Source organism: Capsicum annuum, chromosome 9 (assembly GCF_002878395.1).
Source record: "Capsicum annuum cultivar UCD-10X-F1 chromosome 9, UCD10Xv1.1, whole genome shotgun sequence".
NCBI lineage: Eukaryota > Viridiplantae > Streptophyta > Magnoliopsida > Solanales > Solanaceae > Capsicum > Capsicum annuum.
Genome location: NC_061119.1, coordinates 61,517,453 through 61,581,888, shown reverse-complemented (window position 1 = coordinate 61,581,888; position 64,436 = coordinate 61,517,453). Strand labels below are relative to the sequence as shown.

General features: G+C 34.4%; 1 protein-coding gene across 1 annotated transcript; it reads left to right on the top strand.

Moving 5' to 3' along the window:
- The first annotated feature begins 15,239 nt into the window (after positions 1-15,239).
- LOC124887079 lies at positions 15,240-18,691 on the top strand. The gene is made up of 9 exons (XM_047396257.1): positions 15,240-15,558; positions 15,645-15,672; positions 15,960-16,116; positions 16,201-16,266; positions 16,358-16,495; positions 16,695-16,757; positions 17,374-17,473; positions 17,816-17,904; positions 18,332-18,691. Exons 1-9 carry the CDS (start codon positions 15,240-15,242, stop codon positions 18,689-18,691), a joined length of 1,320 nt encoding a protein of 439 aa, XP_047252213.1.
- The last annotated feature ends 45,745 nt before the right edge of the window (positions 18,692-64,436 follow it).

Sequence of the window (64,436 nt, the reverse complement as noted above, 5' to 3'; positions counted from 1 at the left end):
ACTCCCTAGCGGGGTTGGATGCGGTGAAAAACCGGAGGGGTGTGACACAAATAAGAGTTCGCATTTAATTAGAACTCTCTTTGTAATCCTTCTCCCAAAAATAATCACGTTAGACCAAAAAAAAGGAGTGTGGTCCATCTAGAAACATTTATTCATCTAGACCTTTAGATCATTACATATAGTTACTCAACTCTTTCGATCCATCTAGAAACATTTATCCACATATTCATATGATGTAAAGGAAAAAAAGATTAGAGCAACTTATATTTCTTTAAATATTTAGTGTAACTAATTATTTTACTTGATAAAGTACCCAACTTTCATCATCTATTCCCTGGATATGACCATGAAATTGATTCTTATTGCATAAACTTATGCTATCAACAGAACTATCAAATTTTATAGCAAACATGCAATCAAGAAAAGTACTCGTAGCATCAACAAAAAATAAATAAGAAATCCAACTAAATAATAGCCGATAGATTAGGATGAGATAACAACACGAAACTTCATTTTATTAAAAAGTTAAGAGACATTACAATTATATTTCTCTTCCAGAGAAACTTAACTAATTGTGAATTTTATCTCCTCTTTGAAGATTTATTTGGGTATGAACTTCAGATTCACAACAATGAAGCTTAAGATATGCCTTTATGATTTTCATTACCTTATTCCTGAAAAATTGATCAAGATAATATTTCACTGGATTTGTCAATTGAATCACCAACAAAAAAGTGAAGCTTTTTATTTTTGTCTTCTTTAAAACTTTTACCTGTATCTACATCTTCACCAGTTTGGACAAATAAAAAGGGAAAGGTATCAAGGAAAATACCTGACAGGACTTCCCTACCCAAAGCACTCACAATTTTCTTAAAATTACATGATACAAATGACACTAGTTCAAAGCTGTGATCCGTATACTCTATAGGCATGGATTGATCTCTAATGACACAAAAGTAATAGCTGAATTCTCAATTGATTAGCTAAAATGACTTAAAATATATAATAACGTATATATAACTGAAGATTGATTAAAAAGAGATCCATACCTGTGAATAGCACAGAGGAATTAATAAGTTCATAGGTATACAACTCCCCTATGAAATGCAAGTAAGGAATAAGTCTTTGGTGCATTCCATAGTTATTCAACTCTTCCCACCCTGATCTCCATTAAAATTTATAGAAATTACGTGTAAAATTTCAATTGCAAAAGTAACCTAAGTATATGATTCAATTAAATTATATATATCAATATAATAGAGCAGAATGAATATAGATGAATCATAGAACAAACGTAACAATTTCAAATTAGGCATATTGGTTGATCGATTGATAAAGTTATTAAAGATACATACGTCTTTTAGAATTATATAAAAAATTAATTTTAAAGGTAGGAGAACTGATATAAACTAATTTTATACAAATCGAGCTTACCCGAGTTAACTCTCTGAAAAACAAAATTTATCTGATAATGTATATAAAGTTTTGGCATATCTATGACCCTACACGAAGTACAATAATAGAGAATTTTACTAAACAGTTTTAAGATACAATGATGCAAATCTAACTTTACCTGAGTCGAGAACTTTCAAAAATAATCTTTTTATCTCCGTGAGGTATGGATAAGATCTACGTGCACTTTGCTCTCTCCTTTATTAGAATACCAAGTTTTCTATCATTATAAATAATTTTAATATGTAACTAGGAAAACTCAACTTTACCTAAATCGAGCGTGAGCTATCTTCTTGCACTTTACTCACTCCTCGAATAAAATTTCAAGTTTTCTATCATTATATACAATTTTAAGATACAACTACATAAATTCAAGTTTACTTGCATTGAAATCTTTCAGAAACAGCCTCTTTATCTCAATGAGATAGGGGTAACATATGTGTCCAATAACTTCAATAGTATGACATTTTAAAAAAATATTATCTTAACTTCATTCTAATTTTTAAAAAGAAAATACCATCTTTTATATGAACAACACCTAAACAATAGCCTATATTATGTTATGCAAATTTAATATCAATATAATGAAATTCCTTACCATCATTGGAAGACCAGCTACTTTCGTGATAACAATATGAAGCTGGAACGTATTTTTCGTCGAAAAGGGTTAATATCACATTTCTATTTCCATTTTCCTATAAATATTAGAAAGTAGTTGAGTAGTAATTATATTCCATATGTACATATTTTATATAAACATTCATTTCCCATAAAGTTTGAAAAAGTAGTGTAAAACTTATTTTCTTATTTTTTATTTAAAAAGATTCAATGTAATATTTATCCTATATTTTAGGACTCGTAATTTTAGAACTTATTTTACTATCTTTGTTAATGTTTTAATCCCATGTTTTATTAGTATTCAATATTACAAATATAATTAAATAATAATTTAAGGAAAAAAAGTGAAAAGAAGATTTTGTCTAAAGCAGGGACTTTTAATGAAGGGCAGAAAGTTCAAATCACTTTTCTAAGGGTCTTCACACTTTTAATACACACACACACACATACACACACACACACACATATATATATATATAAAGAGAGAGAGAGAGATTATAGATTATAAATATAGAAAGATTTTTTAAATTAAAATTGTGCCATTTTCTTTGATCAAATAAAGTTTGATATATTCATTAATTAATAGAAGGAAACAAATGCTTCATAGTCAAACAAATTATAATCAATAGTTCTCGTTTGTTGTTGTCGATCTTTATCCTCCATTTGTACCACCTTAGATTCTTTGTAATATCTCATCCATGTCATCCCAGTCTAGTGTTATATCATCAAAGTCGGGCACATTGTCGTGATCAAAATTGAACGTGTTTGTTGCTTCAGAAGTATAATGGCCCTGATATGTTGGATCCATCAAGTAATTTATGTTGTTTTTGCATGTTTGGGGTAACATCACTCTTGATGATCCTTGATCAAAATTGAACATGGTTGTTGCTTTAAAAGTATAAGGGCCTTGATATGTTGAATCCACTAAATAGGTCATATCGCTTTGGTGTGTCTCGGGTGGTATGACACTTGATAATACTTGATCAAAACTGAACACGGCTGTTACTTCAGAAATATAAGGTGATATGTTGGATCCACCAAGTGATTCATGTCGTTTTCGTGTGATTGGGGTGAAACTTCCAAGTCCTGTGCACCATATGGTTGCACTACTGGCTCGTGCTCCAAATCCCCACTCAAATTTTTAGCAACACTAGCTTTGGAAATGAACTTCTTGATGGCACACAAAACATAATATCTACAATCATCATCCAATTTCTCAAGAACATTCCTTGAAATCTCGTCCTTATTGATTACGAAAGACATTCCTTCTTGCATCCAAGCATAGATCCTCCCTTCTTTCCTAACTTATTGTTTCTAGAGTCGTACGTGCTTTACACGTGTGTTTCACATCAATCACTTAAACTATATATACAAGAAGAATAAAATTATTAAAGAGTAGCAATTGACGCTAAAATAAATGTTATGTCTATTAAATAATTTAAACAAATATCGTGTCTTAAATATGTTATTGACTTTAAAGCCATAAAATCACACCAAACATCTTACCCCCCTAAAATTGACATTTCAATTCTGCTGGCGAAGTTGAATTTTTCATCCGAGGTCATTTCGACCAAAAGTGGGTTCCACACCTATATTTTCAATTTTTTAATTTTTTGTCTAATAGGTCAAAATGAGTTCGGTGCACCGAGACCCGAACCAAAGGTCTACCTAGCCTAAAATTGATATTCCGGAGCTGCTGGCGTAGTTCGCTTAACCATCTATTGTATGGATCAAAAGATATCTCCATAATTCTAAAATAAGGCTCTCGAAGTCATCAAAAACCACAATATCACATAAATGGTACCAAAATGCATCAAAAACTATGCAAATTATTCCCACACCCAGAAATACCGCAACTACGGGGAAGGGTAAAATAGTCGAATCACACAATATCACAAATTTCACATATTTCATCCAATTTTTAGGTCATTACCACTGGAATAACTCTAGAGTGCAACCGCCTAACATCCCTAGTCAAAATAAAAACCGACTCCTCAACAAAGGACAATCGCTCATCTAATTGAACCAATTCCCAATGAATGACATGAGACTCATCAGAAATATAATGATGAAGCATAGAAACATGAAAAACTGAATGAACAACCGATAGATCAGAGGCAAAACCAACTCATAAGCTACATCATCATTAGTTCAAAGAATCTCAAATGGACCAATATACCTGGTGATAAGCTTGTCCCTCTTCCCAAACTTCATCACACCCTTTATGAGTGAAAATCGAAGATAAACATGACCCCAACTCTAATTCTCAAGGGATGAAGTCTATGATTATCATAACACTTCTACCTACTCTGAGCCGCTCTAAGTCTATCTTAAATGATCTGAAATTTGTCCAAAGACTATCGAATTAAGTCCATTCCTCGAGATCACACCTTTAAAACATCAAACCAACCAACTGGGTAGCGGAAACGCCTAACATATAATGCCTCAAAAAGAGCCATATAAAAATAAAAATGGTAGCTATTATTATAGGTAAACTCCGCTAAAGCCAAATGCTGCTTCCACTGGACACTAAAATCCAACACACAAGCATGGAGAATATCCTCCAAAACCTGAATAAACTGCTCTAACTGGCCATCAGTTTAGGGTGAAATGCTGTACTGAGATCCATATGAGTACCCAACTCATCTTTAAAAGTCTTTCGAAAGTGAGATGTGAACACAAGACCTTAATCTGAAATAATGAACACCGGTAAACCATGAAGATGCACAATCTCATGAATGTAGATACGGGTCAACCTCTCAGTACTGAATAAGACCTGAACCAGAATAAAATGAGTTGACTTGGTCAATCAATACATGATGACCCAAACAAGTCAGAGCCATGATATGTATGAGGAAAACCAGTCACAAAGTCCATGGTGATCTATTCCCACTTCCACTCGAGAATGGGTAACCTTTGAAGTAATCTACTCGGTCTCACATGCTCGGCCTTCACCTACTGATAACATAGGCAATGAGCCACAAAATCCACTATATCTCGCCTCATACCACCTAACCAGTAGTGCTGCCTTAAATCATGATACATCGTAGCCACGCCTGGATGGATAGAATATCTGGAACAACAGGCCTTCTACAAGATCAACCTAATCCATTTACCTATTTTTGGCATACAATCTTGACCCTCAATCCTCAAAACTCTATCTAAATTAAGTGAGGCTTTCTTAGTCTCCATACTCAACACCTTATATCGAATCAACCTCAATCTAATATCATCAAATAAATGACCTTGAATCTTCTCCATCAAAGAAGATCTAGCCTCCACAAATGTCAAAATATGCCCAAGTGTCAAAATATCAAGCCTAACTATCTGGTTAGCTAAAGACTAAACCTATAAGGCCAAAAGCCTCTCCTGGGTTAAAATATACCCAAGTTACCCATGCTAGTCGGCTTCTAGATCAAGGCATCCGCAACCACATTAGCATTGCTCGAATGATAGAGAATAGTCAAGTTATAATTCTTAAGCAACTCAAGCCAATAATGCTGCCTCATATTAAGATATCACTAGGTAAAGAAGTACTAAAGGCTACAATGATCTGACAAAATCTTACAACAGACTCCATATAAGTAGTGCCTTCATAACTTCAAGGCAAACACAACTGCGCATAACTCTAAATCATGCACTGGATAATTTCTGTAATGAGGCTTCAACTGATGAGATACATACACAATCAACTTTCCCTCCTGCATCAACACAACACCTAGCCCAACACCTGAAGTATCACAAAAGATGGTAAAACCCACACCCTCCTTGGGCAAAGTTAAGATAGGAGATGAAGTTAACAAATCTCTGAGCTTTTGAAAGCTCGCCTCATAAATATCGAACCATAGAAAAGAAATCTACTTCTGGGCCAACATGGTCAATGGATGTAAAACCCTCAACAAAACACCGATAATAACCTACCAAGCCAATGAAACTCCAAATCTCGGTGGGCGAAGTAGGTTTAGCCCAATCATGAACCACTGCAACCTTGGCTGGATCAAAAATAATAGCTTCCTTAGTCACCACATGACCCAAGAAAGAAACAGACTCCAACCAAAACTCACACTTGAAAAAATTAGCATATAACTTCTCATCCCTCAATCTTTGAAGTGAAATTCATAAATGCTCCTCATACTCAACCTCACTCTTGAAATAAACCAAGATATCTCCTATAAATGCAATAATAAAGGAGTCAACATATGGTTGAAACACCCGATTCATCACCTCCATGAATGTGGTAGGGGGATTGGTCAACCCGAAAGATAGGACCAAGAACTCACACTACAAAAAAATACGTTTAGCGATGAAATTTACTGACATATCATTTTTTGTCACTGTATAGCGATGGATTAGCAATAGAACAATCAATTTAATCATATGCAAAGTAATTCAATTTTTATGTATGCTAGTAGCAACGAATCAGTGATGAAATTACAATTCCTTTGCAAAATAATAGCGGGAAAAATTGGCACCAAAATTTAGTGATCGATTAGCAACAAATTATTGGTCGCTATGTTAATTATTTTGTAGCAATAGATTTAGCAACAAATATTCGTCGACACACTTCAGATTTAAAAAAAATATTTTATTTTATTTAGTGACCAACTTTTTCATCGTAAAAGTGTTCATTTTACTTTTTTAATTAATAAGAAAGTATAGAAAAGGGGGGGGGGGGGTTCTAGGGTTTTAATTTATTTCAGCCCCCCACTCTCTTTCTACTCTTTCTCTCTCAAGAATCATGTTCACAATTTCAAGGCCTTTTTTCCCAATTTGAATAAGTTTTTGCACGAATTGAAGGCATTTATGCATGTATTGAAGGTCAAGCTTACACTGGTTTGCCGATTTAAAGCATTCGAAGGTATTTGCTTCCACTATACACTCTCTATTCGAATTGAAATTTGTGTTTTCTTTATTTTTTGAGTCGATTTTAAATTGTTGTTCACTCTCTATTCGAATTGAAGCTTGAATTAGTTTTAACTTATTAATTTCTTTGAAAAATAATTTAGTTTTGAATGTTTATCCGTGATTTGCTTTACAATGGGTGAATCTTGTGATTTTACTTTACTTTACATAATTTTGGATGCATGCAACCGGTTGGGTTTAGGGTTCATGGAAGCATTTGGGGTTAGGGTTTATTTGGGGCTAGGATAGTTGACTGTTAGAGTTAAGAGAGTTTCAAAATTTTAATGGCGCCTATGATAAATATGAGCAAGTATCATAATTTTTTATTTTTGACAAGCACAGAAATCTGACAAGTCTTGGAAGAATGAACTCACATATGTGGCAAAAAACAAGATTGTCTCGTGTGGCTAGGGGTGACAGTTCAACTAGATGAGATGTGGTTTGTTGTATTTTAAAATCTTTCCAGTAGAGCGTATCTTATCGATAGCTTATGTTAGAGCTCTCAATAGGCTGGGTAATCTCATTTCGCGTTACTAATACCGGAGCAGATTATATATACATACTTTTTAGGTTCTTAGCTACTTTGTATTTTATTTTTCAAAACTGTTCTAAAAAATAATTTTTCTCGTCCATGATAATATTTGGATCTTTTATTTCCTTCGTTTGTGCAGCTTTATTTTTTCCTCTTTGTACTTTGGTAGCTTTGGTGTTCTGCCTTGTCACTCCGCAAATTTCTTTTGTTTTCTTAAAGTGGTTCACAATTAAAGTATTAGGATTCTTTCGACTTTCTTGTTGACATTGTTTTGTTGCATCCATCTCTCCATGTTGGCTTTTCTCTTCTGCAGTAAGGGAGTTTTCTTTGAACTTTCCTCGTGTTGCCTATGTTTTCTAATATCCTTTCTGATGTTGTTGCTAGTACAAATTCATATTCCATGACTTGGGTGATCACTGACATGTGGCATTCTTTGTTTCTAATTTCTTGTAAGATTTCATTGCCGTAGGGTTTGGTTAAGTCGATTTTTACCTTTATTTTTGCTGTCGTTGGTCTAGTGTGTGTGCTAGTGGCCTTATCGATAGCAAGAGATGTCACTACTAAAAAAAGAAGTATATGTTGTGTGCCTTATTTTTCAATTTTCATTTTTCCCTTTGATGGATTGCTCTATCTGGTGGATGACTGAGGGGTAACTTTACATCTGTTGATGGATTGCTTTTAAAAAGATTGGATCTTTTTTGTGGTTTTAGAGATCTAGTAGTGTAAGTGAAATATTTTCAAATATTTATTTGATACACTTTTCTTTCAGGTGCCTTTTAACTGGAAATTCAAGTAGTGCAATTGTAGATTTGTGGCAAAATAAGTAGAGTATTGTATTGTAACACCCCATACTTTTTCCTAGCTTAAATTCGTCCTGAGAATGTCAAAGATTTTCTTCTAAGATGAATACCTTTTTATTTCATGAGGTATTTCATTCTATTATGTGGACAATTAAATAAGATTTTCATCGATACAAGATTCGCCCAAATCCGATACTTGGTGAAGGAGTTATGGCATTTTTAAATTGACAGTGAGCCACCTCGGCACTTGGTGCATCGCGGAGATGGGAAAAATGACAATCGTCAATTCCAGTGGCCCTCCACGATAGCCCCTCATCATGGAGAAGCCCAAATTCCCAATTGTCCCATTCCAGTAGACCAGCGCAATGATGGTGCATCACGTCGAAGGCCAAATTAGCTTTACTATAGGGCACCACGATGGTGGATCATCACATTGAAGTTCTAGGTACCAATTGCCAAAATCCAGTGGGACAACACGATAGTTCTGCATCGTGGAGGTCCCCCATTTCCCAGTCGTCCTTTTCCAGAGAGCCACCACGATAGTGGCGCGTCACAGTGGCTCAATAAATTGGAATTTTTGATTGATTTATAGTTCCGATTTAAAGTTTAATTGGGGCATTTTGGTCAATCCCCAGGGCTCCAATCCATCCAAAATGCATCATTAAGCATATACCAAAGCACTTTATTCTTATTTCATCATTTTTGTCTCAAAATAAAACCCTAGATCATCAAACTTTCTCCTCAAGAAATCCAAATTCCTCCATTAATTCTCCAAGGAAACTCAAGATTAAGGATTCCAATACAAGAACTCCAAGAATTCATCTCCATAAGCATCAATAGAAATCCAAGGTTCAAGTTTTAGCATCTAGTTCATCAATTGAGGTATGTGGGGGATGAACAAGGATAATCCTTTCATCCTTGTGCCCAAAACTTATTTTAATTACAAATTTACTAAAATTTTATGTGATTTCTCATGAAATTAAAGTTAAGGTTTATACCCAATATTTCTATTTATGACTTTATGAGATTTCCAATGATTTAGACGTTGAATTACATGTTTATGTTCATATTTTCATGTATATTGCAGAAATTTCCAGATTTTAAGTTGATTTATAAATGTTTACATCACCAAGCATGAATATTATGATGTTTTAACATGAGTTTGATGCATGGGTGATTAACCCCTAATTAAGATTGCTATTTCAAGATTGTTTGTGCTATGAGCACCCTAATATGGGATTGTTTTCATATTTTTCTATAAAGATTTGACCTTTTTGGTCCTGATCTAAGATAAAGAATCCACTTTGTTTATATAACTTGAGATTTAAAGAAAGAAAGAGCATAATTGATTTTCTTGTAAATCCTTGTGCTATTTTTTTTTGAAATGGATTTCTTAAGATCTTGAGCATAAGAATGAGAGTAGTATTTAGCACCGAGATGGGTATGTTACCAAGGTTTAATGTCCCAGTACTACGAGCCACTGTAGGATTAAAATTATTTTCACTTCTACGTGGATGACTAAGATTGTGATCACATAAGATAAGAAGTTCTATTCAGATGGCAAGGGTAGAATAGCTTAACCCAACATGGGCAAGACGTGGGACTCCATGTATGCTCACATGGTTTATGTCAGTTAGAAGAACCTCCCAAAAAGATGTCTCCTACTCTTAAAACAGTCTATTGGTTTAAAACCTTAAGATAAAGTGTTTTCTCTACAGCTTAATAGTAAAGATTTTCAGAATAGTTTCTCAAAAAAGAATAATATAAAGATTTTAGAAAACTAAGTGTAAAGGCTTATAGGTCTTACTCAGATTATGCTTTAAAGAAAGATATTAGCTTCAAATTTTAGCTTTCAGATTTCAAATTTAAGAGTGCGTCCTTTCTATACGTAGACAGTATGATTTAAAGAAAGAATACAAGTACAACTTTTAGAACTAATGTTATGAATCACTAGATTTAAAAAGTATGATTTGCTATTCGTGATTATAGATTTCAGTATTTCAGATATTCCATCTTATGTGAGTCATTTACATTTAGCATGCATTGATTTGCAAATTATAATGATGAGATGATATTGTACTTATGCATCACCCCCATATACTCAGTACATCCTCAAAGTACTGATCCACATATGTCTATGTGCTATATTGTCTGATAATGTAGGTACAAGTTGTAGCACACATACCATATTCAAACAGCTTGCAGATTCCAGTTAGCGGATGATGAGTCCTCTTACTTTGGGGACTTTAGTTAGATGTTATTGATGTACTTTATTTTCCTATTCATATGTATTGATTAGTAGTAGTTAGAGTCGCGTCCCAGCTATTTATAGTCAGTATAGTAGAGGCTTCACAGATGATAGTTAGAGTCAGTTATGTAATTTCAGTCCCTCTTTTTAGACTTTATCTAAGTGTAAAAGTTGTATCAATATTGTATTTTTCCCAGATTCCATCATTATTATGTTTCCGCGCAATAAACTCAGTCATTTTATACATATTATTCAGTTGCTTATGAGTTATGCCAGTAGAAGGGTTAGCTTGGGATCACTTGTGGTCCTAAGCACCGTATTTTTAAACTTTCTTTCTGCTTTTTCATTTTTCTTGTTGTGCTTGTTATCTTTTTGATTATGTTTGTAACTTATTTTTGTTATTAAGCATGTAATGATAAATTTGTTGTTATAATAGAAGTATGTATCGCTTTTATCATATTTTTATGGTAAACTAGTTTTGTTTTCTACTTTATGAGCATTTTGAATAATTTAGTGAAACTTTTAAACTGCCAATTGATCTACTTAATTATGCTTTCTTTGCTAATTAGTTCTTCATATAGAGTTTGATCATAGATTATCGTATTTGTTAATATGAATTTCCAATAAGGTTAATTATTAAGACTGAGTGTTGCATTTCTTATTAAGCTGGTTAATTAGCACTGATTATCCTATTTTTTATTTCAACCTTAATAGGAAAATGAATAATCTAGAGCATGGTTGGATGTATGAGAGGTTAGATAGTTGTGGAGATTTATACTCTAGTTTTGTAACCAGGGTGGATGAATTTATTCAATTCGCATGTTCTTAACAAAATTGCATGAGTGGTGACAAAGTTAGATGCCCATGTGCAAAATGTCAGAACTATAAATTCATGGATGTCGAAACTGTTAAATGTCACCTTTACTAAGCTGGATTTGTTGAGAACTAGTCTATTTGGAAGAATCAAGGGGAAAGAGATGGTATAAGTGGGACTGATTGTGGTAATGACTTGCATGGTGGTAGTCAACCTATATTCAGAGAGAATTCATACCAATAAATAATTTTGGATACAGCTGGTCCCAACTTTTCTCAAGGTTCAAGTTGGAAATCTTATAGCAATATTGAACCTGAGTCATCTTATCCTTTTGAACATTCAATGGAGGAAGATCCTAATTCCGTGTTTAAAAAATTTTATGATTTGCTAGATGCTGCTGATGCAGAATTATATCTCGGTTCATCCCTCTCTCAACTTGTAGTTGTCTCTCAAATATTAAATATTAAAACGGAGAACAATATGTCCCACAGAGGCTATAGCCAGATGATGCAATTGCTTAAAGAGGCTTTACCTGAAGATAACATAGTACTTGATAGCTATTATCAACTGAAGAAGCTAGTACGTAGCTTGGGTTTGCCGGTTGAAAAGATTAATTGTTATGAATCAGGATATATATTGTATTGGGGTGATGATGATGAACATCTTACATCTTATAAATTTTGTAGCAAGCGAAAGTATAAGCGTTGTGTTGGCTCTCATAAGAGAAAATTGGTCCCTTGCAAGAAAATGAATTATTTTCCTTTGATTCTGAGATTGTAAAGATTATATGTATCCCATACTACAGCTGTCCAATGAGATGACATCATGAGCATAAAAAAGAGGATGGTGTGATGTGCAATCCATCAAATTCTGAGGCTTGGAAGCACTTTAATGAAACTCATCCCTTTTTTACTGCTGAACCAAGAAATGTCAGGTTGGGGTTATGTACGGATGGTTTTCAACCATCCATTCAGTCTGGAAGAAAATATTCTTTGTGGCCAGTGATTGTTACTCTATACAATTTACCTCTAGGATTGTGCATGGAAAGGCTTATATGTTCTTATCAATCATTGTTTTAGATCCGACAATTCCAAACATTAAATTGATGTTTATCTGCAACCCCTAATAAAGGAATTCACTTTGTTGTGGGAGATAGTGTGAAAGAGTTTGACATCTCAAAAGACAAAACTTTTAATTAAGGGTAGCTTTGATGTGGACAATTAGTGACTTTCCAGCTTATTCTATGTTATCGAGATGGAGTACTGTGGGTAAATTAGCATATTCTTATTGTATGGAGGAAACACAATCCTTTAGATTACAGCATAGAAGAAAACAATCTTGGTTTGATTGCCACAGAATGTTCCTTGACCAATATCACCCATTTAGGAGAGATCAAAAGAGCTTTCTTAAATGCTAGACTGTCAAAGACCCTCCCTCCCCAAAACATATAGAACAAGAGAGGAAATTTTGGACTAGATATGTAATTTGGGGATAAGAAATGTAACAGAGTTAGATGTAGAGCAAATTGATAAAACAATATGTAAGACATGTGGGTGGAAAGAGCGAAGCATCTTTTGGGATTTTCCATACTGGAGTTCTAACATGATTCAACATATTCTTGATTTGATGCATATTGAGAAAAACTTCTTTGATAATGTATTTAAAAATATTCTTAATTTTCATGACAAAACCAAAGACAATCCATAGTCACATCTAGATACGACAAAGTATTATGATCAACCTTAATTAGGAAAGGATAGTAATGGACAATATCCAAAAGTTGTCTATATATTAGACAAGGAAACAAGAGCTATCTTGTTGAATTGGGTGAAAGTCTTAAAGTTTCCAGATGGGTATATTTCAAATTTGGGTAGGTTTTCGACACAAATGCGAAAAGGTTATTTGGTATGAAGAGTTACGATTGTCATTTGTTCATGTAACGACTAATGACTATTGCTTTTCGGGAACTACTTCCTAGTAATGTGTGGAAGCCACTTATAGAATTGAGCTTATTTTTTAAGGATCTTACTTTGACCACTCTATGAGTGGATGATATGGTGAGATTAGTGAGAGATATTCCACAAATTTTGTGCAAGTTGGAACATATATTTCCTCCTGGGTTCTTTGACTCAATGAAACATCTTCCTATGCTCCAGAATTGCTGGACCTGTGCAATATCAATGGATGTATCCTTTTAAAAGGTAAATATGGAACTCTAGGTCAAACTTGTGACGATTAATTAATACATAACCTTCCAAACATAATTTTTTTTCTATATATAGGTATTTGGGAACCCTTAAAAGGATGATTGGGAATAAAGCTAGTGTTGATGGTTCCATTTGTGAAGCCTACTTGATGATGGAGTCAGTACAATTATTTTCTCATTATTTTGAACCTCATGCTATGTCACGAAATCATAATGTGGATTGTAATGACGATGGTGATGTTGTGGAAGATCTTAAAGAAAATCTTCCAATATTCTCCCATCCAGGTCGACTTTAGGGAGAGGCCAAAAAAAGAGATTTAACCTTAAATGAAATCAAGGCGGCCCAAACTTATATTTTACTAAATTGTGAGGAGGTTGAGCCATTTCTGAGGTAACCAAATTCTCTTAATAATAATAATAATAAAATCTAGTCTTATATCATGACTTCTCTTATTTAAATTATTTTGTTGCAATGAAGTATGTACCTGCAACTTTTGAAAGAAGAATTTCCAAATCTCTCTCAAAGTGAAATAGACGAGAGCCTTGAAGAAAATTTTGCTAAATGGTTCAAGGAATATGTAAGATTTAACTAAATATTAACTTTCATATAATGATGTACTTAAATTGGCTTCTCAAATTTAACTAAATCTTTGATTTTTTTTTAAATAGGCTCAATGTAATTCCATTGAAAATGAATACTTGTGTAGTCTTGCTTATGGAATATTAATAGGAGCTACATGATTCAGTTTATTTTGTTAATCAATACAAATTTCATACAGAATGTCATGGTAGCGTGAGATCAATAATGAATAGTGGAGTTTGTATCTCTAATCCAAATTTTGGTGATTATTATGGGTGGATAAAAGATATTATACAAGTGGAATATCGTGAAGAACCTTTAAAGCAAACTGTGTTATTCAAATGCGAATGGTTTGACCCAACAATGGATGTCAGAAGCATAATCAGTACAAGTTGGTTAATATTAACCATCGTCGTCGATATAAAAAGTATAAGCCTTTTATTCTTGTAATGCAAGCAACTCAAGTATGTTTTGTACCTTATCCAAGCAAGAAAAAGGACAAGGATGATTGGCTAGCTGTATTTAAGGTCAAACCTCGAAATTTTATTGAATTACCAGTTGAGGAAGTGGTGACAACTTCAGAACTGAATGCTCTTTTTCAAGTTGAAGAAGTTGAAGTCCATGAGATAGATATGTTTGTTTCTATTGATGAAGATATTCTATTATATGATCCAAATGGGGGTTTACTTGAAATGAATGAACCTCTTAATGATGGTTTATTTGAATAGCATCATGAAATTCAAGATGGATCTACAAAAGAATAATATAAAACTGAGGAAATTGAGGAGGAGGATGAAGAGGAAGAGTTTGAAGAAGACATAGATAGTGACTAGAGCTTGTTAAAAAATTGCTATTTTATCTTTGTTGTATTTTGTTTTTAGTAAGAAGACAATGATAGTGACACGTGCTTGATAAAAATCTTCTATTTTATCTTTGTTGTATTTTGTTTTAAGTATTTTTTCTCTAAATTATTGTTATTTTCTTAGTTTTTGGTTCCCTTTTATTAACCTGTTAGTTTTTCATATCACATCATTTTAATTTAGTTTTTAGTAGTAATGATCTAACATACCGTTATTTTTGTATAGATATGACTCGAGGTGGATATCGTGCAGACAAATCCTCAGGTATAAGTAAGACTGTCAATCATGCAAAAATTCCTTGTATTCTATTACTAGTGGTTGAACAGGATAATACAAGTTCCATCCCTAGCAGTATGCCAACCAATCAAATACTACTGCCCAATCATACGCCATTGGCTCAAACATTGGGAGAAAGAAGTGCCCTAGTCATTCTTGAGATATCTCTTATTTTACCTAACCAAAGCAACCCAACAGGCCAGAATATGAATGCTCAAAGCAACACAGCAGTTGAGGGAACAACTAGTCAGAGAAATGTATCTGGTTCAGGTGATTCCAATTGTAGCAATGGCTAGACTCTTATTTTTCTGACTTCTTTAGGGTTAGTACTTAATATTTTTTTTTATATATATTAGGGAATGATGTCATCAATGTTTTCACTGTGTATTGGTCATTATTAGTTGATAATCAATTCCATGGTCAAAGTTTCTACTCCTAATTTTTTAAAGCTATAATCATGCATATTTTTCTTAAGAGTATAGCTATTGAGACTGATGTGGTTGATCTATATTTTGTAGCTAAATTAATTCCTTAGTGGAGGTACAAAAAGAAAAATGTTAAGAGATGTATACATAACATGTCAAAGTCATTCATTTTTTATTTACATGTGTTAGTCAAGATAAACTGCCCAAATAGCTTTTCTGTTTACTGATTTTGTACAAATATTGTAGTATTATTGGTGTTGGATTTGATGTTCCAAAGGTTGGAACCTTCTTCAAAATGCTGCAGTTCCATGACATTTCTTTCAAAAGTGGAGTTGATCCCAATGGGATCAACTGGAAAGGTGTCTCTAAAGATGTCAAAGATGGTTATTTTGGAGAATTCAAGGTATGTTTTTTAAAATAATAATCGATAGCAATTGTTTGAGTTTGCACATAGCACTTAATTATATTACTTTAAACTGTATTTTAGAAGAATTTCTATTGGTATGCTTCAGTTAGTGAAGCAGTGGTGAAGCAACAATGGTCGAAGAAGGCTGTATTATGCTACAAGAATTTCATTTCTAATATAAAAAAAACATAGAGCTATAGTTCAACCAGAATTTGTAAATGACTATATGTGGGAAAAGTGGATGAAACTTTGGGAAAGTGATAGATGTATTAAGAATTCCAAGATAAATTCAAAGAACCATTGTGGTAGCCGAGAAGTAGCTGCTAGGACACACACTGGTGGCTCTATCACAGCTGGAGAGCACCAAAAGAAACTTGTAAGTATAAATTTTCTAAACAATTGATTATGTGTGGTTTATGTTGTTAGTCTATGATAGAGATTATTTGAATTTTTAGTGGTGATTGATAGTGATGTTGTTAGTCTGTGATCTGCTGCTAAATACCTGAAATTTGTTGATTAGTTTTCTATCGTTTTATTTCCATTTTAGTAGCTAAAGTTGTTTCTAAATTGCGTAGCAAGCTGCTGGCCTTGCTACTATTTTGTTTGATTTGTTGCGGTGTCCTTTTAGCTGTTGCTATGTAATTTTTTCTCTTTCTTTTGCCACTATATATGATGCTCTGGTCTACTGCTACAATTAAACTTGGGAGAGTAGATGAACAAGTGGTCAAAGCAGTCATGGCTGTAAATAGAGCTGCCACAACGGCTTTCTATGTGGTGTTTTATATTGACGTTAGTCTTTTTTTATCTTTGCTTTTTTGGTTAGTTTATTTACTTACTTCCTATATTGTTCAGTTTGTAGACTGTGTTAAAATGCTACAAGAATAAAAAGGTATTATAGTCATTCTACTGCTAGGACTGTATAGTGTGCAGTGAGTTGTTTACGTTGTGTCAGTTGCTCATTGTGACAAAGATAGATATATGCTATGCTGTGTGATATAAATTTTCAATAGCAATAACATATTCATTGCATATCCACAAGTTGGGTCTAGGAGGGTGGTATATAGATACCTTATTCCCACAGAGATTGTTTCTAATAAATTCTCAGCTCAGGTAAAAACATTACAAAGCAATTCGAAAATGGAAAACAACTAGAGAAAAGAGGTTGTGTGATTTCTAATATGCTAATTGTTAAAGTATGGGAGTAGGTAGAGGAGAATGTTTCACTTCGTATATAATGATTCTCTGTTCCTAAAGTTAGGTGATACTGCTGGATTCTTGGCTGGTACCTTGTGTGAATTCTTGCCTTTATGGGCTGCACTTCTTGTTGGTGCTATTCAGAACTTTATTGGTTATGGTTGGGTTTGGCTTATTGTTACTAGAATAACTACACCTTTTCGATTATGGGTTGTGAGTACAGTACTTTTCTGCTTCAAAGCTTTCTAGTTTGTCTTTATGACTTCTCTTGTTGTGCACTATTTTTTTTACTTTCCACTTCCTACGAGCTTTTACTTTTTTGCTCTCTTGATAACTCAGGCTCACAAATTTAGAATTATTGATGACTTGAGCCCACAATTTTATAGTTGCTAATGACTCGAGCTCACAATTTTAGAATTGAAGGTAAAAGGTGCTTGAAATTTGATCAACTAATCTTGTTGCTATCCATTGATTTCATTTGTAACTTTTGGCTATCTGTTAGATGTTTCAAAGCTTCTATTTTTTATGATGGAATTGTTAATAGCTGCTGCAAATAGAGCTTCCACTGCTGCTAGAGTTGCTGCTATCATAGTACTCTTTGATCTGCTAGATGTCTTCTCTTGATAACATGTAATTATATTGGTTAAGTGAATGTACAGACTGTCTTTATTTTGTTCAAAGAGCTGCCACTGCTGCTAGAGTTGCTGCTATATTTTCTTTGTGTAGCTGCTATGCCAAGAAGTTTTATGACTCTATATTCTTCTGGTTTGCTGTTATGTACGTTGGTCTAATTCTAAATACCTAGAAATTCTGTATAGGCTCTTAAAATAGGTCAAGATCCAACTCCAAGTGAGTTACATTTGCTCGTCCATACACATAATCATGATGGAAAATCTTTTGTTGGTGAGCATTCTCGACTTCTACATATAAGTCTATAATTTACATCATTACTCTTCTCTTATTATTCTTTTTTATTGACATGAACTTGAGTATATTTTAATAATTCTACTTGTTACAGAAAAAGTATGAAGAAATTGTACGGAACAAATTACAGTGTGAATCAGAAATTGATCAATTGGAATCATATTATGAAGCTACGGGAGGAGCAAAGAAGAAAAAATTATTTGGTCTTGGGTCTGAAGCTGAAAGTTACTATGGGAAAAAAAGTTGTGCCTGTAATGCCTCCACATTATCAGTACCACGTTCAGTTTCTTTATCGACAACAAATTTGGAGGAGTTTGTGAAACAATTGATTCCGGCACTTACTACTCATTTTCTTTCGATAGTTATTGAGCGTATTGGTGGTATTATGGTACAAGAAGGGGCCGTGCTTGATCCTCCTCCTACTATTGATGATGATGATGACGTTGATTCCTAGCTTCATATTACTCATAGTCCTTGATCGTTGTATTTTTGATAGACTATTTTGTGTGGAAGTACAAAAAATTTATGTAGTAGCAAATACTAATTAATTTTGATGGATGTTGGTTTTACATTAGTTTATTTTTGACAAAACATTTATGTAGTAAAAAATTGTGGGTGTTTGGCCACAATTATTGTGTATTTTTTATCTAGATGAATGTTGGTTATTTTAATCATTCTATAATTTATGTGTTTCAATTATTTTCTTTCAAAATCATTTGTGACAAACAATTAGTGATTAACATTTGTCGTTGCTACTGTAAAACTTTAGGGACGGATAAATTTAGTTGCTAAAGACGGCTTCTATTAGCGACAAAAAATTAGTGACTACCTTTTGTCCTTGCTATTGAAAAACTTTAGCGATGGATAAATTTGATCATAAAAGACAGCTACTCAGTCGACCAAACTATGTTGCAACGGATCAACGATAAAATATTCAGTCGTAAATTTAATCACGAGGAAAATAAATTTTGGTAATAGCAACGGAATTTTTCGTCAATAACAGCAACAACCGATATATATCATTGCTAAGGGGTCACAAATTTTGTGACGGAAATTAATTTTTCGTCGCTATGAGCTAGCAACGAGAAATACAGCGATAGAAGACAATCTATTGCCATTCCGTCGCTATGTCTATTTAGCGATGGATTTTCATATGATAGCGACAAAAAGTGTGTGTCGCTAAATGCTGTTTTTTTTAGTGTCATAATGACCATATCGAGTCTGAAAATCTGTCTTCGGAATATCCGAAGCTCTAATCCTCAATTGGTGATAACCGTACCTCAAATCAATCTTCAAAAACACCGCAACATCCGAAAGCTTATCAAACAAATCATCAATGTGAGGAAGAGGATACTTATTCTTAACCATCACCTTATTCAACTGTCGATAATCAATAAACATCCATATAGACCCATCCTTTTTCTGAACAAACAAGACAAGCACAACCCAAGTTGAAACACTAGGTTGGATAAATCCCTTATCCAATAACTCCTGCAACTGTCCTTCAGTTTCTTCAACTCTGTTGGGGCCATCCTATAAGGAGGAATAGAAATGGGCTTGGTACCTTCTTAACATTAATAGCGAAATCAATATCTCGATCTGGAGGCATACCAGGAAAGTCTGTAGGAAACACATCCATAAACTCATGGACAACACAGATAGAATCCAAGAAAAGAGGTGATACAACACTGGTGTCACGAATATGAGCCAAGCAAGATAAACATCCCCTCTCAACCAATTTATGAGCCTAAACAAAAAATATAATTCTCTTAGGACCCGAATGAAGTGCACCCTTCCAAGCAATTCTTGGCACACCCAATGAAGCTAAAGTCACAGTCTTAGCAAAAAATCTAAGACATCATGATAAGGAGCCGACCAATACATGCCCAAAATAACATTAAAATCGACCATGTCTAATAAAAGTAAGTCTACCAAAGTCTCACGCCCAACAAAAGTCACAACACAAGATCGGTGCACCCGATCCACCACTAAAGAATCACCTACTGGGGTAGATACCTGAATAGGTATGGCAAGAGGCTCACTAACAGAATCAAAACCCAAAGCAAAACACAGATACATAGGATATTGTCGATTCGGTATCACATAATACAAATGTAGGTCTAAAAACAAATGGGGATGATACTTGTAATCACAGCATCAGAAGACTATACCTCTAGTCTGGCTAGTATAGCATAACACTGACAACGGCCCCCAACTGGCTGAATAGCCCCACGACCACCATGGCAGGCTCTACCACCTCTACCTTTTGCTTCTCTGGTGGTACCCCTACCTCTTATAGTTGAAATAGAAGTAGACCGAATTACCCAGCGGTGACAATCCCTGGCCACATGACCAATCTTATCACACACATTACAATCTCTACGACCAGTGTCAACAAAAAAAGGTACAACTAGCCTCGAAAAACCACCCTGAACTACTGAAATAGAAGATCCACCACCTAAACTCTGTAAAGCTGCCTGCATTGGCCTACCATGGTATCCATGAGAACCCCTAAAATCTCTACCTCAGGAGGTCTGACTCCAGAACTCACCAAAAACATCGTCCCTTCTTGGTGCCTACATGAGATGCACTACAAATATCCTCCATCATCTTAACATGATCCACAATACTCTTAAAAAAAGCCTTAGACACAACTATCTGAGATGTAGCCAACTGAAGAGAAAATATCCAAGCCCTTCACAAACTTCCAAACCTTTTTAGACTTAGTGTAAATGCTATCATAGGAATATTTGGACAGGACATGGAAGCATGCCTCATACTCAAAAACTGTCATGGGGCCCTGCTCCAAATGATCAAACTCATCCCATCCTCTCAAGATGAACAAAAAAAATTTCTCTAAGAAGGCATCAACAAATTGATCATAAGTTATCTTAGGATAATCACGAGGTCTATTACTCACAAGCGACCTTCTCTAAATTCTAGAAATATCTCTCAACTGATAGGTCGTATAAGCAACAACATCCACACAGAAAGAGTGAAACACAACTTAGAACATAAGGTATGAAAGAACTTTGCAAAATAAAGTATAAAATGAGGAAAGTTCCCTAAAAATATCCTATAGCCTCTCGAAGATAGATACATACATCTACGTATTGATCCGTGAGACTCTTTAATGCATCCCGTTCTGCGAGACTTTATTAGACATCCCATTCTTACACTGTTGAGACCAATGAAACCTGGCTGCTCTGATACCAATTTGTCACGACCCAAAAATGCAAAGGTCATGATGGCACTTGTCGCGCCAAACCTTGACAACAAGTAAGCCTATCACCCGAACAGATACACAATGGGAAAAAGGAAAGAATGCCCCCAAGATAAGGCTTTTAGAAAGAACCCTAACCATATAGATATAATAAAAATAGAAAGAATAAAATCAACACATGTATCCATAACTCTCAAAACCTGGTGTCAACAGTATAAGAACTACTAATACAATTTCGGAGTCAAATATATCAGAAAAGTAACCACAAAGGAAAATATATATCTCCGAACACTAATAAAGACATAACTGATATAAAAAGATAGAGATGAACTTTGGACATATGAATGTCCAACCACTACATTGAGAAAACTGAAGGCGCTCAAAATCAACCAATCTGAGATGCACTCGAGCTAGGACCTACACCTAAAGGGCACAGTAGACGTGAGTACATTCCACTTATAATCAATACGTATCATGGGCCAACAAAGAAAAGTAGTAAATAAAGTATACAAAATATTCATTAAGGGCACGTCATTTGCAATCAAAAAATATCCCACAATGATTGCCCACACCGCTTGCAGTAACAGTTCTATAATATCTGCATATAATACACACCATACTAGATAGGGATACAAATATACACAATATCACATACAAGTAAGACAAAAGAGAGACAAGTATTATCAAGATCATCAAATATAGTTAAAAGAAGATAGAACAATTAGACGTTAATAAGTCAAGATATAAAACAAATAGGTAAATGACAAGTCAATATGGCAATTCAAACACAACATAAACATAATAACGCGGGTGTAATGCATATGATGATGATGATGATATATGGGATTGGCACACACCCTTGAGTTTGGCACACAACCTTAAGTTTGGCATACAACTTCAAGATCACCAATATCCACAACTCTTCTCCAGCATGATCCTTCAGAGATGGTCCATAAATCCAATATCTAATACCAATATTTATTATTCCAGTGTTTCCAATATTTTCAAAGCACATACATAATATAAGACACTAATCAAGTACACATACACGACAATATGTATATGTAAAGCAATAAAACAAATAAGTGAAATGATGCGTATGATGACATGAGAATGACAATGCAATGTTCAAAACCATTCAAAATGAGTATTTCCATAGCCAATACACATGATATATTTTTATAATCAATTCACATGATATATTTCTAAAACCAACCACAATGTTATAATTCCACAACCATGTGAACCAATATCCACTCATTACTTTCGTTTCATCCCTAAATTTCCACATGTCTCATATACCAACAGGTATGAATATATCACAATACACCAATTGTACCATTTTAGGCATTTCAACAATACAATATAGTTATTCATATATATATTCAGGGCTATCAACATCATATAGGACTCACACAGTCAAACACATTACATAATATCTCAATTTCAAAAATTACATCACATATGAGCCCCCACACGGGCACAATACATATATAGCCATTTGTCATGATTAGTTCTCACTCTTAACATATATTTTTGTACCATCATTTACTATCCAACCCAGTCTGAAAGAGTTAAGCCATAACCTACCTCTAAAGTTGAAACCAATCTGCTACACTTTGGACCCACGATCTTACTTTTCACAAACAATCTCGAACTCCACTAAAAATATCAAATATAGAATCTACATAAAACTAATGACACCCATATTAACTACTTTTATTTCGAGGCTAAAATAGACCTCCGAAATGGGTTTTCAAAAAAAGAAGGGCAAAATTAAAACTTTACTTCAAAAACATGTTCTTCATATTTTTAGGAATCTACAGCTGAAAACCCAAGTCAAATTGAGTAAAAAAATGAGGTTCAAAATGAAGAAAAACTATTTTTAAGCTTTATCAGGTAAAATCTTTGAAATCCGAGTTAAAATCAAGAATCCGAGTTGTTTTGAAGTTTAAATTGATGAAAAACTAGTGATTATACGATAAAAATATTATTCAAGTGAAAAAGAGTGAAACTGGAGTTTAAAATCAAGACCTAAGATTTTGGAGTTCTGAGAAATTAATCAAGAAATTACTAAGAAAAAAGGTGGATTCTTACCTTAAATCCGTATTAGAATCAAGAAATAGATGTTAATCTGGCTTCCTAAATTCCCACAAGCTTTACTTTTAACCTCCCACACTATTTTAGGGTTTAATTTCAAGAGACAAGATGAAAGAATGCACAAAATGGGCCAAAAAGGGGAAAATCTGCTATAACAATAGTTTTTATTTTTTTAAAGTTCAACCCGGACTTCGATGGGATATCCGAGATTCATTCGGAGCCTGATATATGCAAACGAACCATGAAACCATACTAATTTCAATGTTTTGAATAAGTTGTCAAAGTCAAATTTTATAAAAAAACATCATTTTCAAAGAGTTAACCCCCGGAACCCGAAATAGCAATTTTCCAATCCAAGGGATGAAATGAAATTTAAAAGCCGTAAAATCACACCAAGTATCTTACCATCCTAAAATTGACATTTATATGCTGGTGAAGTTGGATTTTCCATCCGAGGCTATTTTGACCAAATGTGGGTCCGACAACCATATTTCTAATTTTCTAACTTTTCGACCAATAGGTCGAAATGAGCTCGGGTGCACCGAAACCTAAACCAAAGGTCTACCTAACCTAAAATTAATATTCTAGAGCTTGTGGGACTATCCATTCAGCCACCCATCATATGGATAAAAAGATATTCCCATAAGTCTAAAATAAGCCTCTCGAAGTCATCAAATACCACAATATTGCATAAACGGTACCAAAATGCATCAAAAATCATATAAATTACTCCCACACCCCAGAAATACCTTAATAAAACTACTGAGAGGGGTAAAATATTCAAATCATAAAAAATTATAAATTTCACATATTTCATTAAATTTTTAGGTCGATACAATTATCAACTCTAATTAGGCACCATAAAAATAAACATGCATATAAGAAATCATTAATAACATATCAACCCCTAACTCAGGCATTCCATCATGGTAAAGACAATCAATGCTCAAAAAGTCCTAGAATAATGATTCAATCCCGCACATGGACATTATATCTAAAATAAAAGCACTTAAATGCACAGATAAGGCCGATGATCTCAGATAAAACCCCCACCGGGCACATAATAATAATAATAGTCTTGAAATATAAACCGCATAGTTATTTCTCCCAATCCATAGCATGTTTTATTTATTTATTAACCACCTAGCTCAATCTGAAAGAAGGTAAACCATAACCTAGCCCAAAACGATGAAGTACAAGCCTAAAGTCCTTCAACACAAACCTTTTTCCTTACGAACGACCCCGAAATCAACTACAATATTTAAATATAGCATTATGAGTTAAAAGAAATCTAATGATACGGATATTTAAATAGGGTCCAAAATGAGTTCTAAAATGAAAAAGGTAAAATCAAAATTTATTTTAGAAATACGTTTCCCAAGGTTAAAAGAATCTACAGTTGAAAACAAACATGAAAATGAGATTCAAATTGCAGAAAAATTATTTTTAATCTTTTTTGAAAAAATCCTCAAAATCCCATGCTATAACTAAGACTAGAGAGTATTTTGATGATATAAATTAGTGAAAAGCAAAAGAATTAAGGTTTGGAGGTTACCCAATCTCACATGGTGATGAAAATTCTAAAAATTGCCCAAACTCAAAGCTCAAGTTCTAAAAATAGTAAAAAATTGTAAAAAGGAGTTATATTCAGCGGTTACTGCTTAAGCGGCTAAATGACCGCTTAAGAAACTACTGCTAAAGTGGTGGCAGGCCGCTAAACCGATGACTGACCACTATAGAGACTACTACTTAAGCGGTCTTAGGATACTAAAGCAGCAACCACTTAAGCGAACCTTGACCGATTAAGCTGCTGCACCAGATATTAACAAATGCTGATTTTGGTGAAATTCTACCAAGCTTTGAACGTGTCATCGAGATTTGATCGGTGCCCCACAAAGACAAACTATATATTCTATCAGTCTATTTATGATGTTTCAGACTCAATAGTGATGTTGGATTTTAAAAAAAAATGATTGTTTTCAACACATTAACCCTCGGGACTTTTTTTTAACTATTTTCTAAATGAATGGTCAAACTATAAAATAAAGGTTCCAAACTCAAACCAACCATACTACTAACCTAATTTTGATAATTTGTACCTAATGGAATTGTCCAAATCATCATTCGATACTTAGAATATCAAATATTTATCAACATCAACTATATGACTTTTAAAGCCTCTAAAAATCATAAACTCACCCAAATTATTTCTAATTGCATCGAGAATCGTGCCAATCACCCCACACTACAAAATTAACATATAGTAACTAAGGAGCAGGTCTCAATGTTCAAAATATAGAAAAAAAAAGTTTTGACTAATTAGATCTTTACAACATCCACCACTATGACTCAGATTCGTCCTCAAACTAAAAGAAAGGAAATACCTGAATCATTAAAATACTACGGGTAATTACAACACATATCAGACTCGACCTACTAAGTAAACTCCTTAACAGGATGGTATCTTCCCTGAACTTTAACCATAGAAATATCTATAAAATCCAACCATCTATCATCTCTGGCTAAAATGGAGACTGTCTCCTCTACAAAGGTCAACTTCTCATCCAACTGAGCTAAATTCCAATGAAGCACATGGGACTTATCCATATTATAGAGATAAGTCATACATACCTAAATATATGGTTGAACGAATGACACATATGGAGGTAAGGCTAACTCATAAGCAACCTTCCTAACTATCTAAAAAATCTCAAAAGGCCTGATATACCTAGGTCTAAGCTTGCCCCTCATTCTGAACCTCTTAATGCCTTTCATAGGAGACACACAAAGGAAGACTTATTCACTAATCTCAAACTTCATGACACAAAGCCCGCGATCTCCATAACTTTTCTTACTACTCTAGGGTTCCCAAAGCTTATCCTGAATAATCCAAAACCTATCCACATAATCACAAAGAAATTCAATACCACAGAGTCTAAACTTACATTATTGTATTATTTTTGACCTACCTCATTTTTAAATGGGGGAAGTTATCGTAAATGGAATGTTTCCATGGGTAACTGGTGAAACAGTTTTCTGGGATTAGTACATGGATAAAAATTATCCTTTGTTGTTCATGGGTAGATGGTGGATGTATTATCCATAGAGTGTACGCATGATGGTTGGTGAGTTTGATGGTATATTTATACGGTTGATAATGGCTTAACTTTTAGACTTGTTTCACTTGACTAAACGTAACTTTGTGATAATGTGTTGACTTATTGATTGAAATCCTAAACTCTTATTTGGTGATTAATGTGCTAAGTCTATAATGGTTTTGAGAATGGATTAACTTGTTGTACTATAATTTGGTAATATGGTCATATTCTTATTTTGGATTGACCAAATAACCCTAACAGTACACTATTATTGTCTTGTGTGCTTACACTAGACATGCTTTTAGTTTTTTTTTAGTGCAGTACATTTTATATCGGCTTTTATGAGGCCTTACTTATGATTTCAATGTTTGACTTCTGATTTAGAGATGATCAGTATGTTTTGATCTACCAAGAATCCTTCTTGGGTGACAGAGTCTTTATTTTTGGACTATATTTTTCATTTAGTTTTTGGGTTATATTTTCTTCTTGAAAATCTTTAGCAGTTTTGGTATGGTTGACTTTTGTGTCCTAGGAATGGTTTGGTTTAGTACAATGCTCTGCATTTTAGTTATGCTTATGTTTTGATTTAAAATTGATTATCTTTATTGATGGATTAGTTTTCTTATCTCTTTAAGTGTTGATTTTGATATGGTGTGCGATATGGTTAGTTCTCCTACCGGTTGAGTAGTTTAGGTACCACTCACGATGGGTTTGGGTTGGAATAAAGCTGGTATAAAAGCTTAGGTTTGTTGTTCTCATCGTACCAAAATGAGTCCAATAGAGTCTCGCAGAACGGTACGAAGTAGTTGTACTTTTCTTTGGAAGGCTATAGGGATTTAGAAAATCTTTCATTCATGTTTATTTCGTTCTATAACATGATTCCAATTGGTATCTGATTATCCCAATTAGTATCTATTTTTTTCACTTTTTTTTCCATAGATGGTGCATACTACTTTAAATGGAACCAAACCAGCAACCTCTACACTAAGTGATCCAGCTGTAGAGCTAGCCATTAGTAAAAGAGAACAAGTAAGGGTAACAGGTATAGAAGGAAGAGATGATCCACACTCGCTAGAGGTGGAGCCCAAGAAGTAGATGGCGAGACCCCTTGAAAGGTTAGTATCACCTCTCCCATCCCAGGATCACATTATGGAATGAAAAGTAGTGGAGGATCAAAGAGTGGAGCTCGAGGTGGAGGCACCGAGTGAGGTTGTATTACTATCGCTATGTCTACTGAGGTTGTTCAACAAGTGTTAGATTTTTTGAGTAGATTGGCAGGGACTGGAGCCATACCCATGGTACCAATATTTTAGGCTCTAGTTGTTCATCCTATTGTTGCCATACTGCTTAAATGGATTAAGCTTTAAGGATTGATGCTTTAACTTATTTATTTTTGGGTTAGGTGATGACTGGTGTGGAATATGAGCTGTTGACAAAATTTTTGAAAATAAAGCCACCTACCTTTTAAGGTATTAAGTTTAGGATACTCCTGTGTTCGTCATTGATCACTATAAGAGGTTACATAAGATGAGTATTGTGAAGAAACATAGAGTTTAGTTTGTTTATTTTCTATTAGAAAAATATGCTAAGTAATGGTGGAGCGCATTCGTAGAGGTCGATCACCAGTTTTGCCTCTATTGACTTGGGAGCAGTTTCTGCCTTATTCTTCGAGAATTATCTGCCTCGTGCTCTATGAGATCACCAATAGGATGATTTCTTATCATTGGAGTAGGGTGATATGTCAGTTAAAACCTATGAGCTAAGTTCTATGCCTTATGTCGCTATGTCACTTAGTTTTTAACTACTGAGGAGGAGAGGATTCACCTCTTTGTTAAGGGTTTGAATTAAGATCTTCAAGTTTTTTTTTGCATATGACTTCTGTAGGAAAGGTTTTCAATGAAGCTTCTGACAATGTAAAGAACTTGGAGAGGGTAATGTAAAAGTGTCCGACTAAGATGTTATCCAAAAAAGTCCCACAATGTTGGGGATTTCAGTAGGTTCTACTCTAAGGGCCATAGTCAACAAGCTTACTTGGCCCGTCTTATATAATTGACCTTTCTAACTTCTAAGGTGGTTCCAGCTAAGGTTTATTCTTAACAATAGATTTTTATAAGCCAAAGGGTTTCTTACTCTTCTACCAATCATTCTTTTCTCAAGTGAGGATATTATTATTATGGTGTTATTGGTCACTTTAAGAGAGAGTGCCCTATTAGATGGATGAATGCTCAAGCGTAGTTGTAGACCTGAGCTTTAGTTCTAGTAGGTAAAGAAGGAAAAAGGCAATGGCGGGGTTCATCCATGGGGAGGATAGATAAATCAGATAAGTAGTCGACAAAATGGTGACATAGTAGGAGGAGCATAGTCGGGGAAGAAGTTATCTTAAATTGATGATTGGGCACACTGTTATGCATTTCTAGGAAGGCTGATGTCGAGGCTTCTAATGCGATGGTCACATGTACTAGTTGTATTTATGACTGGATGACTTTCGTTTTATTTGATTTAAGGTCTACATATCCTTGTGTTCCAATTTGTGGTGGGTCTGAATTTTGTTTGTGATATACTTAATTACCTTGTTTATGTGTCTACTCCAGTTGGTGAGTCTGTGGTAGTAACCCATGTTTACCATTCTTGCCCTGTGTTATTTTTGGGTTTTTAGACTTGGGTAGAGCTGATTATTCTATATATGTTGGACTTTGATATAATTCTAGTTATGACTTGGTTATTTCCATAGCATGCTATTTTAAACTGTAATGCTACGATATTTACTCCAGCTAGACTGGGAATGGATATACTATAGTAGGAGGGAGTGTTAAAGGCCATACCGGTGAGAATTATATCATTTGTTTAAGCCATACGGTTAGTATGGAAGGGGTGTCTTACTTTTTAAGCCCATATTTAGGATGTCCATGCTGGGTCCCCTTTTATAGATATAGTTTTGGTAGTTTTTAAATGTAAGGATATGTTTTGTTCATACCTGCCAGGGAAACCTCCAAATAGAGATATAGATTTTTTTAATGACTTAGTGTCGGGAACTCGCCCTATATCAATTCCTTGTTATTAAATGGATCCTATGAAATTGAAAGAGCTCAAAACTCAATTTAAGGAACTACTTGGCTAGAGTGTTATTCATCCAAATATTTCACCTTTGAGTGCTCCAGTCCTTTTTGTTAAGAAGAAGGATGGTAGTTTAAGAATGTGCATTGATTATAGAGTGATAAATAAGGTTACTATCACAAATTAATATCCCTTGCCACGTATAGATGATTCGTTATATCCCTTACCTCATATAGATAATTTTTTTGACCAGTTATAGAATGTATCAGTGGTTTTAAAAATTGATTCGAGGTTGGGTTATCATTAGTTGAAAATAAGACCGGAGGATATACTAAAGACAACTTTTAGAACATAGTATGACTATTATGAGTTTTTGGTGATGTCTTTCAGGCTAACTAACGCGTCTGCATCCTTTATGAGCTTGATGAATGACATCTTTAAATCATTATTGAATTCTTTTATAATCATGTTTGTTGATAATATTCAAGTCCACTCCAACAATAAGGATGAGCATGCATTTCACTTTGGTATAGTTTTGGGGATTTTAAGGGAGAAACTACTATTTGATAAGCTTTTAAAATATGAGCCTTAGTTGTCTTTAGTGGTCTTCTTGGGGCATATGGTTTTTGAAAAAGGGGTGATGGTGGATCCCAGAAGATTAAGGCAATGAAAAACTGGACTCAGCCTTGTTTAGTGACTTAGATAAGGAGCTTTGTGGGTTTTCCTAGTTATTACCGTAGGTTTGTCAAGAACATTCCATCTATTGCAACAAACTTGAAAAGGTTGATGAATATGGAAGTCCTATTTTTTTGGTCTGATCAATATGAGGAGAGCTTCCAAAAGTTCAAGACTCTTTTGACTACAACACCTATTCTTTAGCTACCGGTTGAAGGTAAGGACTTTATAATGTTTTTTGGTGCTTCACTTTTAGGATTGGGCATTGTGTTGATACGGGATAGAAATGTTATTGCTTATGCTTTAAGGCAGTTGAAGCCTCATTAAAGGAACTATCCAACATAAGACTTAGAGTTGGCAACAGTGGTGTTTCCATTATTGATTACAGACACTATCTTTATGGTGTCAAAATGTAAGGTCTTCACAGACCATCATGGCCTGCAACATATGTTTACTCAAAGGGATTTGAATCTAAGGAAATAATAATGGACATAGTTATTAAAAGATTATGATGTTACTATTTAGTACTATCTGGGTAAGGCCAATGTGGTGGCAAATGAATAGAGTCAAAAAGCTTTAATTATGGGTAGTTTATCATTCTTGAGGGTATCTAGGTGGCCTTTATCTAGAGAGTTTCAAACTCTATCATCTCATGGAATGTAGTGGGATCTTAGATAGGGGTAGAGTATCGGCTAGTGTTGAGGTGAATTCCACATTTCCAGAGTAGATTAAGGCCAAGCAATTTGAGAATAAGAGTTTGAATGCACTCTAGAATAAAGTGGTAAGTGGGGAGGTAGCTAACGATACCCTTGATGCATTGTGGTTTAAAAAAATGCTATGAGTTTCTTGGGTTGGTAATTTTATTCGTGATATACTTTCAAAGGCCCATGGTTTGCATTATACTATTCATCCTAGTATGACCAATATGTACCATGATTTGGCGTAGCCTTATTGGTTGCCCAATATTAAAAGGGACATAGTGGATTTTGTGTCCAAGTATCAACATTATTAGTAGGTGAAGTATGAATACCAAAGGTCCGTGGGGTTGCTTTAGAGGATGCCTATATCTATATGGAAATGGGAGCATATTGCTATGGTTTTTGTGGTGCTTCTTCCTAAGAATTTGAGGATATACGACTCTATTTGGGTGATAGTGGATAGGCTAATGAAATCATCTCACTTCTTACCAGTTCGGGTATACTACAACTCTCAACATTTAGCTAAAATCTATGATAAAGAGATTATAAGACTTTATGAGGTGCTACATACCATCATTTTTTATATTGATACAAAGTATACTTCTAAATTTTGGTATAGGTTGCATGAAGAATTGGGCACCAAGCTTGCATTTTGCACGTCTTTTCATCCTCAAACTAATGGACGATCGGAGAGGATGATTGAGGTACTAGAGAATATTTTAAGGGCCTGCGTGATTGATTTAGTGATTATTAGGACCAGTTTCTTCCATTATGTGAGTTTTCATACAACAACAACTATTAATCCAACATTGATATGGTACCATTCGAGGCATTGTACGGAAGGAAGTGTAGGTCAATTATTGGGTGGTTTGAGGCTGGAGAACTTAAACCTTTGGGCACAGACTTAGTAAAAGAATCTTAAGATAAGGTAAGGTTCATTCAAACTATGTTGTTGGATGCTCAAAGTACGCAGAAGAGTATGCAAACTGTAAGGTAAGAGACATAGACTTCCAGGATAGAGAGCAAGTTTTGTGTAAGGTGTCTCCTATGAAAGAAGTCATGAGGTTCGGTAAGAGGGACAAGCTCATCTCCGGTATATTGGTACCTTTGAGGTTCTTAAAGAGGTGGGTCCTATTGCATATAGGTTGGGTCTATCACCGGGGTTGTCGGGAGTTCATCTGATATTTCATGTTACTATATTTATGAGGTACTATAGAGATGGGGACTACATCATTAAGTGGGACTCAATTCTCTTAGATAAAGGTTTGGCTTACAATGAGAAACCAGTAATGATTCTAAATCGAGATGTTTTGAAATTGAGGATAAAGAAAATTCATTCAGTTAATGTTCTGTTGAAGTATCACTTGATTGAGGAAGCCACTTGTAAAATCAAGAAGGACATATCAGACAAGTACTCTCAATTGTTTGAGGATATAAGTACTTTTTTCTCTTTTCTTTTTAGCCTATTTTCCGTGTCTATCATTCGGGGATGAACAATGGGTAAATTGGTATCTATTATAATGACCATTTCCATCATTATATATAAACCTCTTAATGAAAGTTTCATGTTAAAATTCTTCCTGATTTTAAAGTTATAAATTCCAAGCTATGCTAGTTTCGAGCAAAATCCAAGTGGGGTATGATGTAGAAAAATTCAAGAATGATTTGGTCAAGTTGGGTGGTGTTTGATTTGATTTCTAGTTACCTAAGACAATAAGGAGCCCATAAGAAATTATGAAATTAAATTTGGGTGAGTAGAGTATTTTGAAATCGATCTTAGCATAAAGAGACTTGTTTGAAATGTCCCTAGTTTAAGGTGTGTTGCAAAAATTAGGATTTTTGGGTGAAATTGGACATGCTATCCAATTGATATTGCTATAGCGGCATGCACCCTGCTATAGTGAAGTTTCACTATAGTGGAGAAATTTTTGCTGTAGCGACGGTCAAATCTGGTCAACGCCCACTATAATGGCAAAATCATAGTTTTAGTAAATGGGCAATTTTTACTAGTTTGTCTTCATTTGACATCGTTAAGGTAAGGATTTCTTCTCTTTTAACTAGTAATTGATGAATTGGGCCTTAGAATTTCTAATTTATGGAGTTTGGAAAGGGTTTTAGCGATGATTTTTGTTATTTTAGGTGCAAGGAAGGAAATTAGGTAATTAGTAAATGAGTTTTGATTATTAATGATTAATTTATCCTTACGGTAGAATAGCCCTAGAATAGAAAGGAATTGATATTTTAGGTGAATTACAGTAGAACAACCCTAGAACAAAAAGAAATGATCAAGAACTTGACCTTAGGGATTAAGTGTGAGTTATAACTCCCCACATAATAGGTCATTTCATTAATTATATGTTTACATGCATGTTCTATACCAAGAACAAGCAAAAATTGCATGGAAAAGAAAAGCTTTGCTTAAAACAGTTGTGCAAGCTTGGTCCGAGGTAGGTGATGATATTGTAATTTATTCCAATTTGAACCATATGTGTATGTTAACTACTTGGTAGTGTGGCTTGTTAGTGCATGTTGTTTGGTGTGGTCAATGCAAATAAATTTGCATTATTATATGATTTTTGACCTAACTCATTGTTAAATGTTAGATGTTAAGGTATTTGGAATGTTTCCACCAGTTATTGGTGATACAAGATTAGCAGACACTTGCGTCTAGGATTAGTAGTACATGGAAAAAAATTGTACCTTACGGGCCATGGCTAGATGATGGATGTATTATCCATAACATGTATGTACGAGGGTCAGGTGAGTTTGACGACTCCATAGAAAACTAGGGAATATATTTATTCTATTGATGATGGTTTAAATTCTTGCCTTGTTTGACTGAACTTAACTTTGTAATATTATTTTGACTTATTGTTTGAAATCTTAAAATGCTCATTTGGTGATTATTATGTTAAGTGTATATGGGTTTTGAGTATGGATTAACTTGTTGTACTATAATTTGATTATGTGTTCATATTCTCATCTTGAGTTGACCAAATGACCCTACCAGTACACTGTTGTTGTCTTATGTGCTGTTACTAGACTTGCTTTTACTTTTGTGAGTGCAGTAAATAATCTAGCAGCTCCTATGAGACCTCACTTATGATTTCAGTGGTTGACTTTGGATTTATGGGTGAGCAACATATTTTGGGCTACCATGAATCTTTTTTGAGTGACATACTCTTTATTTATGCACTATGTTATTCATTTAGTCTTTAGGATTGGATCTCCTTCTTGATAATGTCTCATAGTTTTTGTATGCATGACTTTAAGGTCCTAGGTATGGTTTGGTTAAGTATAAAATTCTATATTTTAATTATACTTATGTTTGATTTAGAATTGGATATCTCTGTTGATGGATTAGTTTTATCTTCTCTTTAAGTGTTGATTTTGAGATTGTGTTTGGTATGGATGGTTCTCCCAATCAAGTGAGTAGTTTTGGTGCCATTCACGATGAGTTTTAGTTGTGACAAAGTTTGTATCATATCCTAGGTTCATCGATCTCGTCGTACAAAAATGAGTCCAGTACAGTCTCGCGGAATGGTACAGAGACATTTGTACTTTTCTTCGGGAGGCTATAGGGGCTTTGGAAAATCTATGCTTCTTAAATCTTTCGTGCTATAACTTGATTCCAATTGGTATCTGGTGATCCAAATTGGTGTCTAATCTTTTTCAAAACTAGTATCTAATCAAGTCTACCCAAGTCTCACGGACCCAAAAGGTAACCACACAAGATTAGTACACCCGATCCATCACTAAAGAATCTCTTATAGTGGTAGAAACATGAAAAGGCATAGCACGAGGATCACATGCAACATAAAAACCAGAAGCAAAATATGTAGACACATAGGAGAATTTAGAGCCAGGATCAAATAACGCAGAAGCAGATCTGTAGCAAACTGGGATGATACCTGTAATAAATGCATCAGAAGCCTTTGTCTTGGTTTTCCCATGTATAGTATAACACTTACCAAGTCTACTCCCAAACTGAGTAACCCTGTGACCACCTCCACGAGTATCCCTACCTCTACTTCTAGAACCTTTAGCACCACTGGAACCACTTCTACCACTATGTGAGTTACCTCTTACTGCAGAAATTGGAGTAGGGAAAAGTTGAAGCTGAGAACCCTATTGAGTAGGTCCATACATATATCGAGGGAAATCCATGGTCATATTTCCAAACTCATCACATATAAAACATCCCTTGTGTCCTGACTCAATCTGAGAAGGTGCGGATGAACTAGAATGATCGCCCCTGGTCTGAAGAGTTGATCTTGGAGCTTCCACCTGCATGACTTGATATCTGGCTACTTAAAGTTACAGAACTTGAAGGTCTACCACCTGATCCTTGCAACGCGGCCTAAATAGGATTTCTATGATAACTATAGGAACCTCTACTAGAGAAATCCTTACTTCAGGAGGCATGCCTACTAAACTAACCCTGAAGATGTACCTTCTTGGTGTCCCTTGAGTAGCCTGGATAGTAGACTCAATTATCTTGGCATGCTCAGTAATAATCTAGAAAGAAACTTGAAACTAATATTTGAGTTGTATCCAACTAATATGTACCATCTAACCCCTTCAAAAACTTTTAAATCCTCTTGACTCAATGGACATACTAGCGGTTGAATATTTGGATATGGTGTGAAAACACACTTGATATCAGTAATAGATATAGAGACCTTCTCCAAGTAATCAAACTTACCCTTATCTGATCTCTCAAATTATAAAACACAAATCCCTCTAAGAAGGCCTCGAAAAATTGAGTCCAAGTCATAGAAGGTGAACCTATAGGCCTACAACTGGCAAGCAATACCACCAATCCCTAGCTACATCCGTCAATAGATAGGTAGTATAAGTAACTCCATGAGACTCAAGGGCTTAAAGATTATGAAAATTCTCCTGGCAGTCAATCAAGAACTCGTAGGAATCCTCGCTAATAGCTCCACTAACCTTGGGCATACCCAAGCGAATAAACCTCTCAAATCTCTTCTGATCATTAGAAGATATAACTATAATTAAAGCAACTGGAGAAATAATGAGTTTGGTAGCAAGGACTCCATATGTGGTGGAACCATAGATGAGGGTTGTAACCCAGAAGTAGGAATACCATAAGCATATATTGGAATTGATGGTGGAATATCACTTGAAGCCTGAAGGATACCAGGTAGACTCAAGGTAACACCTTCCAAATGACTCAACAGACAAACCAACAGACCGTGAAGTACTGGGGTATCAACTGAACTATATGGGACCTGAACTGGCCCTATATTTCATTTATGATAAACATCCTTGAAATACACAACCAGAGGATTGGGAGAGGCCTTCCTAGCTATTCTTCTAGCTGTAGAAGCTCCTTAGGACAGTCCTCTATCCCTGGGTCGACCATGACCCCTACCTTGTCTTTAAACTAGGGCTTCCATATCAGGTTCCAACTCAGTATCTCTGGATATTCTAGACCTAGGCCTCACCATCTGTTCAGAAAGAACAGAATACAAGTTTAGAACATTAGGTATAAATAACCCGCATGATAAGGAATTAAATTAGAAAAGTTTTTCTAAAGATATCTTATATCCTCTCGAAGATATGTATGAATATATACTTAACGATATGCGAGACTCTACTAGAAATTGTGCTCTTGCACTAATGAGATCGGAGAACCTGGATGCTCTGATATCAATTTTTCACGACCAAAAAAAGTCATAAAGGCACTTATCGCAACACAACCTTGATAAGTAATCCAGTCATGCCTAACGGAAAATAAATAAGGCAATAAAGTAAAAAAACACTTCTAGAACAAAGTCAAGTCACACATAAATAAAAAGGATAAAAATTCGAACAATGAGCAAAAACCATCCCAAAATCTGATGTCATAAGCACAAAGTATCTAATGATAAAAGTTGGTTTGAAGTACATGATATGTCTCAGAAAATGAAAATAAAGACATCCAGATAGATAAGAAGAGGTCTAGAGTCAACTCTGAAGACATAGAGAGACCTGTACCTCGAATATCACCAATCAACAACACAATCTTAATCTGTGCGTATCGTACTCGTACTAGTATTTACATCGAAATGGCACAGTAGTGATAAGTACAATCCACTTGTAGTCAATAGGTATCATAGTCCGACTGAGAAAAATAAATAATAATGTAAGTAAAAAGTCACTATAAGCACGTCACCTATAAGTAGAAAAGTTCCAAACAGTAGCTCACATCATCTCCACTAATAGGTCTAATATAGAAACACTGAAAAGAAAATAAGTACAAATACACACAAAAAGTACACAAAATGAAATACAAGTCAAGAAAACTAAAAAAAATTGTGAAAATATGTATGCAATGCAATGAGTATGGGATGAATGGTGAAATTCATCGTATGAGTTTCTGTATACACCCACCAAGCTCACAGCTCTTATGTAGGAGGCATGGGGGGTTCGCAACCCATATATTATATCTCATATCTCAAATCTCAATCCATCTATCTAGCTTTTTTTACATAGAGGGATTTTATAAAAATATCTTATTTTCTTTCAAAAATAGTGTTCCTTAATGGTATTAGTATCTCATGAATGTAAATGCATGTAATGAGGATGTAATTCCCATAACCAAATCAATATAAGAATATCCAATCCATTTAACAGGTATATAAGTGATCCCAGAATCAACTTAATATGTTCACAATTCATGATTATCAACTCTAATTAGGCACCATCAGAAATAAATATGCACGTAAGACATCATTAATATCATATCGACCCCTAACTCAAGCATTCTATCATGGTAAAGACAGTCAATGCTCAAAAAGTCCTAAAATAATAATTCAAGCCCCTCCATGGACATTATATCTAGAATAAAGGCATTTAAATGCACAAATAAGGTTGATGATGTCAAATAAAGGCCCCACATGAGCAACACATAATATCACATATCACAAGTCAATAATGACAAAATATAAGTTCCCAAACAGGCACGCAACAGTAATAATAGTCTCAAAATATTAACCCCATAGTTATGTTCCCCAACCGATAACATGTTTTACTTATTTATTAACTACCCAACTCAATCTGAAAGAAGTTAAGCCATAACCTATCGTGAACGATGAAATCCAAGCTTAAAGTTTTTTAACATAGCTTTTTTCCCATGTGAATGGCCTCAAACTCAACTACAACATTGAAATCTAACATTTATTCATTTAAAAAAAGCTAATGATATCCATATTGTCCATATTTAAGTTGGATCCAAAATAGATTCAAAAATTGAGTTCGAAATAAAAAGAAATAATATTGAGATTTATTTTAGAAATACATTTACAAGGTTAAAGAAATCTTTAGTAGAAAATCCATGCAAAAATGAGTTATAAACGAAATCCAAATCGAAGAAAATCCATTTTTGAGTTTTTTCAAAAAAATCTCAAAATTTCAAGTTAAAATGAAGACTAAAGTGTGTTTTATTGATATAAATTAGGGAAAAGTAATGGAATTAAGGTTTTGAAGCTTACACAAAATCAAATAGTGAAGAAAATTCTAAAAATTACACAAATCCGAAGCTCAAAGTCTAAAAATAATAAAAAAAATATGAAAATGAGGTTATATACAGTGATTGTTGCTTAAGCAGATAAATGACTGCCTAAGAGATACCATGCCTCTAAAGTGGCTACTGTTAAAGCAGATACTGCTTAAGCGGTCTTAGACCACTAAAGTGAATCTTGACCGCTTTAGTGGCTACACCAGATATCAGCAAATATTGATTTTGGTGCAAGCCTACCAAACTCCAAACGGACCCTCAGAATTTGATTGGGACTCCAAAAGACAAACCATATATGCTACCAGACTATTTTTGACGTTTTGGACTCAATGGCGATTTTCGATTTTCAAAAAAAGATTGTTTCAATAAATTAATTCACGGGACCCCTTTTTCACTATTTTCCAAATGAAGGGTAGAAATGCAAAATAAAGATTCGAATTAAATCAACCATGCTATCAATCCAATTTCGATATTTCAGACCTAATGGAATTGTCCAAATCATCATTTGTTACTCAAAACATCAAATATCGATTAAAGTTAACTATATGGCTTTTAAAATTTCTAAAAATCACAAATTAACCCAAATTATTTTCGATTGCATCAAAAATCATGCCAATCATCCTCACACTATGAGAAAGAAAAAAATGATTAAAATATATAGAAGGCAAGTTTCACAAATCAGATCATTACAAAAATGAACAAAGCGAGTAATAATTTTTGCTCATATACTTTTGCTTGTAATAAATTCACAGTTAACTGATACTCCCTTCTTTTATTTTTAGTTGTCACATTTTGATTTAATACACTCTTTATGAAAATAATGATTGATATGACTATTTTATCACTCTACCCTTATTAATTGATATTTTAGTACTCCCCCTCTCATATTACTTAGCATGTTTACTAAAATAAATTATTTCAAAATAGTTGACATGTTTAAAAGATCAGAGATAACAATCACTTTTTTCCAACTATACCCTTATAATTAAATATTCTAGATTTAAGAAACAGGTAAATAGTTGAAGATTAAAAAATTAATAAGAGACATATTGGTCAAGTTGTACTCCTAATTAATTTCTCATTAAAATTTGTGCAAAACCTATACATACAACTATTTTGAGATGGAATAATTATTAAATCTTAAAAAATAATTTGGAGAATAAATAATTAATGTTAAATATACTATATATATATATATATATATATATATATATAATAAAAATAATTATATTTTCTTAAGATGTTTAAAATAACAAGTATAAAATGATAATATTTTTAGAGAGTTAATAACTCAAATGGTCACCCAACTTATGATTTTTCTCTCAGAAAGTCACTCAACTTTGATTCTTACTCTAAAAGTCACTCAACTATGAGTCCATTTCTCAGAAAGTCACTCAACTTTAGTTTTACTCCAAAAGTCACTCAACTATGAGTGTCTTACTTACAAAGTCACTCAAGATATTTAATTAATTTTTTCATTAAAATTTGCTACTATGTAATTTTTATTTAAAATAAATATTTTATGAAATAAAAAAGATTTTCCTTTAAACAATCAATTGAATGACCCACCCATATCCAAAATTCATTTAAATGGTTAAAATGATATCTTTTTTATTTCTTAGAATTTGATTTTATGACTATTTTTCTCAATTTTTCTTGTCTAATGATTACTACATACTTTATCCTAAAATCACAATCATTTGATTGTATAATTTTTGCTGCTAAATTTACCTCATCGCAGTGTATGTATTATAATGTTACTAATGTCTAATAACATTTGCTAATATTTTATATCATATCATTTTAGTTTAAAATATTTATCTTTTAAAATCTATAATGTTCCCTTTTATCAACTTATTAGAAATATAATTCACTCTATTTATTTGATACATGTGTATATTTATACAAGTGGTAATATAAAAAATTACATTATGGTTGAAAAATCAATTCAGTAAATAAGAATCACGTTGAACATTAACTAAATCTAATCAGTTAAATAAACATTGTTATGAAAAACTTAAAAAGTAATATTAACATTATAAGTGAATTGATACTAACTATTTAGAATATTTTAAAAAATTTCAGAGGATTAAATATAAAGTAAATATGAGAATATGCCATCATATGGTTCAAACGATTTTTTTTTTTTCAGAATTTTGGTTTTAGATAAAATTTCATGTTAGAAAATTTTAATGAAAAAATTAATTAAATAGGTTGCGTGACTTTATAAGTAAAACACTCATAGTTAAGTGACTTCTGAAGTAAAAATCAAAGTTGAGTGAATTCTAAGAAAAGAACTCATCATTGAGTTCGTATATTTTGCTTGACTGATAAATGTACCTTTGAGAGTTTGCTTAATTTGTAATCCCGAGAAGAATGTGAGTTCTTCCATGAGACTCATTTCAAATTCTTCTTTCATCAAATTTGCAAAATTCTCACATAAGGAAACGTTAGGACTACCAAAGATAATATCATCAACATAAATTTGCACAATGAATATATTAAAGTCTAGCTTTAGAGTGAAAATAGTGGTATCTATTTTACCTCTTTGAAAATTATTGTTTAATGAAAAAGTACTCAACCTCTTGTAATAGAAAAGTACTCAACCTCTCATACCTAGCTTTTGGGGCTTGTTTGAGACCGTAGAGTGCTTTTGATAGTTTGAAAATATGGTTTGGATAGGATGGATTTTCGAAATTGGGAGATTGTCTTACATAAACTTACTTATGAATAATCCCATTTAGAAAATCACTCTTAACGTCTATTTGATATAATTTAAAGCATTTGAAGGATACTCCAAATCGTGCATCACATTATTGACTGGTACTCAGTAGGTTATGTTTGAGTTCATCCACGAGATATACTTCAATAAGTTCACAGGAGGAGTTGAGCTTCACTGAGTCGACTCCGATAACATCACCTTTGGCATTATCTCTAAATCTGATTGAGACAAATTCAGAAAAGATGTTGATGAAAAGACATACAGAGGGATGATTAGGTTGCTTCTTTACTTGACTGTAAGTTGACCATATATTATGTTCAGCGTGTGTAAGTGTGCAAGGTTTTAGTCGGATCCTAAAGATTCCCATCTATGTACCGTCAAAAGAATTATTTGATATCTCATTGGGACATAAAATATTGGACTGTGGTTTCCTCATTTCTTACATTTTGATATAGTTGTCTATTTGGATGTTGGTTTTGCTGGTGATAAGAATGATGGATAGAGCACAGGTGGAATATGTCAAATTCTAGGTAATGCCTTAATTTCTTAGCAAAGAAAAAAACAGATTTCAGTTGCTCTATCAACTACTAAAGCTGAATATAAAGTTGTTCGAAGTTGAGGTACTCAAATTTTATGAATTATGCATTAATTACTTGATTTTAATTTGTATTTTGAATATATGCCTATCATAAGTGACAACATGTGCTATTATTTTATCAAAATATACTGTGCATTATTCTAGAACTAAGCATATTGATATTAAGCATCATATTATTCAAGATCATGTAAGAAATGGAGATTTTTCTCTAAAATTTGTTGATTCAGAAAAATCAGTTGGCTTTTATTTTTATTAAACCCTTGTTATAAGAAAAATTTTGTTCCTTAATAAAGATCCTTGGTATAAATTGCATTACTGATATTTGATTATACAGTTTTTTTACTTATTTTTTTTGGTAATTCTTTTTCTGACTCAGCATCATCATCTTTTTTAGCCATCCTTTCATGCCTTTTTTTTTCTCTCTCCTAAATTACTGCCACTTTACCCTTTTCTTTTCCCCGCAAAGTCTGTCATTCTTTCACTTGACCATTCACCTCCATTTACTTCACCCCTCTTCAAATTTTCCTTGGTTTACCTTACTCCTTTTTATCTCTCTCCACCTTTCTAAACCCTCTCCAAGCCTATCATTCCCAAATGACTAGAACATAATCAATGGTTAATCTCACTAAAACACCTCTAGATTTCCACTCTAACAATCATGATCCTATTTTTATCTCTGGCTTCCCTGAGGAAGCCTCTTCGTATTCCTTGCAATCATTTACTCTTAAAATTGCATATCCCCAAGCCCAAATTTGTCTATCAATAAATCTTGTTCGTCACCTTTAAATTCCCTTCCACCAGAGGAAATGTATTTTGAACTTGCTCAAAAAAAAATAAGTTTGTAGTCTTTAAATATCATTCAGTTATGCCCAACCGAATAGTCAATCTCTCTTAGTTGAAGGAATCTTACTACAATAGAAGTTCCTTTTTCAAATCTCAAGATTTATCTCTAGTTTTTTTTTACTCTGTAGGATGGAAGTTTATGAGGACCCTGTGCGCATGTTCTATGCGAATCTTCGTCTTTCTAAAGATAGCGATGAATTAGAAACTCTTGTACTTGGAACAAGAATCATTTTAAATGATTTATTATTTGAAAAGGTTTGTGACACTAAGTTCTCTGGGGTAATTTCCTTCATGAGTGGTACTTGGCCTGAAAATTTTGAGTTTAGCTTCGAAAAGTTAAAAAGGTTGTGTCTGACCCATACATAAATTTGTCCAACTTTGCTCCCCTATATCTCTGCTTCAAGTACCATATTATGGCTCATATTATTGCTACCAGACTTATTCCTTGAAAAGGCTCTCTTAGTAATATGACATATCGTGATATGTTTGTGTTGTACTGCATGGTAAAGAAGTACAAAATAAATTAGGGTGTTTGGTTTCAAGAGTATATGCTGGAAAGTGTTGCAGACGCTCATGCCTCCATTAGCCTACCTTATGGATTGTTGATCACCAAAATCCTTCTTTATTACTCCATTGATCTATCTGTTTACCCCATCGGGGAAGTCTCAACAACTTATGATTCTAAGACTTTTGCCAGTATGGGATACATCTTATTGGATAATGAATAGTGCAAGAAGGACTTTGCAAAAGTAAGATCAGGTCTTCCTAAGGTAAGAAATCTAAGTCTAATCCTATGATTCCTATGTTGAAGGAATTGGAGAGCTCAAGGAACGACTCAAGGCAATCGAGGAAGATTTTTTTCTTCTTCGGGAGTCGACCACCAGGCTGTTGCAGTTGGGTAAGGACACCAATAGTGATGTAGGCAAGGTGCAACTAACTATTGATGAATTCAAGCAGGAAGGTGTCAAGCTATTCAATTAATTATTTGCACATGTGGAATCCATCAAGTCTGAAACCAACTTCTCCAATAACGAGCTTCCTATATAAGTCCAGAATTCCTACTTCGGCTTCTCTAAAAATGTTAAAAAGTCCTATGAGCATTTCTGTCATAACATGCATAATACCCTTACCTACTTTCCGGCCAAACGTTGAGATGATGACTGCTATTCAAAAAAGGGTCTTGTCCTTTTTTATTGTGTTTGTAAATGATATTTTAATTTGCCTTCCACACTTTTATTTTTCTCTACATGATACATTGGCTGTTTATCTACTAGGTGCCTATTTTTTTTGCTTTGGTGTATGCTTTTTTCATTTGTTTTTTGTTCTTTTTGATTATTTCAAAAGGGGGAGAAGATAAAAACATCATATAGGTCTCCAAGTCATAGGGAGAAGGTAAACTACAAGAACTTAGAAGTCAATAACAACAAAGGAAAAAGAGTCAACAAATAAAGGGGAGCAAGGTGATTAAAAGAACGAGAAGTCAACTGATATTTATTGTTTGTCATTATCAAAAAGGGGGAGATTGTTAGCCCCATATTTACATAATATATTTTAATAAAGACAAACTAATAAACAAGTATATGTAGGAGACACTAAAGATATGGTTACATATAGAAATCTTGTCTAGGAGCAAAATATGGAGTAGTATCTTGAGTAATCCTCACTTACAAGGAAGTTGGTCCCTACTTAAAAGAGAGCAAGTGATGGATTTGGATTCACATTAATTAAAGATCTTATTTGATCCCAAAGTATAAGAAAGGTGATTAACAATCAATCACAACAACATCTCATATAGAAGGGTGAAAAGAAGGAAGATTACACCCTCTACATGGATATATTTGATATTGACATGTATGACAGTGAGCTTATGATCTAAAAAAAGGTTGCATCAGACATACAGACATATCTGATATGGACGTACCATATGGTGCAATTTCTTAATCAAGGAATCAATTCAAATTATTGATAGAGAAGAAATACCTTAGGTTTTCCTTATAGAGCAAAGAAGTCAAATCAGTTAAAAGCTATAAAAGAGAAGATTGAACAGCAAAGACATCATGCCACTTCACAAGAAATTCTTAGTGTACATTAATATTAGTCTCAATAAAGCTTTGTACTTTTTAGTTTACAATAGTTACAAAAAAGAAAGATCGAGTTAACTTAGTCATACCAGTTGAGGCTGTGTCACAAGATCTAAATAACAAAATAAGTTTTAGAACTTGTCCACTTTATTTGTACTCCGACTCTACTTGGAAAGCTCTAAGGAAACCCTTGTAACCCAAGGGGACTGGAATTCGGCACCACATAGGTGTTTTAAACCAGGATAAATCTCTGTGTTACTCTCTTACTTATCTATTTATTTGTTTACATATTTAAGTCTATACTGAATGAAACAGATTAAGGAGAGAGAAAAAAGGAGGCATGAAAGGTTGGTTAAAAAAAGATGATTATGCTGAGTCAAAAAAAGAATTATCAAAATAAATATAAGTAAAAAAAACTATACAATCAAATATCAGTAATGCAGGTTATACCAAGGATTTTCCTCAAGAAATAAAATCTTACTTCTAACAGTGAAAAAAGTGGTATCTGTTTTTCCTCTTTGAAAATTATTATTCATCAAGAAAGTACTCAACCTCTCATACCAAGATTTTGGGGCTTTTTTGGGACCATAGAGTACTTTTGATAGTTTGAAAACATGGTTTGGATAGGATGGCTTTTCAAAATTGGAAGGTTGTTTTACATAAACTTCCTCATGAATAAACCCATTCAGAAAAGTACTCTTAATGTTCATTTGATATAATCTGAGGCATTTGAAGGATGAAAAATCTAACAAAATTTGAATCAATTCTAACCTTGCTACAGGTGCAAAGGTTTTATCATAAACAATACCTTCCTGTTGGGAGTAGCCTTGAGCTATAAGTCTGACCTTATTTCTGATAACATTACTTTCTTCATTCAATTTGATCCATCTGGTTTCAACAATTGAATAGTTCTTAGGTCTTTCAACTAGATTAAAGACTTGATTTTGTTCAAGATGTTCTAATTTTTTGTCACAACCCAAAAATAAGGGTCATGATAGCACTTGTCGCGGCGTACCTTGACAAGTAAGTCTATCACCCAAACTTATACAAAAAGAGGAAAAGATAGAAATATCCTAAGGTAAGACTTCTAGAACAAAGCCAAACCATACAAATTATCATAACAATACAAAAAAGACTTATCCAAAATACTGATTATGCCTAAAACCAGGTATCAATAGTGTAAGAACTACTAATACAATTCGAGAATCAAATACATCAGAAAAATAACCACAAAGGAATAATATCTGTCTCCAAATACTAATAAAGACATAACTACTATGGAAAGATAGAGGTGAACTTCGGACGCATGAATGTCCAACCGCTACCTTGGATGCTCCAATAATCGCTCGAGTCAAGCAAGTTGAGGCGCACTTGATCTAGGACCTATACCGAAAGGGCGCATGAGTATAATCCACTTGTACTCAGTAGGTATCATAGGCTGACTAAACAAAGTAGAAAAGAAAGCATACAAAATACATACTAAGGGCACGTCACCTACAATCAGAAAATGTCCCACAACTGTAGCCCACACTGCTTGCACTAACAACTCTAATATATAACATATATTACAACAATACACTAAGTTATAAAACATAAGTACACACTATGTCACATATAGGTAGAACAAGGGAGAACATGTAGATACAAGATCATAAAAAATAAGTAAAAGAAGGTAAGACAAATACATAGATGACAAGTCAATATGGCAATACAACACAACATAAATACAATAAAGTAAGTACAATTTATATGATGATGATGCACGAGGTCATAGCACAACCTCCGGGATCATCGCACAATCCCTGTATACACCTACGGAGCTAAATCTTTTTGAAAGTGTTTTATAAGGTGTTACAATATCTTCTTTCTGACACATCCCTTGAGGAAGATTTTTAAAAAGGTATTATTGATGTTACTCAGGTGTTGCCATGGTGGTACCAATGTTTCATGAATGAGTATGATATGAGGATGTAATGCTCACAACCAATCACAATGAGTATTTCTGCAACCAACCACATGATATATATCCACAACCAACCAAAATAATATATTTTCACAATCATGTAAGCCAATATCCACTCATTATTTTCGTTCATCCATAAATTTTCACATCATGTGCCAATAAAGTATGAATATAATCACAATACATCAATGATACCACATAAAGTATTTTACCAACACAATACAAATATTCACATGTATTCAAGGCTATCAATATCACATAGGACCCCACACAGTCACACGTATCACATAATATCTCAATTTCGATGATAACATCATATATAGGCCCCCACACGGGCACAACACATAGATAGCTATTTTACATAATTAGTTCCTACCCTTAACATACATTTTGTACCATTATTTTGCTACCCAACTCAATCTAAAAGAGTTAAGTCATAACCTATCTCAAAATCCAAAACCGATCTGCTACACTTCGAACCCACATCCTCACTTTTCATGAACAATTATGAACTCCACTAAAAACATCAAATATGAAATCTACGCGTCAAAATAAAACCAAGGACACTCATATTAACTACTTTTGGTTCCAGGTCAAAATGAAGCCACGAAATGGGTTTCTAAAAAAGAAGGGCAAAATTAAAACTTTACTTTAAAAACAAATTATCGATATTTTTAGGAACCTACGTCTTAAAACCCAAGTTAAATAGAGTAAAACAATGAGGTTTAAATCGAAGAAAAACTATTTTTGAGCTTTACAGGGTAAAATCTTTGAAATCTGGGTTAAAATCAAGAATCAGAGTTGTTTTGAAGGTTAAATTGATGAAAAACTAGTAATTATAAGATAAAAATATTATTCATGTGAAAAGAAGTGAAATTGGGGTTTAAAATCAAGCCCTAATATTTTTGAAAATTTGAGAAATTAATCAAGAAATTACTAAGAAAAGGGTGAATTCTTGGCTTAAATCCATAATAAAACCAAGAAATAGGTGTTAATCTAGCTTCCCAAGCTCCCACAAACTTTACTATTAAGCTCTTATACTATTTTAGGGTTTAAATCATAAGGGGCAAGGTGAATGAATCGACAAAATGGGTCAACAAGGCGTAAAAAGCTGTTATATTGGCAAAGTCAAATTTTCAAAAAAATATTATTTTTAAAAAGTTGACCACCGAAACTCGAAATCGCAATTTTTCAAACCAGGGGTCGAAATAAGACTTGAAAGTCGTAAAATCACACCAAACATGCTAACACCCTAAAATCATCGTTCTGGATCTGCTGGTGAAGTTGAATTTTCCATTCGAGGTTGTTTCGACAAAATATGGGTCCCACACCCATATTACCAACTTTCCAACTTTCCGATCAATAGGTCAAAATAATCTCGGGTGCACCAGGACCCAAACCAAGGGCCTACCTAGCCTAAAATCAATATTTCAGAGCTGCTGGCTCAGTCTATTCATCCATCTATTGCACGGATCAAAAGATATCCCCATAAGATTTAAGTAAGGGTCTCAAATCTATCAAAAATCATAATATCGCGTAAATGGTACTAAAATACATCAAAAACCATGCCAATCACCCCCATATCCCAGAAATATCATAATTCAACTATGAGGAGTGGTAAAATAGTCAAACCACACAAAATCATAAATTTCACATATTTTATCAAATTTTTAGATCATTATATTTTTTCTTCATTGCCTTGACCCAAGAATCATCTTTGAGGGCCTCATCAATCTTCTTAGGCTTGATTTGAGACACAAGAGAAATACACATCTGTTTTTTTAATGAAGCACTTTCCTGCATCTTATCATTTGGGTTTCCAATAATAAATTCATTCAGAAAGCTTAGATTGTGTCTCTATTCTCTTTGAACATTTGTTTTCATTGCTTTATCATTAAGAGCTGACTCTAAATGGACTGTAGTAGACTTAAAGGTTGATGGCTCAGGAGATATGTCTGCTTTGGCTCCTAACTGTAGATTATTTACCCGATCTTCATCAAAACTCAAGCTCATAGGAATGTGATTAGTTTCATCTAATACAGATTCTTCAACGAATAGATTCTATTTATTATAAGCTCTTTAAACGTGACTGGTGGGAGAGTATCCAATAGATGTGGAGCAAACTTCCCTAAGTTATTCTTACCATTATTATGGATAAAGAATTTGCATCCAAAAGGATAAAAGTAACTGATATTAGGCTTTTTCTCTCTCCATAGTTCATAAGGGGTTTTCTTAAGAATGGGTATGATACGACATCTGCTGAGAATGTGACATGTTGTGCTTACTGCCTCTGCCCAAAAGTGATCTGGCTAATTATATTCCAGGAGAATGATTCTTGTAACATCTTGAAGATATCTATCCTTTCATTCCACAGGTACCATTTTGTTAGGGAGATCAAGGAGATGAAAATTTCTAAGAGCAGCTATTTTGAGAACAGTACTCTTTGAAAACTTTATTTTTGAATTCTCCTCCATGATCAATATCAACATAGGTAATGAAATTCCTGTTTTTCTTTGTACTCTTCTACAAAAAAACTCAAAATTAATGAATGCTTCATGCTTGTGAGAAATAAAAATTACTCAAGTAAAATGAGAATAATCATCATTAATAATAAATACATATCCTTTTCCACCAATACTTGTGATCTTAGTGGGGCCAAACAAATCCACGTGGATTGTTTGAAAGAGTTTGGTGGTAGTGACAATATCTTTGACTTTAAATGATGTCCGAGACTATTCACTAAGTTGACAAGCATCACAGATGTGATCTTTCTCAAATTTAGCTTCAGCAGACCTTTCACTAGTTCAAGTCTGGAGAGTTTTTCAATGGCATGCACACTGGCATACCCAAGTTTTCTGATCCACAACCATGTGTTGTTGGTTTCCACAGTAAGGCATATCAGAGTAGCTAAATCAGGACTATTAAGAACATAAATATTGTCAACACGTTCACCGATAAGAGAAATATCTCTTTTTTCATATTTGATGGAGCAACTCTCAGCTTTGAAGGACACTCCGAATCCTCCATCACATTGTTGATTGATACTCAGGAAGTTGTGTTTGATTTCTTCCATGAGATATACTTCAATAAGTTTGAAGGAGGAGTAAAGCTTCACTAAGCCAACTCTGATGACATCACCTTTGGAATTATCTCCAAATTTGACTGATCCTCCTTCAATTTTCTTTAGAGAACAAAAATTTTCTTTCTTTTCGATCATATGTCTGAAGCATACGCTATCAATGACCCATATTCATTTACTATAGATTTTGTGGATGTGTTCCTACAAAATAAAAAGATTAATTTTGTTTAGGTAGCCAAGTGTTCTTGGATCTTTGAGGGTTAGATGTGTTTTTTTTGGGTCGCCAAACCCATACACCTTTAGACTTTTATCTATAGTTATGTGATTTGTACCTCTTTTTTCCACAGGTGTAGCAAACTAGTCTTTGAAAAGAGAAAGAGATTTTAGCAAATTAAAAGAATTTAATGAAAATCTTGATTTAGTTTTAAAAAAATTTAATCTTGTGGAACTGTGACTTGGTGATTTTCTAATATTGTTTAACTTTATTTTTACATCATCAAGTTCTTCTTGAAGTAGGTCAGTTTCAATTTGGCATGCTTCAAGCTCAACTTGTTTGTTCCTTCTTTCCTCTTCAAGCTTTCATTTTAACTAAGCTTCTTATTTTTTTCCTTTTCTTAAGCAAGTTATTGCATTCTCAATGACTTTTTGAAGCTCATCAGTAATCATGTCAAGATTTATTTGAAGAATGCTACAACTATGACAATTGAAAGTTCTAACCTTACCTGGTTCACTTTTTGCCTTGAAACACATGATGGTTGTTTCTGTCTCTTGTTCAGTTTTATCTTCATCACCCTATGCCCCAAAGTTTTAATTTTTCTTGGACAATCTTCTTCTCAACTCTGGACAACTTTGTTTAATATGTCATGGTTTACCATAGTAATAACAATGATCATTATTCCTTGTGAATTTATTATTCTTTTACCCTTATGATCTTTGTTGCCTTTGTCTCAAGATCTTCCTTACTTCACGATTTATAAGAGTTATTCCCTCGTTGTTGTCTTCGTCTAGAGGATCTTTTTCTCTAGTTGTTATGGGACTGAAAGCCACTAATTTCTTTCTTTCTTCCTAGTTGTACATATTAATATGATTTTATTCATAGCTAATGAGATTATCTCAAAATTCTTCATGGGTCATATTATGGAGATCCCCTTCTTCTAGAATGGCAATATGTAAACCCCAAAAATTCAAACCAATATTTGAGCGATGCTTTTAGTTCATGCAAAAATAAAACCTCATGTTTTGGTAGTTTTATTTGCAATTTAGACATATATTAAGGCCTCAAATAACTTCCATCTTATATACAAGTGAAAACATCTATTAGCAATTAAATTCTTGTGAATAATATAACCACAGTCAGCTTCAAATGAGTATAAATTTTGGGTTACACTCAAATATAGAATTGAATTAGATTTTCAATGATACTAATTTCACCTTAATCTGATATTAAGGTGAAAATTTATGGCCAAATAACTGAAACACTGTCAGAGCTTCCAGTGACCACGACCCTGATAACGACTCATGATTAGACATCACAGGTCATTAAGAGGGGGTCGTGATCTGGGCAGTAGAGGATGAAATTAGGTTCCTAGTCATGACCCAAGTCACAACTCGTGGCCAGACCTGACGAATCATGACCTAAGTCATTGGGACTGCTTTTAAGCGTCTTCCAGATGGTTTATAAGGGGTTTTTGGTCTTTTCCACTCTTTTAACCCCAAAAAGTTGTTTATGCTATTTTAAGGTTGAGTATAAATCCAAAACAACTCCAAATCCCTCATTCTCAATGCAACTTACAAAATTCTCCAAGAACATGCAATCTTCTCTTCTCCAAATCAAGAAATTAGGGTTTCTCATCTCCAAGTCCAAATCCTCAAAACTTCAATTCAAGAATCAAGAGTAATCAGGTATATGGGTATTCTGTGAGGATCTACTTTCATCCTTATGCCCAAATTATGGTTTGTTCATAAACTTTATGATTTACATAAACTAGGGTTTTGCCTAAATTGTTACTCCAAGCTTAAATTCAATTCCCTCATGATATATTTGTCACTCATAAACATATTTTAATGATTATTTCTGATTTCTTAAGCCCATATCATATCATTCATACAATTCTCAAATCCAAGTATGTTTTACGTAATATTAGTTAAGATTTTAAGCATATAATCAAGCTATTTGAGTTTTCCTTAATTTCTTCAGTTTATTTTGTAATTAAACCCTGAATACATGTTTTCCCATAAGAATAGCATCTTTCGATGTTCAAAATCATGAATTCCCTTATTATGACATGTTGTTGAGTTTATTGGTTTAAATTGTGAATTTTCTCTTAATATCAGTTAATGTCATCATGTGTAGAGTTGGGGGTTTATGAATACCCGATACCTAGAAATTCAGTTATATATATTAGTTACATATTATTGAGTACTTCAGATTTATAAATGCATTTCTATGTACAAAATACCATGATATGAGCATATTAGTTATCAATTCATATATCGGTTTATGCTTTAGTGTCATTCAATTAAGAGTAAGAAGTAGTTAGCACCGAGTGAATGCAGGGATGACAACTCACCTGTCAGCTAGGCTTGAAACCATTAATAGCAGTCCCTAAGTTCTAGAACTACGGTGCTACCATAGGTTATTGTAACACCCTGAATCTGGTACCCGATGCTCATAACCTTGAAGGACCACAAGCTAATCCATGACTGATATCTGTACCTGAACGCTACATAATATACTATATAAATGTGGAAATAAAGGCTGTAAGGCTGTAAGGTTCAAAACTGAGACACAATATCTAATAAAATATAACATCTGTGCAAGGTATGAAATACCTAAAATAAACTAATAAACTGACTAAACATGATAGTCTGAAAAGCCTCTAACTGTCTGAATAAAGAGCTGAAGGGACATGTCCCCAACTAACTCCAACTACTGAAATAAACTAAATACTGAAATGATAAGATAATTATCATGTCCTCAAAGGATAAGGACTCACTGTAGACTTTGACTACTGAGTAGTAGAATGCTACCGATGTTCTGGAGCTCATGCTTTTGAACCTATGGTATAAAATACTATAGCGCAAATGTGTTAGTACGATTGAATGTACTGGTATGCATGTGAGATAGGATGAATGCAAAGGGTTCACATACATGAACTATACAAACTGACTGAATAACATGAATGTGAGAATACATGCGTGAATAAATAATAACTATAATTGAGTTCATGATAACATGATTACTGAATCTGAGTATTGATAACATGAGACACTGATAACCGTATAATTGAAATAACTAATACTGAGCGACTGTATCTGACAGTCTAGTTTTTGATGGAACTAGCTTAGTTCTATTCTATTATTAGGTGACTGCATCTGACATTTCTGAATTTTGTAGAACTATTTGAGTTTTATTACTAAGATTGAAATACTGTATCTGACAGTCCTGATCTGTAACTGAAACTGTGGGAAGTAGTCATCTAACCGACATGCCCCAAATAATATAATATAGCAGTGTTGAGGTCCAATCTGTAACCCCAATTGAAAGGGTGTCAATACTGCACCACTAGTAAGGACAATCTATGGGTGACCCTCATCTGACAGTGTCCCAAAAAGAAAATGGTGGGACCCTCATCTAACAGTATTTATCCACCTCAACAACCCTCATTTGATAGCTTTGATATCTTAACCTATGCTGGCTACATAGTTCTGGAATGCAAGGATGACTTCTAAGAATCACACCCACATTTGATAGTGTATGTTCCCATCCTTGGGTTCACTCGGTGCTAATTTCTACTCCCATCTGAATAGACACTAAACATGGATTATTGAACTAAACTTGACTGAATTAATTGAGTTTCCATTGACTGATAGAATAGTACTGAGATTACTGTATTACTGAGCTTTCCTTAGTCATATGACTAACTGAGTTTTATCGATCATGGTTTGATCGAGGATATCTGTAATACCCCAAAAAATGCAAATCAATATTAGCGCCATATTTCAAGTTTATGTATAGCACATCATGGTTCTTTGGTAGTTTCATAATCAAGTTTGATGTCAATTAAGGTCTCAAATACGTCCTAGCTATTAGGTGAATCAAAACATTCTTTATCGATTGAATTCTTGAGAAGGATATTGGTATAGTCAACTTCAAATGAGCATATGTCTCATTATACTATGAATTTTTGAGCTCATGATCCACCAAAATATATATAATTGAATTATCTTTTCAACTATACCAATTTCTCCCAAATCCAATATCGGAGCAAAACGTTATACCCATTTTACTCCAGCATGTTAGCCTGGCAACTAAGTAACGACATGAGCTGATGGATTATCACATATCTGACAAATTCTCAGCTAATGTCTTCAGCCTTAGGCAGAAAGTAATAAATTCTAGTATCAAGTGACGACATGAGCTGACAGCTTATTATATATGTGATGACATCCGCCCAATGTCATCAGCTGTAGAATTCAGCATTTTCCAAATGGTTTTGGAGGGGTATTTTGGTATTTTTCCCTTCACCCCAAAGCTCCATAAACACTGAATTCAGCCTCCATTTCACCAAAATACATTCTTTTCTCTCAAATACACTCAATAACAAGAAGATCCGTTTCCAATTCAAGATCCAAATCTCAAGGATTCTTCCATCAATCTTCCCAAATCAAGTATCAAGGTATGTCATGTGTTGATTCATGGATCCCTTTCACCAATAAAGCTCAAGAATATCTTTTGAAAGTACAATATTTGTGTATTTATGAATGTTCATGATTTAAATAGAATTAAAATCCATGTTCATGATGTTGTAGGGTTTTGATTCAAGTTTTAAATTACATATTCCAATAATTGACCCTAGTATATGAAGATTTGCATAATAATCATGATAAACCCCCTTCAATTTACAAGTAGATTGATGTATCCATAATTATTAGATGTGTTGATGATGGTATAACCAAAGTATGCTCCCCATGTGTTTGACTAAATGCCTATGTGAAGGAAAAGTACCATACTAGTCTAATAATATGAAATCTCCATTTATGTACAAGTTTATGCACGTCAAGTGTTTGATGAAATATCTTAGTCAATAAAGTATGGATATATGTGTAGCCATTGTGGTGCTTTAGAATTTGTACTTCATGAAATCTCCAACTTATTGTATTATGAATTGTGATGTTGGTCATGTATTCAAGAAAGTCATGCTTTGTCAGTTTCTTCCCATTGAGTCCTAGGGGTACTTATACCTGAAAAATATAGGTATGTGCCTAGAGTTAGTGTCTTGTTTTCATGATATCCTCGATCAAGCCATGATCCATAGAACTCAGTCAGTCATGTGACTCAGGAAATCTTAGTAATACAGTAATCTCAGTACTATTCTGTCAGTCAGTGGAAACCCAGTTAATTCAGTCCAGTTTAGTTCAGTTATCCATGTTCAATGTCTATTCAGATGGGAGCAGGAATTAGTATCGAGTGAAACCAATAATGGGAACACATACTGTCAAATGAGGGTGTGATTCTTAGAAGTTATCCTTGTGTTCCAAAACTATGTAGCTAGCATAGGTTGAGATATCAACACTGTCAGATGAGGGTTGTTGAGGTGGATAAACACTATTAGATGAGGGTCCCACCATTCTCTTTTGGGGACACTATCAGATGAGGGTCACCCACAGCTTGTCGTTACCAGTAGTGTGGTATTGACATCCTTCTAATTGGGGTTACACATTGGACTTCAACACAACTATATTGCATTATTTGGGACATGTCGGTTAGATGACTACTTCCTACAGTTTCAGTTATAGATCAGGACTATCAGATACAATCATTCAGTCTCAGTAATAAAACTCAGATAGTTCTATAGAATTCAGGACTGTCAGATACAGTCACCTCAGAACAAAATGGAACTCAGCTAGTTCCATCAGAAACTAGACTGCCAGATACAGTTGCTCATGTTATCAGTACTCAAATTCAACAATCATGTTATCACTGACTTAGTTACAGTTATTATGTATTCATGTATTTATTCTCACGTTCATGTTTTTTAGTCAGTTAGTATAGTTCATGCATGTGAGCCCTTTGCATTCAGCATACCTCACATGCATAGCAGTACATTCAATCATACTGACGTATTTGGGCTATGGTGTTTTATACAATAGGTTCAGAAGCATGAGCTCTAGAGCATTAGTAGCATTCTAGTACTCAGCAATCAGAGTTAGTAGTGAGTCATCATCCTTCGAGGACATGAGCATTATCTTATCATTTCAGTACTTAATTTATTTCAGTAGTTAGAGTTAGTTGGGGACATGTCCCATCAACTCCTTATTCAGATAGTTAGAGGCTTTTCAGACTATCATATTCAGTCAGTTTATTAGTTTGTTCTAGGTATTTCATACCCCACACGGATGGTTTAGCTTGCAGTCCTTTGGGTTCATGAGCACCATGTAGCATTCCGAGTACCAGATTTGGGGATTATGACTTAGTATCAGAGCCTAAGGTTCAATAGTGTACTGAGAAGTTTGAAACTCATATCTAGTAGAGTCTTGTAAATGGGTGTATTGTGCGCCACATTTTTGTGCAGGAGGCTATAAGTTGTTTTAGGAACAGTTTCCTTTCTTTCAGTATTCATGTCATACCAGTGAGCATAATCTCAAGCTAATCTCTCAGTCTAATATATTTCTCCATTTCTTCTATAAAATATGCCTCCTAAAAGAAGAAATGGGAATTAGCCAGCCCCTCAGCTCAAAAATCCTTTGAATGAACATGTTTCTCATACAGAGTTTAGAGTTGCATTCACTACTCTTGCTCAATCAGTTACTGCTCAGAATGAATGACCAACTATTATTCCGGCCAATGCAATGGCCAATTCTACCGCATCCAGGATTCAGGACTTCACCCGAATGAATCCTCCATCCTTTCTCGGGTCTAAGTCAGATAAAGACCCTCAGGAATTTATTATTAAGGTTCAGAAGGTTACAGACATTATGGGGGTTACTCCTAGTGTAAGTGCTGAGCTAGATGCATATCAGTTGTAGGATGTTTCCCACACTTGGTATAAGTAGTGAAAGTCAGAAAGGTCAGTTGATGCAGGACCTATAGAGTGGGAGGAGTTTGTCACTGTATTCTTAGAGAAGTTCTTTCCCCTAGAGCTGAGAGAAGATAAGGTGTTAGAATTCATCAACCTCAGGCAGAGAAACATGATGGTGAAAGATTATTCTCTTAAGTTTACTCAATTAACTAGATTTGCCCCTCATGTGGTTGCAGACAGTAGGGCCAAGATGAGTAAGATTATTTCTGGGGTAAATGATAGTGTGGTCAATGAGTGTAGGTATGTGATGTTGATTACTGATATGAATTTAGCTAGGCTTATGACTCATTCTTAGCAGATAGAGGAGCAAAATTTTAAGATAAGGGAGAAGCAGAATAAGAGAGCAAGGACAGGTAGTTTCAACTTTGCTCAGCCCAAATCAGAAGAAGGAAATCATTCTCAGTTTCATCCAAAGTCATTAGTTCTAGCTCCTTTTTTGGCTAGTGCTCCAGCTCCTAAGTTTATGGATGGTAATAGAGATAGGGCACCAGGCTCTAAGTCTCAGGGCAGTGTCAGCAATGCCTGAACTAATCCCTTTTGTCAGACTTGTGTTAAGAACCACAAAGGTGTATGCAGAGCTGGCAGCGATGTCTGTTTTGGATGTGGCAAGCGAAGACATAGAGTCAAAGATTGCCCCCAGTCAGGTTATCAGGGTCAGCAGAACCGTTCCTCATCTTAGTCTGGTCACCCAAATCAGCAGAGTGCCACTTCCAGTTCTACTAGTGGGCAACGCCCAAATAAACTTATGCTCTCCAGTCTCTGCAGGATCAGGAAAATTCTCCTAATATGGTTACTGGTATGTTACAGATCTTTCACTTGCATGTTTATGATTTGCTAGATATAGGTGATTCTTTATCTTTTGTTACTCCTTATATAGTAGGCAATTTCAGAATCAGTTCCAAAATTCTAACAGAGCCATTTTCATTCTGTACCCCAGTGGGTAAAACCATCATAGCCTGACGAGTATACAGGAACTGTCTGGTTATGATATTTTAGAAAGTCACTTCAGCAGACTTAGTCTAATTAGAGATGACTGATTTTGATGTCATTCTCGGCATGGATTGGATTCACTCCTACTATGCCATAGTCGACTATAGAAATAGAATTATCCAATTCCAGTTTCTAAATGAACCCGTCCTAGAGTAGAGGGGTAGTACTTCAGCATTCAGAGGTCAGCTTGTTTCCTACCTTCGGACAAAGAAAATGATATCTAAAGGATATGTCTATCATCTTGTTCGAGTTAAAGACACTAGTTCCAAAACTCCCAGTCTTGATTTAGTCCCAAATATTTTTTTAGAATTCCTCCCAAAAGGTAAATAGACTTCGAAATTGATCTTCTTCCAGATACTCAGCCTATATCTATTCCGCCATACAGAATGGCACGAGCAGAACTCAGAGAATTGAAAGAGCAGTTGAAGGATCTCTTAGATAAGGGTTTCATAAGGCCCAGCGTGTCCCCGTGGGGCACACTAGTCTTATTCGTGGACAAGAAAGATGGTTCTCTCAAAATATCCATTGATTACCATCAGCTCAATAAAGTCATGATCAAGAACAAGTATCCATTTCCCCGTATTGATGACTTGCTTGACCAACTTCTGGGAGCCAGCTATTTCTCTAAAATAGACCTCAGATCAGGCTATCATCAGCTCAGAGTTAGGGAATGTGACGTTCCAAAAATAGCTTTTCAAACTTGGTATGGTCACTTCGAATTTCTAGTCATGTCCTTTGGTCTTACTAATGCCCCAGCAACTTTCATGGACTTAATGAACCGGGTGTTCGAGTAGTACTTGGACATGTTCGTCATAGTCTTTAAAGATGATATTCTTATCTATTTCCGTAGTGAGCGTGATCGTATAGACCATCTCAGAATTGTACATTAGACTCTCAGAGATCATCAATTTTTCACCAAGTTCAATAAGTTTGAGTATTGGATAAGGTCAGTAGCATTACTTGATCATATCATTTTCGGTGATGGCATTAGGGTTGATCCTTAAAAGACTGAAGTGGTAAGAAACTGGCCTCGCCCTGTATCTCCATCAGATATCAGGAGTTTCTTAGGTTTGGTTGGCTATTACAGATATTTTGTTGAGGGATTTTCTTCTATTGCATCCCCTATTTCTTGATTCACACAGAAGAAGGTCAAGTTTCAGTGGTTAAATCCTTGCGAGAGGAGTTTTTAGGAGCTAAAAACTCGACTCACCTCAGCTCTAGTCCTAGCTCTTCGAGATGGTTCAGATAGGTTCATAGTATATTGTGATGCATCTAGGTAGGTTTGGGTTGTGTCCTCATATATCATGGTAAGGTCATAGCCTACGCCTCCAGACTGCTTAACCCCATGAGAAGAATTATCTAACTCATGATCTTGAGTTAGCAGTCGTTGTATTTGCCTTAAAGATTTGGAGGCATTATCTATACGGTGTTTATGTAGATGTGTTTATAGACCTCAAGAGCCTTCAGTAAGTATTCTCTCAGAAAGATCTTAACCTCCACTAGAGAAGGTTGTTAGAGCTCTTGAAAGATTATGACATGAGTGTCCTTTATCATCCGGGCAAGGCCAACGTAGTGGCCGATGCTCTCAGTAGACTGTCTATGGGTAGTGTGGCTCATGTTAAGGATAGTAAGAATAAGTTAGCTCAGGAATCCCATCAGCTTGCCAGACTAGGTGTTCTCTTAGTTGATAAAGAGCAGGGTAATGTATGGGTTCAGAGTAGTTCAAAATTATCTCTAGTTTCTAAGGTAAAAGAAAAGCAAGATAGAGGTCCCAGTCTAGTCAAGTTGAAAGAGTCAGTCAAGGATTAGAAGGTTGAGGTTTTCTCTCGGGGGGAGATGGTATTCTGCATTTTCAAGGACATCTGTGTGTTCTAGGTGTAGATGACTTGAGGTAGCGAATTCTTACAGAAGCGCATGGTGCACGCTACTCTATTTATCCAGGGGCCACAAAGATGTACCGTGACTTATGGGAGATCTATTGGTGGAGTGGGATGAAAAGAGATGTTGCAGATTTTATGGCTAAGTGCTCTACATGTCAGTAGGTTAAGATAGAGCATCAGAAGCCTAGTGGTCCCATGCAAGAGTTCATTATTCCCACCTGGAAATGGGAAAAAGTGAACATGGACTTTGTGATAGGTTTTTCACGTACTCGCCATCAGCATGATTTAGTTTGGGTCATTGTAGACAGAATAACCAAACCAACTCATTTCCTTCCAGTTCATACCTCTTATTCAACCAAGGAATATACCAAACTCTATATCAGGGAGTTGGTCAGATTACACGTTATTCTATTGTCCATTATTTTAGACAGAGGTACCCAATTCATCTCTCACTTTTGGTAAACATTCTAAAAGGATTTTGGTACCTAAATTCATCTCAGTACAGCCTTTATCCCCAGACAGATGGTCAGGCAAAAAGGACCATTCAGACCTTGGAGGATATGCTAAGGGCGTGTGCAATTGATTTCAAGGAAAGTTGGGATAACCACTTGCCTTTGATTGAGTTTGCATACAACAACAACTATCATTCCAGTATTCAAATAGCTCTATTCGAATCTCTCTATGGGAAGAGATGTAGATCTCTAGTCAGTTGGTTTAAAGTTAGTGACGCCTCTGTCATAGGGCCTAACTTGGTATTCGATGCCTTAGAAAAAGTTTAGTTGATTAGAGAGAGACTTTGGGCTGCTCAGAGCCGACAGAAATATTATGTAGATGTACACAAAAAGGAACTCGAGTTCATATTGGTGACTTTGTCTATCTAAAGATCTCTCCCATGAAGGGAGTGAAGAGATTCGGCAAGAAGGGAAATCTTAGTCCCAGATATGTCGGTCCCTTCAAAATTCTCAGTCGCTTCGGCAAAGTAACTTATGAGCTCACATTGCCTTCAGGTCTAGCCTTAGTTCACCCAGTCTTCTATGTCTCTTTGCTCAAGAAGTGCATAGGTGACCCAGCAGATGTAGTCCCTATTCAGAGCATAGATGTTTAGAACAGTCTCTCTTATGAAGAAATTCCAGTCGAAATCCTTGACTACTTGATTTGTAGATTAAGAAACAAAGAAGTCCCTCTAGTCAAAGTTCTTTGGTGGAATCAGTCCTTTGAGGGAGCTACTTGGGAAGTAGAAGCAGACATGCGAACCAAGTACCCTAACCTCTTCTCCACAAACTCAGACTCAACACAAGGTAATAATGTTCCTTAAGCTTATTCAATTTCATGTTTAGATTTCCATTATAAACTTGGTACCAAGTACTATTACATATTCAGTCATGCATCAGCTCAGTCATGTATTCATACATCAGATATGCATGTTCAATATGATAAAACCAGCTTATTATTCATGTCAGTCATGAAATCATACTTCAGTTGTGCATGTCTAGTATGTACTTTCAGTTATCATTTCTCTCTATCTAATCAGTCTCATTTGAGGATGAATGTTCCCAAGAGGGAGATATTATAATATCCCAAAAAATGTAAATCAATAGTAGCACCATAATTCAAGCTTATGCATAGTACATCATGGTTCTTTGGTAGTTTCATGATCAAGTTTGATGTCAATTACGGTATCAAATACATCCTAGCTATTAGGCAAATCAAAACATTCCTTACCGATTGAATTCTTGGGAAGGATATTGGTATAGTCAACTTCAAACAAGAACATTTCTCATTATACTAAAAAATTTTTATCTCATCACTAAACCAACATATAGATAATTGTATTATATTTCCAAAGAAACCAATTTTGGCTAAATTTGATATCAGACCAAAAAGTTATACCTATTTTACTCCAGCATGTTAGCCTGACAACTAAGTGACGACATGAGCTGACGGCTTATCACATATCTGACAACTTATCAAAAAATGTCGTCAGCCTTAGATATAAAGTCATAAATTCCATCATCAAGTGATGAAATGAGCTGACGACTTATCACATATGTCACAACATCAGCCCAATGTCGTTAGCCGTAGAATTCAGCATTTTTCAAACGGTTTGGAAGGGGTATTTTGGTATTATCCCTTCACCCTAAAGCTTCTTAAACACTGAATTTAGCCTATATTTCACCAAAATACATTATTTTCTCTCAAATTCTCTTAAGAACAATAAGAGGGGTTTCCAATTCAAGATCAAAATCTCAAGGATTCTTCAATCAATCTTCCCAAATCAAGTATCAAGGTATGTCATGTGTTGATTCATGGGTCCCTTTCACCCATGAAGCTCAAGAATCTCTTTTCAAAATACAAGATTTGTATATTTATGAATGTTCATGATTTAAATAGAATTGAAATTCATGTTCATGATGTTGTGGGGTTTTGATTCATGTTTTAAATTACATATTCCAAAGATTGGCCTTAGTTTATGAGGATTTGCATAATAATCATGATAAACCCCCTTTAATTTATAAGTTGATTGATGTATCCATGATTATTAGATATTTTGATGATGGTATAACCAAAGCATACTCCCATGTGTTTGACTAATGCCTATGTGAAGAAAAAGTGCCATAATAATATGAAATCTCCATTCATGTACAAGTTTATGCACGTCAAGTGTTTGATGAAATGTATTAGTCAATGAAGTATGGATATATGTGTAGCCATTGTGGTGTTTTAGAACTTGTACTTCATGAAATCTCCAACTTATTATATTATGGATTATGATGTTGGTCATGTATTCAAGAAAGTCATGCTTTGTCAGTTTCTTCCCATCGAGTCATGGGGGTACTTGGACCCGAAAAATATAGTTGTGTGCCTAGAGTTAGTGTCATGTTTTTACGATATCCTCAGTCAATCCATAATACATAGAACTCAATCAGTCATGTGACTCAGGAAAGCTCAGTAAATACAGTAATCTCAGTACTATTTTGTTAGTCAACGAAAACTCAGTTAATTTAGTCCAGTTTAGTTTAGTAATCCATGTTCAGTGTCTATTCAGATGGGAGTAGGAATTAGCATCGAGTGAACCCAAGGATGGGAACACACACTGTCAGATGAGGGTATGATTCTTAGAAGTCATCCTTGCATTCCAGAACTATGTAGCCAGCATAGGTTGAGACATCAATATTGTCAGATGAGGGTTGTTGAGGTGGATAAACACTGTCAGATGAGGGTCCCACCATTCTATTTTGGGGACACTATTAGATGAGGGTTACCCATAGTTTATCCTTACCAGTGGCGTGGTATTGACACTCTTCTAATTAGGGTTACAAATTGGATCCCAACATAGCTATATTGCGTTATTTGGGGCATATCGGTCAGATGACTACTTTCCACAGTTTTAGTTACAAATCAGTACTGTCAGATATAGTCATTCAGTCTCAGTAATAAAACTCAGATAGTTCTACAGAATTCAGGACATAAGCTACAAAAGGAGATAGAACAAAGCACACTTCATCAAAGTTTTTCTTTATGCATAAGCTACAAAAGAATGGTGATATTAATGTGAAATAGATCTGTTCAAGTGATAATGTGACTAATTTATTCACCAAGTCTCTTCCAAATGCAACTTTCAAGAAGATAGTGCATAAGATCGGAATGCAAAAACTCAAGGATGTTGTCATTAGGAGGAGTTAATACGTGTTGTACTCTTTTTCTCTTATGATGTTTTGTCCCTCTGGATTTTCCTTGTAAGGTTTTTAATGAGGCAATACTAGGGTCAATCATTGAAATATGTAAGTTAAAACATCAATCAAAACCCCACAACATCATGAGCATGAATTTCAATTCTATTTAAATTATGAACATTCATAAATATACAAATCTTGTATTTTGAAAAGAGATTCTTGAGCTTCATGAGTTAAAGGGATCCATGAATCAACACATGACATACCTTGATACTTGATTTGAGAAGATTGGTGGAAGAATCCTTGAGATTTGGATCTTGAATTGGAAACCCCTTTTATTGTTATTGAGAGAATTTGAGAGAAAAAAAATGTATTTTGGTGAAATAGAGGCTGAATTCAGGGTTTATGAAGCTTTGGGGTGAAGGGAAAATACCAAAATACCCCTCCAAAATCGTTTAGAAAATGCTAAATTCTACGACTGTCGACATTGGGTTGATGTCGTCACATATGTGATAAGACATCATCTCATGTCATCACTTGATGCTGGAATTTATGAATTTCTTCCTAAGGCTGATGACATTAGCTGATAAGTCGTCAGATATGTGATAACCTGTCAGCTCATGTCATCACTTAGTTGCCAGGCTAACATGCTGGAGTAAAATGGGTATAACTTTTTGCTCCGTTATCAGATTTGGGCAAAATTGATATAGTTGGAAATCTAATTCAATTATGTATCTGTTGGTGGGTCATGAGCTCAAAAATTCATAGTACAATGAGAGATATGATCATTTGAATTTGACCATACCAATATCTTTCCCAACAATTCAATCGGTAAGGAATGTTTTGATTCGCCTAATAGCTAGGACATATTTGATACCTTAATTGACATCAAACTTGATCATAAAACTACCAAA

Excerpts from the sequence above, each read along its gene's own strand:
- LOC124887079 (XM_047396257.1), top strand. The coding sequence starts at position 15,240 with ATGACTCGAGGTGGATATCGTGCAGACAAATCCTCAGGTATAAGTAAG. Across the intron at positions 15,559-15,644 it reads GAGAAATGTATCTGGTTCAG|GGAATGATGTCATCAATGTT; the intron begins GTGATTCCAATT and ends TATATATATTAG. Across the intron at positions 16,117-16,200 it reads GTTATTTTGGAGAATTCAAG|AAGAATTTCTATTGGTATGC; the intron begins GTATGTTTTTTA and ends ACTGTATTTTAG.